Raw genomic sequence first — 72,089 nt, forward strand, 5'->3', positions numbered from 1 at the left:
ACTCGTTGGTGCAATTATAAGATAATGCAAAAGCAATGGGAAGCTTCATGTTTCCTTAAGAAGGCGAATTTAGAACTATAATAAACAACACTCAATTCTGCATCTTGGTTATATAGCAAGAACAATTTAAAGTCTTAATATTGCCCAATGTACATGTCTAACATTGCTATCAGTAGCAGTGAAGAAATATAAGCACCTCAAATATTTATGGATGGATGAATAGGTAAATGCTTTGTTTTATACATTTATCACAAGACTCTATTCAGGATTTAAAAGATAAGAACATTATTTTAGATATAATATATATATATATATATATATAGTATATGATACAGAAGGCATTGGAATGACTGAAATCTATAGGAACAATACAAAGTACTATCACAGGTTCATAGAGGAGACAAATGCCTAATCTTTTTCACTATATCTTTCAATAAGTAAGAGTTCCACGTTAGCCTTCACCACAATGTAAATATAGTAGAACACTGAACTTAACATTTAAAAAAGATGGTGAATATACAGAATTCTCTGTCTACTTACTTCAACAAAATTGGGTCAAATAAGTCTTTTTTTCCCACTGTGTCTGTCGTCTATCAGAGGAGCTAGACATCAAGCTATCACATCAAAAACATTTTAGCCACCCTGCATTTCCTCATGGTTTCACCTATCCCAGCAAATATCACAACCTTCTTAGTATCGTCTGCACCAATCCTTTCTGGCCACTTGAATTGTGATCATATTCTATTGTGGCATGATGATTTACCACTGAAACTTAATGTCCAAAATTAACATTTTTTTAATATCACAGCATCTGTGGGTCAGAAATATGCCTGGACATAGCTTACCTGGCTATGTTTGGTTAAGGTATTCTATGATTCTGTTCTCCAAATTCTATTTAGGTCATAAAACTTGATTTGAAAGGTTTTTTTCTTTTCTTCCTTTTTTTTTGAAATAGTGCCTATTTCTATTATAACTTTTTTGAGTCACTATGAGTTAACTCTTAATGCCAGTATAGTTCTTTCATAAGAAAGAATGGAGCCTAAGGTAATTAATAATGAGTGATTAGGAGATATGAGAGAGGAGAGAGAGAGAAAGAGAGAGAGAGAGAGAGAGAGAGAGAGAGAGAGAGAGAGAGAGAGAGAACAATCTTTAAATAACAGCCTAAATATATTTCCTATCTCTTTGGTATCAATTAACTAAACTAATTTTAATAAATAAATAAATAATCCTGTCCATAAGAGAAGAGAAAATACAGAATAAAGGCTCAATTATTAGGAAGACGAGAACACTGGAGCCAACACCAGAGTCTCTGAACTACAACAATTTCTCATTTAATTGATATGCTAATTATCTTTTAACTTGTTAACAATGATTATGCTTTTCAGAAATAAACAATTATAAGATATAGGAAGACATACAGGGATAAATCAACATAGCTGACAATGTTTTAGCATAAATAAAAAGAAAGAACTAGCTGTTGTTGTAATCTGGTAATTAATATCTTTGTGCACAAGCATGCAACATTCGTTTTACAACTATAAGCAACCACCTAACCTTACAGGTTAGAATTCATATTGGAGACATTTTACCTGACTAGTAAACTAAAAAAAAAAAAATGAGCAGGAGAACTTGGAATATTTTGCAAGGTAAACAAAATCATAGACGAATTCTACTTCTAAAATGAAGATTTTTACAGCATTACAAGCAGGCCTTAGGGACCATGTTTCAATGAGATAAATCAGCAATCAAAGCTCCTTATTCTTTGCAGTTTCCTTGTCTGCTCACGACAGAGGCTTCGTGAACATGGTCTAGATTTGACTCCTCTAGGTCCAGAGAGATTGTTCCTCTCTCAGCAGGATTATTTGTCTTTTGTGCTTTCTTTGTAAAACCTTTTTGTGTAATGTTTCTCATGACAGACAAGAGGCATTGCATGAGAGTGTCAGGGGTTAATATATTTTGAGGAGTCCGTGCTTCCACATGAGCAAACAATTGCATCTTAAAACTACACAGAGAAAAAACTAATTTAAACTACTGTCTTAGCTTCTCCCTGGCTATGATAATGCACCAATTAAAAGGAACTTGGAGAAGAAAGGATTCACTTCTTCGTAGAAGTTACAGTTACAGTCCATCATCAAGGAAAGCCAAGGCAGGTGTTTGAAGCAGAAATCCAAGAAGAATGCTGTTTTCTGACTTGCTCAGCTAGCTTTCTTTTATTTATTATTATTTTTTTTGGAAAGTATAATTTAGTTACAAAATTTCTCTTACTTTTCCTACCTTCAAATCCTTTTACATATCCTTTCCCACTTAACTTTAAATTCATTGTCTCTTTTCTCAATAATTGTTATTGCATACAATTTTGTATTGCAATAGCATAAATATGTATATATTTATTTATATATATATACACACACACACACACATATATATATACATAAGCCATTCTCTCATATCTTATGTCACTTATTATCAGTGACCTCAGGGTCAATTCTTTCTTATGAAAGAACTTTATAGGGAGGCACCAAGGGTTGAAATGTTATGTTATATACATATAATATATAAACAATAATATATTCACACATATATTACTATATAAAACAAGACTGATTGCAATCAAATACTATTTAGGGGAACTATGACTGGTATTGGAAAGCTAGCTAACTACTCAGTGCTACTATAGACATGATTATTGGAGGAGAATCTATAATTGATAATTTATTAAACAAACAGTGTGCAGTGTTGTGATATCCAAGACCAATGCACACGTACAAAATATCTCTTCACTTAGAGCACTAAGAACATGACAGAAGATGAGGCAGAAAGATTGTTAGAGTTTGAGGATCAGGGAAATTGCTGTGGGGTGTGTCTCCTAGGAATTTCAGAATTCCTATAGCCATAAAGTCTCATCGACTTGACTCTCTAAACATAAGCTGCCTCTGCCTCCTTAGTTCTGGCATTAAAGGCATGTACCACCACTGCCCAGAATATTTTATCTTTAATAGAAAGAAAGAGAAAAAAGACATGATTTAGCATGAAGATAGTCCCTTAGTAATGTCCCACTACAGGAAACTATGAGAATCAGGTATTTCTCTACATCTGGATTGCTTCAACTGAGGCAAACCTTTAAACGAGAAATGAAAATGCCTCTAAGCTTGTCATGTGGCGCTAGGCACACAAAGGCAGATACAAGCAATCTGAGTGTTGGGGAATTAAGAAATCAAGAAACAGAGCTTCTTCCTATCAGCATAGAGTCAAAAGCTGCATAACTCCAAGTATTATAAAATAAATTCCTTCTTGATAGAATGACTCGTAAAGGACATTGGGGCCATACAATTGTTACTGGTTGACATTGTTATAGACATTAGGAACTTCAAACCTGAAATTCATACTTGAAAAGTGCTAAAATATTCAAGAGGCAAGGCTGAAATTCTAAAAGAAAGTATATGCAATTAATAGCGACTGTTTGGGACACTCAAAAGCAACATGAGTAAGGTTATTGCCACCTCAGAGCTCCGAAGGAGGAAACATAACAAAATGCCAAACAGCACGCTAACCTAAAACTTGTCTAAACCTAGAAATCAGTTTAAACTCTGGGTACAGTCAAGTACAAGTCCTTTTTACTCAGATTCATCCTTATCAATATGAACAACCCCACCATCTATACCTAACTACTATGTGGTATATAAGTATAGTGCTATGCCACTATATCTAACATTTCCATTTTAAATGAAATGGTGGCAAACATGCTGGGACCTTTTCTTGATAATCTGGAAATTACAACATTTCTTTTTATACAATGTCTAGACCCTGTATTGTAGATTGTTTGCCTTTGCTTGAATGGAGATGGAGGATAATACTATTGGTCTTGCAGATATCATGTCTACTCCCATAAAATGATTTTACTATGTAAGACTATCTCTTGGTTATCTTATAGAATTTGAACAGCACCTAGAAGGAAATTAAAAACAGAAAAAAAAATTGAATGAAATGAACCTTTATGATTACAAAGGGGGACTTCAAGAAGTTATAAGGATGCTTTCAACATGGACTAATAACCTAAGATGTTGTACTTAGAATTCACACATTTGTCTCATGAGATGTTATCCAGGGTGGCCACTAATGGCCACGCAGAAAACGAGATTTTTTTTTTTAATTTATTTACTTTAAAAAAAAATAAAATAAAATAAAAAAACCTCTCTTTTTTTCAACATACAAGCCAGGAAGTGGGAGCCCCCTCCTTTAATCCCAGCATTTGATGGGTGGAGACAGAAGTGATAAGGTCAGGAGTAGACAGGATTTCATTTATTTTGGACTTAGGAAGGAGTCTGGCTCCTGCTCCCATTTCACTGATCTTTTAGATTCTTATCCTGACATTTGACTTACGATTTTTAATTGATTAAGATTAATCAGATTAACACTTCATACAGCATCCAACTTTGGGGGCACAGATTCACACAATAATCCCTTGCCAGTTGCTTTGCAGACACCAGGACATGCCAGAACTGCATGCTGAAAGTGTACCCAATGCCACGCACCGCGGCCCCCGTCTGTGCTCTATGCACTAGAACCCAGTTCGCGAGCTTGGGGCAAGGGCCTGGGGGTTGAGCAAACACACGCAGAGATAAACTGACACACAGACCTACTAACACTGGTACCAAAAAGCCCCTCTTTAAAAGCACCATGGAGTTTTAAATACACTGCAGTCAATGGCCAACAGGTGAAAATCCCATCGTCTGATCCTCTAAGCTAGGCACAGCTTCTAGTAACTTCAATTAGAAGGCTCTAGACAGGGAAGAGCAGTTCAAGACCAGGACTCAATTAGTCCCAACAACCCAACAGAGTCACTGCACAACTGGCTGTATTTTCCTTTCTTTTTCCAAGTCCTCTGAGCAAGTTTGGGAGTGTTCTGTTGTAGCTTCCCTACAGTAAATGCCACAGGTGCTGGGGTTAGAAATGCCTACAGAGTCAGCCTCCTTTGCACATTCCCCTTTGGAGGTGGTTTGTTCTTAGGCTTCTTTACCCCTCCTGGGTTGTGGGCTTTTTCTGAATCGCCTCAAAAGGCTGCTGACATGTGATCTGTGATCATCAATGATGTTAACTGCTTTCCTTTTCTCCTCTAAGACATGCTACACCTCACATTACACTGTCAATGCCAGCAAATTTGGTGAGACAATTGGGAATTCTTTAAAAAAGAGCTTTTCCCCACCTTAAAAAAAAATGGAAAGAGGGAGTTATGTCTCTGTATGATTACACAATGTGTGGTTTACAACTGGAACAATTAAATGAGTGCATAACTATCTTAGATGGAATTTATAATGTCAATAATAAGCATAAATACTTGCTTTATCCTTTTCACAAGTTAAAAGTTGCTTGATATGAGGGCCAAGATACAGGACTTAGAAAAAGTTACTAAAGAAAATAATGCCATTTTGGCTGATAAGTCACAAGCCTTAAGAGATATTCAGACAAACACAGAGGAATTTAAAGGAGAACCAATCTCAGTCTTACATTACAAGATTAGAGATGAACATTCCAAGTACTCACAAGAACAACTATCAAATGAGAGAAATCCTACAGCTGTGAAAGCATTGACTTGATTCCTTTGGAAATGTTATATTTGAGGAGATTTGAAGAAGCAATAATCTCATATGGTATGCATTGACCTTTTGTAAGGCAGATGTTAAATTCATGGTAACCAGTAACAAATTATCCCATAAGACTGTGAAGACTTGATTTCAGAAGTAAGAATTCTTGTCATTAACTGCAGTGGAGGTTCTGGTGGAAAGATAAGGCTAGGATCAAATGAACAACAAAGTAGAGCTAGAGGTATTGAAATATCCCAAGACAAATATCTTGGAGAGGACAATTATTCTGATGTACCAAGATGATAGTCTCTATATAATGACCACACCTTCACTTTATGACATACAACAACTCTGAATACAGAATTGAAGAAGTTGAAAAGAGAACTGAGTCATTTACTAGAGCTATACAGGTCCCCCCGCAAAAAAAAAAAAAAAAAAAAAAAAAAAAAAAAAAAAAAAAAACCTTCATTAATTTTTTTACAAAGATTTACTTCAGCTGTAAATAAAATGATACCAAATTTATAACTTAGATGAATAATAATTGAATCTCTGAATTTTGAAAATGTTAATTCACAACATAAAAGGTTAATTAGGTCTTTAAAGGCACAATCAGTACCCATAGAGGAATGGATCTGAGATACAGTCAGTATTGAATCTCAAAACCATGACAATATTTGGATCGGGAGAAGTGATTTCCAAAGGCTTGAAGAAAAATCAAAATGTTAGGTATTTTAATTGTGGCAAACAAGGTCTGCTAAAAAGGGATTGTAGCCAGAATGTTCCTATAAACAATGTTTTTCTAAGAATAATCTAAGCAAAAAGGCCTCTCTTTTCTGGAGAATATAGAAGTTACAGCAAAGTCTGACATTGAACCAATGAATGCAGATCAACAAGAGACAGATTTGGTAACTGTTTGCCTTTGGAAAACATCTTGGGACACCTCTCACAAACTCCCATGTCAAATTTGGTTCAGTCATTCAACATGGGAAAAACTCCTCCCAAGAGCAATTAAATAACCTAATGTTTATTGTAAAAAAAAAAAAAATACTGCTCTGGATGATAGAACAGCTTTGAAAAACAAAACAAAAAATACAGGAGAAACCATTAGACAAATCTTATAGGATTTGATTTGAGCAACAGAGAGACCTCATAAGTAGAGGAGGCAATAGCTAATCAAATATCATGACCATTCAATCTAAACTAATTTATAAAAATAACCAGGATCCAGCAATACTACTTTTGAGAATATACCCAAGAGATACCCAATCATACTACAGGGCCATTTGTTCGACTATGTTCATAGTAGCATTATTTGTAATAGCCAGAACCTGGAAACAACCTAGATGCCCCTCAATGGAAGAATGGATGAAGAAAGTGGGGATATATACACATTAGACTACTACTCAGCTGTGTAAAAAATAATGACATCTTGAATTTTGCATGCAAATGGTGGAAATAGAAAACACTGTCCTGAGTGAGATAACCCAGACCCCAAAAGATGAATATGGTGTGTACTCAATAGTGGACTCCAGCCATAAATAAAGAACATGGAGCCTATAGTTCATAAGCCTAGAGAAGCCAAATAACAAGGTGAACCCAAAGAAAAACATATATAGATCCTCCTGGAAATTGGATGCAAACAAGATTGCCGGGCAAAAGTTCGGAGCATGGGGGTGGGGGTAGAGGTGAGGGTGGAGTTGGAGGATGGGGAGAGGGGGAGAGAGAAGGGAGAAAGGAAAGACTGGAGAGAGCTTGGGGAAGTGGGAGGGTGGAAATGGAGGAAGGGCGGATATAGGAGCAGGGAAGAAGATATCTACATTAAGGGAGCCATTTTAGGGTTGGCAAAAGACTTGGCTCTAGAGGGGATCCCAGGTATCCACAGGGATGGACCCAGCTAGGTCCTTGGGCAGCAGAGCAAAGGGTGCCTGAACTGGCCTTGCCCCACTATCACACTGATGATTATCTCGAATATCACCATAGAATCTTCGTCCAGCTACGGACGGATGGAGATAGAAACAGAGACCCTCATCAGACCACCGACTGAGCTCCCAAGGTCCAATTGAAGAGCAGAAGGAGAGAGAAGATGAGCAAAGAAGTCTGGACTGAGAGGGATTGGTCCACCCACTGAGACAGTGCGCTTGTTCTAATGGGAGCTCACCAAATCCAGCTGGATCGGGACTGACTGAGCATGCAATCAAACTGGACTCTCCGAATGTGGCTGACAATGGGGGCTGACTGAGAAGCTATTGATAAAGGTACTGGGAGTTGTTTCTGCTGCTTGTACTGGCTTTTTGGGACCCTAGTCTATTTGGATGCAAAGCTTCCTAGGCCTGGATGTAGGGGGGAGGGCCTTGGACTTCCCCTAGGGCAGGGTTCCCTGCCCTTTCTTAAGGAGGGAGGGGGAGGGAGGAGGATGAGTGGGGGAGTAGGAGGGAAATGGGAGGAGGGGAGGAAGTGTAAATTTTTGAATGAAGAAAGAAAGGAAGAAAGAAAGGAAGAAAGAAAACAAGTACATTTCATTTGATCAGATAACTTGCCAAAAAGAAACCTCCCCAAAGTTAAGGTTGGGGCAAGGTTTTGTTTTTGTCTTTCTAGGAGAATAAAGGCATCCAAGTAAGAAATTTGAAAACCAGTGAAAAAAAATGAGACAACAGAAGAAAAAGGACACATAATCTAGAGAAAATATCCCAAAAAAATAGTATATTGGCTTATTAGTATATTACATTTTCAGCAGGATAAAATTTCATAAATCTTCCCAAATATTTGTTTCTGCTGTTCTCATCAGACATATAATGCAAACGATCTTTTTGTAGTTCCAGTTTAATTAAAAATTAAATCTGTCTTTAGAATTGAAGCATGACTCTCTCCTTCTCTAACCAAAGGAAAATCCAACATCGCTGCCCCATGTCAGAAGAACCACCTGATAAGGGAAAGAGGAAAAACCAAAATTAAGAGACTATTCCATTGCCACTAATCTCATAATTCTTTAGCCTTATTTTGACTCTTTAAAACTTTTCTTAAATTATAAGTATTGTCTCAAAAAATTTAAGATTAATACCCCCACACATAAAACATTATATCATGATATTAATGGTCATATAGAGTACTAACTAATTCTTGAAAAAAAGTTTTATCTGGCTTCCTGTACCTGATATTGGGTTTGGGGTTCTATCAGGTAAAAAAAAAATAAGTTTTTATATTCTGGATGACATAACAAAATATTGTCCTTTAACTTCTTTGAGATCTGCTGCATATGACATTAAAAAGTTTTTGGCAGTGAACCATGACCGTGTCTGTCATTAACCTTTGAAGACTCCAAAAGGAGGACAGGGCCTCACAATGATAATTCTACTATTGTAATACCGCTCCACCCAAAGATTGATTTTGGACTACAAACTGCTCAGGAAAATTTCAAGGTAGATAGCTAAGATTGTCTTGACATAAGCTCTGAACTTTCTCATTTCATAAGTGCTGAACAACAAATAATACAACTAGCTCTTCAAGGACATGACAAAAATCTTGACTACTTTCAGAATCCCCTAAAACTGTTATCACCTACAGAGAAGAAAAAGTAATTTTAAGAACATGACCCCCACATTCCCAAGAGATAGGGTGGACAGTTTTTGATCATTCAATGGGTTATGGATATTTGTCATTGTTTAAGGGGATTGCTTACAAGTTGTTATTGTTAATGGTCAGAAAAAAAGATAAACAAAGATTAGATTCAGGATTTTTGTTATGAAAGTAAAAAAGGGTTATAGAAATAATAAGATAAAAGGATAAATTATTGAATCTACTTTTAAAAGAAATGAGAGGCTAAAAAGGTTGATTATTGAATCTACCTTTAAATCAAAAAGGCAACTACTAGTATTAAATTTTTATATCATGGATTTTTACATATCAATACAAATTTGAGGTTATTTTTGTTGTACTGGATATATTTCTACTCAAGATATTTTTGTATATTGGTACAAATTTGAGGGGTTTTTGTTAGAACATACTACACATATATTTCTCCTTTTCTTTAAGGTTTTGTGCTTATTTATACAGCTCATTTAACAATATAATGCCAATTTCTAGACCTTGAAAATTATTACTACAAAACATTTAGGAAAATAAAGAACTGAAGATTACAATCAAACTGTAGTCATATTATGTATGTTTTCAAGGTCAAACAGATATATTTTAGATAGACAGGTAGTCTTCAAACAATTCAGAGATCTATAGAATATAGCATTTAATGTGCTTTATTAACATAAAATTACTTTTTTATGTCATTGAGATATGTCTCCTCCTGGCAGCATCAATCTACTTCAGAGAAGACGATGGATATTGAAGAAACTCCTTATGGAGACCACTTTCTTTGTGGCAAAATAAGTCACCTGGTAAGAAAATGCCCTTGCCTCAGTTCAGTATGGTCTTCAAATTGAACAAGCAGGACACCAAAGAAAGTGACAGCTGAACTTTGCCAAGACAAAGTAGGACAGCCCTTCAGAATACCCTGCTTCACAGAAAAGTCTATCAGAAAGTCTTAGCCTGTAGGGTGAAGATGGATATCCCACCATTACAGAGGAACTTTGGGTGACTGTCCTGGTAGTCTTCTCTTTCTATCATTTCTTAATTTTTGAAACTATTTGCTTTGCACTTCTGTTTACTCAGGTAATATTATGTCCTTCTCATGTTTCTGGTAGGGTTTAAGACTATATATTTATAGTTATAGCTTTCCTATTTAACAAATTAAAAAAAGATACTCATAAAGAGATATAAAGTATATAAGGTTAAGTGATACAAAAATATAGTTTTGAGTTGGGAATGCAACTTAAGATAGAAAATGAATTAAATACAATCTGAACTCGCCAGATAGAATAGATTGTAGACTATTTTCTGTGAATTTGTGAAATGTTAATGGACTAGATATTGTTAATGTAATTATTGACTATATATAATTGTATATAGTTATTGTATTTATTGTGTATAGTTTTCTATGTGAGTTAAAACCTATGGTTTTTATTCAGACAAAAGTGGGAAATATGTTATATTTTGTTTGTGTTCTAATAAATAAAGCTTGCCTAGAGAACAAAGGGCAGAGCTAGCCACTAGTGAACCATATAACCTGGGCAGTGGTGGCACATACCTTTAATCCTACCACTTGGGAGGTGGAGAGAGGAGGTGATAAGGTGGAGTGTAGATGGGATCTCAGCTCTTTGGGTCTTAGGAACAAGACTGGAAGCAAATAAATGGCACATGCCCCTGGTCTCTGATCTTTCAGATATTTATTCCAATATTTGACTCCTGATTTCTTTATTCATTAAGATTCACTTGATTAATGTTTCACTATTTATGTAATAAAAATTTGAAAAGTTCAACAATTTATTTTATTATTTAAAGTAGTATGGAATTAATATTTTTACACACATTTACTAGTAACTATGTGTAACAAACATGAATAATGCAGAATATTTATATACAAGCAGTGATCTAGTGAGACATATACTTTACTTTTTCCTTAAAAATAATCTAAGTTGAACCTGTCTAGACATATCTCAAAAGTTCGAGAAGAAATTAATAATAGGCTTTTAACTAAAAAACTTTCTCTGTTGTCATTCAGGGAGCTCACAAGTTTTGGTTTTCATAAGGTCTCAGCAAATTTGAACACCTTTATTGGAATACAGATACCTTGGGAACAAACATATCATTGGATCTATTTTGCTGTTTTCCTTTGTATTGTCTCTAATTTTTTTTTTCTCTCACAACCAATCCACTTTTGAGCATGTGACTTTGTCTCAGTCAGTGATTTTTAGGGCACCTAAGTTGAAGCACTAAATTTGTGGATATTTCTCCTTGGTTGCTACTCTGTATATTAATCCTCAATAAGTTGTTCATTTATTATGCATGTGTCCATATTGTTACTAGTGCATCAATCAAGAAATACTTATATGACAAGGTAAAAAAGATCTGATTATTTTATATGGCTCAGGTGCTAATGTTCTTGCTTTATACTCTAATTATGTTATGTGTAAGGAGTGCTATTATATGTTTTAGTAACACAAATACACTACCAAATAATTATTGCATTTTAAAGATGCAAGTAATCATTAGTTGAAATTTTTAGTGGCACATGATGACAGGTGGATGGATTTAAATGATTTTCATACTGCTCTTGTTACACAATTACTTATACCTTATGTAAGTTTATATTTATTCTACTGTCTTGACTGTTTTCTATAAACCTTCTAACTTCTAGAGTTTAGTCATCAAACCACAATATACATTAACAATACAACAAGAGGAAATCATTCCATGTATAAATAGCTGCTTCACCTTTCAGATTTGTAAATAAGACTTTCCCATGTATCAAGACCTTCACTCATGTACATTGTAACTGAATGAAAACTTGATCCCAATCTCTCCTTTGGACATTCCAAACTACTTCTGTTATGTATACTTTCCAAAACTATTTGTTGAACAACCATTTGCATAAATGTACTTACTTAAAAGGAACAATGGCAGTGTTTCATTTCATAAGTAATTTATTCTTTAGTAAAAATTATTTTTCACTCAATTTATAGTTTGTTTTTATTTGCATTATTTATTCTAATTACATTAACTGTAGGAACACTTCTTTCCTTAGACACATTTAGAAAACATTTATTCACATTTTTTGTGCTCTGGGAATTGACTTCATACTTCTTATTTTGAAAGTTAATGAAAATTTGAGCTTCAACTATTGATACCCTTCATTTTTCATAATGAGGTGATTCCAGAGTTTCAATATTGTGTATATCAAGAGGGTCTTTATTTATTCATCATTTTCATTATGAGTAATCGTCATGCTCAATATTTTAGTCATTCGAATAAATTGAAATATTATACTGTACAATGTCATGTAAATGAGGTTACTCTGTGTACAAGTAAGGAAAAAGGCTGACACTAAGTAGGTAAAAGGAAAATGATTAGATGGTAAAAATAATTTCCACTCTCTAAAGTAAATCTATAAGTTATAAGAGAGGACAATTCTATTAAGGTGACTCATTGTACATGGAGAGCAAAACTTGTAGTCAAATGCTAAATGAAATTTGATTACATATGACATTATCACATCACATGATGGTTGGTCAAAAGGATCATGAGCCCTGTTAAGGTCTCTAAGCTATAGCATTAATTTTTAGGAAGTGTGTTAAAAATTAGAGATTAGGGAAAGTTTAAAGATTCAGTATAAATTCACTCTAATTCTATTTTACTTAATCTTGAATTGTAGTTTTACTTGCTGTGTTTGTACAGTAATAATCACAACAAAAACATTTTAAATGAGTCAGTTAAACTCTTTTCATTATCAAACTTGCTTGTGAGGAGCTTCATGAAGATAATCTGAAAAAAATATCAATTTTATTAGGGACACAACTGAATTGCACTTTTAAAATACGTTGATGTGGGAAGTCCTTCTGTATATGTGTTGCTATTACTGGTTAATGAATAAAGAAGCTGCTTTGGCCTGTGATTGGGCAGCATAGAGATAGACAAGAATACTAAGTCATGTGCTGTGAGAAAGGCAGAGTCAGTGAGAAGCCATGTAGCCTCTGTAGGAGACAGATGCTGGATGGAATCCTGCAGGTAGGCCATGACTTCATGGTGATGCACAGATTAGTAGAGATGGGTTAATTACCTTTCATTATTTGTCTTAGTTGCTTTTAATTACTCAATATCTTCAACCAATTCTCTAACCTTATGTAATTCATTTAATCTACATTATTATTTTTAGTATTGTTTTGTAATTTGCTGCTATAGAATATACATGTTGGTACATTGTATTATATAATCTTTCCAAAGCAGATAGTCAAAATAATAACAAAAATTCTTTTCTTTTCTTATATCCTTCATGCTTATTAATCTCATTTGCATCTGCAGATTTCCTCGACCTATTAAATTCGAGATATTATTCAGCAAAATGCATTAATTTGCTGAGTTCAGCTGTTGGTGTAAGAATTTAGTTATTATTGCCCTACTTTTAGAAAAGATAAAAGTATGCAAAGTAATAAATATTCATAAGTAGAGAAATTAAAATGAAAATGTTATAGAAAGGTCAATAATCTAAATCTTTGATCATGCAATGTATAAAAGTTAATTATATTAACTGTTTCATAGTTTACACTTCCTATTCAAAAACAATTTAAATGTCTTAGAGATATAAAAAATACATATTTTCTAATATAGCAATTATATATACAATAAATATTCATATCATTTCTGAAAGGTTTTATATTAATGTTAGGTATGTATAAACAATAACTAAAATCATTGCATGTCAAAAAATAATAAAATTTATAATCTCTTTTCTTATGGTCTTAGAATGTGCCTTCTACATTTATAAATTAAAGGTATAAGCTTTCACATAAAGACATATGGAGATGCAGCCCTTGGAGAATAAGGACTTTTAGATTTTCGATGTGATTATGTGTGTGAGTCTCATTGACTGACCAAGAAGAACAGCAACCAAAGGCTAATTTACTCTTGTAAGAATAAAACAAAAATTGGATTTACAAATATAAGGAGGACTTACCACTGTATCTGCACTGCCTGACATTTCAAACATATTTTCACCAGAGTCTGAGGCTGTGAGGAATAAAATATGTTGGCTAAGTCTCTGGTCTGTGAACCAAAGTAGCCCATGGTGTCTAACACAGATTATATACTGAGAGCAGTTGCTGACTTAACAGAGAACTGCAAAATGGATTTATAAATGAGGGATGGGTGAAAAATGGAAAATTAAAGCATATACTAGAGATACGGACATTAATGAAATAAGGAACAGAGAACTCATAAAATAATCTATGAGAGCAGAAGCTCATTTTCTTAAAGTCAAAATATAATTTCTACTCTGTACATGAATACTTGTTCCAGGAATTCTGAAACATTACTAATCATGCAAAGAATATTTTCCTAAAATACTAAGATTTGTTTAGACAAAATAATCTGTTACAGTCATCTATAGAGGATAATATCAGATTATTAGAAAATCAAGACTGTATCATTGTTAAGTAACACAAAATTAAGGTAGCATAAAAAGCACATAAATAACTACAAAACAAAATGTGTCTCTATATTTAGAGCAATCTAATATATCAATAGAAATGTGTCACTGAGATATACTTCTCAACAATTTTTGCTTTCATACTCCATATAATTCCAAACACTATTATAATAAAGTATTTTAAAAGACATTGTTTATAAAATGACACCATAGTGTTTTTTTTTTTATTGTCAGCATTGTGTCATATCATGTGATACTAGTAATTTAAGAGAAGATTGGTTTAGTATGATGTTTTCAGAGCTTGGTGGAAGGGTAAAGGAGAAGAAATTCTTACCCGATGGAAATCAGAAAACAGAGAAAGAATGTCTGTACTACTGGCCTCTTTTCTTACCTTTATATTGTCTATGTGATGGTACAGTGTGTATTTAGAACAAGTCCTTAGAAAGATTCAGTATGCCATTGAAGAAAATTATGTTGCAGTTCTTCATTAAATCAAAGAATATGTTCAAATTTTAGTGAAATAAGCATAATATTGGAACAGGAAGACACTGAGATGGTTTGGAATCAAATGCAGAGGATACTAACAAATTCTAAGATATACTTAACCACTGAAATAAAAGATGAACTCAACCCAGTAGTACATGAGTTATTTACTAGCCTAATGAAAATTAATTAAAAGTTTAAATCATCATGGGAAGCACAGAAGAAACTGAATATTTGAGGACTCCTATGTACCAAAAGATTTAAGATTCTAAATACAAAGTAAACACAATACCAGACTGTTAGTTATAAACTGGTCATATAGATAAAAAACTCATCAAAGAAACATAAGAATTAAATTAGGTTATAGATCAATTGGACTTAACAGTCATTTAACAATATCTTTTCCAATGATGATAGAATGTACAATTATTTTTACAGCACATGAAACATTTTTGAAGTAGATAATATTTAAAACAAAATATGAAGTTTTTTTTGTGTCTTTTCAAAGTCAAATAGAATGAAACCAGACATTAGTAATGACACTAACTATGGAAAATAAACACTATAATGCCATTGTAAATATATATTAAAATATCAAGAATATGTTGAAGAAATTAGAATGTTAAAACTTTTCTAGAACAAAATATAAATGAAGAATAAAATTCTGTGAAAGCATGAATGTTAAATTCATAGTTGTGAGTGCCTATTTTTTTAAAAAAGATAAAAGGAAATAGATTCTCTCAAATACATTGCTTATAAGTTTCAAGGCCTTAGAAAAACAAGAACAATCCAAAATTTAAAATGAAAAGGAAAGAAATGGAGATGATCAGAGGCACAATAATGGCATGAAGACAAGGATAACTAGGAAAAAGACAAGCTAGAACAAGGCTTAGTAAGAGAGATAGGTCTTTGATAAGATAGACTTGGAAAGTCCTACCTAAACTAACCAATGAAGAGAAATAAGAACAAGTTATAACACAGACATCCATAAATGGACATCATTTCAGAAAATTCTAAAATCAAAAAGCCATTTGGGGATATTTTAAGACATATGCTTATAACTCTAAGGGAAATGGAACAATTTCTAGGAAAGTATGATAAAACAAAATTGAAACATAAAAATGCAAAAACTCAGGCTGATTCACAGCAAGAATTGAAACTGAATCTATTATAAAATTTCCTAACAAAGAAAATGACAAGGCCTTAAGAAATAAGAGCAGAGTTATTCCAAAGAACCGACATTACGCTCCTCAACAATTCACCATGGAGCAGAAAACACTCCCAAATGTTTCCAAAGTCAAAGTTAGCATTATGTGTTGACAAAAATCACAATTATTCTGTACTGACTAATTTTATGTCAACTTGACACAATCTAAAGTTATCTGATTAAAAGAAAATAACCTCAATTGAGAAAATACCTTTGTAAAATCTGGCAGTAAAGTAGAGTCATTGAGTTTGTGTCTGTATGGAGCCATCAATCCTAGTTCTTTGTCATAAGAAGGTACACTTGCAGGCTACAGAAAAAATAAACCTGTTCATGAGTTCAGCCACAAAACTATTGAACTTCAATCTTATCTAACTGCATGACATGTTGAGATAATGGTGGCCTAGAGCTTGTGGGAGAGGCCAATCGATGTCCAGTCTTATCTTAGTCACATATGACAAGAAGGAGCCTGCCATAGTTTGGGTTTCTATTGCTGTGAAGAGAAATATGGAGACAACTTGTATGAGGGAAAACATTTAATTGCGATGAGTCCTTTACATTTCAAAGGTTTAGTCCGTTATCATTATGGCAGGAAGTAAGACAACGTGCAGGCAGACATGATGCTCGAGAAGGAAGTGAGAGTTCTTACATCTTAACTCACAAGCAACAGGAAGTGGTCAGTCTCACTCAGCGTGGCTTGAGCGTATAGGATGTCTCAAAACCTACCTTCATAGTGACTTACTTCCTCCCACAAGGCCATACCTCCTAATGTTGTCACACCCTTTGAGGACGCATTTGCTTTCAAACTGCAGGTCAGACATTATTCAGAGAGAGTCTAAATTGGAGGTCTCTCTGACTTGGGGATCAAGGCAATCTATAGAAGAGGGAAAGGAAAGATTGTTGGAGTCAGAAGGGATTAAGGATACCAGGAGTACATTGCTCATAAAATCAACTAAGCAGTGATCATATCGGCTCACCAAGACTCAAATTGCAAGAATGAGTCAGCACCAGATACCTCTGATTGTTGTTATAATTTTTTTTGTGGGACTCCTAATACTGGGAGTAGGTCTATCACTGATTCTCTTGTCTGCTCTTGGGGCTCGTTTCCTTCAATTGGGTCATGTTGTCTCTCCTTGACATGAGGGCTTTACCTTACTTTACTGTATCTTCATTTTTCCAGATTGACTATCATCTCTTGCATGCCTGATCTTTTATGAAGAGGAAGTGGTGGAGGAGTGGTACTGGAGGTTTGAGGAGGTGGGAAGCGGGCTGAGTGGGACTTTGGTAAGTATTTATTGTACGAGAGAAAAATCTATTTTCACTATTTTTAAAAACAATCTAGGAGAAGAGTCTGGAAAGACGACTCAGTGGTTAAGAATGCTTGCAGCTCTTGCTGGGTACTCAGATTCATTTCCCAGTACCACACAAGGCAGCTCACAATCATTTGTAATTCCCCTTCCAGGAAATCTTCCTCTGACCTCAAATGGACACCAATCAAGCATAAGATGATGCACATACTTATACATGAGGAAGAATGTCCACACACATGATATAAAGTAAATTGTTATTTTTTTTACAAAGACTCCAGAAAGAAGGAGTAAGGTGAAATTTGGAACACAAACCATGTTTATCGTCTGTCCATCTGAACCTGTAAGACTCCTCCATTGACCAGTGACTGGTTCTTGAGATGTCTGTGTCAGACAGGCTTTTCTACTTCTGATGATGAGTTATCACCCAAATCTTTCTTGTTCAGCCTTTTCATAATTTCTGCTTCTGACGTATTACATTTCACAGTAAATCCCACATATAAAATCCTACAGGAAAAACAAATAAACCAGCTATAGGGTATTTTGTTAAATAATGATTGATGGGGGAGCTCCGTGTTCACTGTGGCTGGTACCATCCCTAGAATGGTAGCCTTGGGTTATGTAAGAAAGAAGACTGAGAAAGCCTTGTTCTGCAAGACGATAAGCTGAACCACTCAATGAATGCTCCACAATTCTTACCTCCAAGATCCTGCCTTGTTTGACTCTCTGCTCTCACTAGTTCGATGATAAATTGCTATGTAGAAATGTGAGTGCAATAACCCCTTTCCTCTACAAGTTACATTATCCACGTTGTCTCATCACAACAATACAACCAAAACTAAGGCATTCTCCTTAGAACTATATAATGATTGTTTTGTTTATCTTAGACATAAAAACTCTTCAATAAGACATCAAATAAAATTCAAAGAAGTGAAATAAAACTTTTTTGCTATATGTAAAATTACAGCACACGAACAGATTCAAGGATAAAACCTCCATGACTAATACAACATTTCGAAAAAAAACCTCAGGACTATTGTCAGCAATCTTTCATTATAAAGGATTACACTTCAATTAATGAAAAGGTTTCTATGAGAAGCCTACATCCTATTTACTCACTGATGAAAATACAAATGAATTTTCCTCTAAAGTGATTAAAAGGGAATGATGCCTACTGTCACTATTCCTTTTCTATGATTTAATATGGCACTTGAAATCTTATAGCAATAAAAGAAGAGAAAGATGTAAAAGAAAATTGGGAAGTTTGAAATAAGTCAAAGTATCCTTGTATACAAATGATATACGAATCAACACACTTAAACTTGAAATCTCTTGCTGAGCTGTAAGTTGTTCAACAGGATAGAAGGTCAATATGAAACTGGTCTCTCTTATATTCACTAAAAAGTAAAACAGGAAAGCTACTCTGTATCCAGAGTCAGAAAGAAAATAAAATACCTTTTATTAAACCCCATCAAGACACTCAATTATCTCCACATTACAATATATAAACACCAAGAAAGGATGAAATAGGGCATTCAAAGATTGTGAACTCATTCTATATTCATGCAAATGTTGAAGTAAAATTGTTAAAAGTGTAATTTCAGGCTAAGGTATTTTATTTTCTTCAAAAATTTGCCCAATACATCTTACCATACATTCTTAGTATGATCATGGCTCAGATTGCAGATGAGGTAAAAAACTGATTACTTCAGTTTTTCAGTACTTCTTATTGAGACTTTATTAGTTTTCATTTTTTACAGATGAACAGAATTCAGAGTTCGTGTCAATGTATGTATGTTTATCCAGCATTTAGAAGCTTTTGTGAATATAACTTCAGGAAACATGAAAGAGCAAACGTAATCTACTGTAAGATTTAAAGTCACTTGAGTTTATGCAAAGTAAAGAATATTTGTATGATATGATAGTTTTATTTCTAGCTTTTTTAGGAATCTCTCCACTAATTTTCATAGTGAATACACAGTTTATATTCCTCAAAACTGTGTAGAAATATGTTTCCATGCAGCCTAAATAGAATTAGCTGTTTTGTTTTGCTTGTGGGTTTTTTGTTGTTGCTTTTTGGTTTTGGTTATTTATTTATTTATTTATTTATTTATTTATTTATTTATTTATTATTATTTATTTTTACATACTAACCACGGTTTGTCTTTTGTTCTATCTTCTCAGTTCTTCCCCCTCTCCTATCTATTCCTCCTCCTCTGTTCTCTTCAGATACAGGGTGGGCTTTATGTGCCTCCTATGGATATCAACCATCCATGGTACAACAAGTTGCAGTGAGACTAGACTTCTCTTCTGTTAAGGCTGTATGAGGCAATCTAATAAGAGGACTAGGTCCACAAGCAGAAAACACAGAGACAGTTCTTGATCCCACTGTTAGGAGTCTCTCAAGAAGACTAAGCTACAAGACTATAACATATATGCAAAGGGTCTTGGTTGGTCCCAAGTAGGCTCTCTGGTTGTTGGTTCAGTCTTTGGGAGCCTATTTTTTTGCCAAGGTTATTTGATTCTGGGGATTTTCTTGTGTTGTTCTTGACCTACTGGTTTCTATAACCTTCCCTCCTGCTCCTTTAAGGATTCATTGAGCTCTACCTAGTATTTGGCTGTGGTTCTCTGCATCTGTTTCCAACAGTTGCTGAGTGAAGGCTCTTAGATGACAGTTGGTGTAGGAACCAAACTCCGAGTATAGCAGAGTATTTTATTAGGGATCATTTTATTCAATTTCATGCCAGTCATATTTGGTTTCATCTAAGGTGTCTGGGTGTCCTATCTCTGGATCTTGGCCCTCAGAGATGATCTCCCTCTCAATGTATGGATCTCTAGCTGGGTTAGTCATTAGTTGGTCACTCACACAATTTCTATGCCATATTTACCCCAGTACATCTAGTAGGCAGGAGAAATTGTTGGTCAAAGGTTTTGTGGCTGGGCTGGTGTCCCAGTTTCTCTACTGAAAGTCTTGCTAGGTTAAAAGAGATAGCCTGTTCAGTCATTGGAGATCCCAATGCTAAAAATCTTTGCTAGGGTCCCCCTCAAACGTTCCTGGGAGTTGTGATTGCTCTGGGTTTCTAGCTCATCCCAGAGATGCCTCAATATTCCAGTGTCTTTCACAGTACTCTCTCCATCCATCCTCACTCCTGCCTTGCAGATTCCTCTAGTTCTCATCCCATCCCACTCCGCCAGGTCCCACCTCCCTCTCCACTGGCAATATCTATTCTTTTTGCCCTTCACAGTAAGATCCATCCACCACCTTTGAATCATCCTTGTTATTTAGCTTCTCTGGGCCTGTCAATTGCAGTATGGTTCTCTATTACTTTATGACTAATATCTTGCTTTAAGTGAGTACATACCATGTTTGTCCTGAGTATGAGCCAATATGTTTTAGTACTTTAAGACATCCTTACCTCTTATAGAGAAAGAATAGAAACTGTAGTGGAGAACATTTAAGAATATACTGAAGTTATTATAGATATTTAAGTGCTCAGCTAGAGACTGTAGGGATTCATCAAGTAGACTCTGGTGAAATTTTAATAATATATTCAGATAAAAGAGTAAATATGTAATTTATTTTTTGGTGAGAAAAAAGTCCTGTTGGCACTATTAAACAAATAACTATAATCCCATAACTCAATTGGCATCTGTAAAGCCAAGGATCTATCACTCAGTGATGGATAATTCAAGAAAATTAATTATTTCAACTTCTCCATTTTTAATTTTATCTTGATTCAGGTTCAATAAAGTGCAGATTTATAATGAGCTACTGAAAAAGGTCATTATCAAATACATAAAGAATTATCTGACTACCTCAAAGTGTGATAACATTGATAAATAAATAGGTATTATTTCAATGTTGAATGATTTTTTTTATTTAACCCCTTATTTACCTGACTTTACCAACTACTTTATGTGGCCATTTTATATTTTTACTACAAAGCACATGCTACTGTTTACAGGTCAATACTTTTCATATTGAAAAGTGATGCTATTCATTTCTACTTAGAATGGATAGAAACAATTGCATCCAAAGAAATCGGGTTTTCATAAGTTTTTGCCCCCCCCCAAAGAAAAACCCTAATACTTTAGAAAAGTATATAGTGCACTCAGCAGTTTGTTAAGGACAACAATCCATTGATTCATCTATTTCTCTGGATCATTCTTTTCCACATAACAAGTGAAGCAATGCTTGGAAAATCATCATCACAAGCAGTGTCAAATAAATCACATACTAAATCAATAAATCAATATCTCATAATGGGTCTTTTCTACTTTCTTCTAATCCTATATGACTAGAGTTCTTACTGAAAGGGGAAATTGGGAGACAGAGATGGACTTGATTATAAAAAAGATGCAGGGAAAGATGACCAGTGGAGAAACCTGAACTAGATTGTTACCTCAGTGACCAGATGAACTAACCCTACTAGCCATCTTTGCTGACATCTGGCTTCTAACGCTGTGAAACAATACATTTCTGCTTTTAAGGCCCTCAATGCGTGTGAGCTGAAAAATATAAAGTAGATTTAATAATTAAATTTTTTAACAAAAAAGTCAGTATGTATACCCACACAGGTTGAGTACTTCATACTTGGAACTCAATAAATTCTGAATACTTCCTAGTATTACAGTTTAATGAATTTTACTAATTCTTTCAGTTTTCAGTATCAAACACAGGAACAGCCCCAGAGAAGTCAGGATATCAGGATAAAGTTAAATGAGTACCAAGTGGAATGATAGTTTTACAGTTGCATTTAAATCCTCATATTTTATTTTTACCCCTTCTTACACTTAGGAAAGGAATGCTCATTCTGGGAGAATTAAAATGTATATAAAAAGTGCACTATATGTTCAGAAAACGCCTTTATGGACAGCAGTTTTAATAATCACATGATTGTTAATATGTTGTATTCAATATTTTTGAATTAGTGAATTGACTATATATCATAGGATATGAAGGCTTAGTGTTCTGTGGTAAAAAATAGAAAACAAACTAAAACTAATATTCCATACAACACTGATTCTTCAATATTGTTAAGTCTAGTGTTTTCTACAATTATTTGATTATCAAACTCTTCAGGTCTCTTTGAATTAACTCAAACTAACTCAAATAATTGGTTAATTTACTATCATGCAAAACAAAGAAATGTAGTTAGTGTAGCTTTTAGGCCAGAAGAGCAGCTCTATTTATAGACGGGTGTGAACTACCATCTGGTGACTGAGAGTTTAACTCGGGACCTCTAGAAGAACGGACAGTGCTCTTAACCTCTAAACCATGTCTAAAGACAAGTATCTAATGATCTAAGTTCTTATAGAACAAAAACAAGTCACTGAATAGACAAACAATGGGGGTTTTAGTTGAAGGATAAATGTACTTATTTATGGCATGTAAGTTCTGTAGAAATAATTAGAGAATGTCTGGTCATATGTTGGAAATCTGCGAAGATAATCCATGTTCTTATTACACATCAAGGAATGATGGCAAGGGAAAGCAATGAGTATAGCAATTAAATTGACTAATATCATCATTTTGTATTGTAAATTATTAACTATCACATTGAAAATAAGTTGCTATATATAGAATGTTGTGGTAGTACAGGTACACCAATCCAGTTGCAAAACGTTCAGTCTCTAAATTGTGTTGCCAGCAAGATATTCTGGGACATGTTGGCTGGCTCAGAGCTTGTGGGATTTGCCAGACAAGATTGGTATAAATTGAGGCCCATGCCCAATAATATCTGGATGGCCAATAACTGAAAGCTGGATTTCTCAGAGACCTTGGGTGACAGAAAGCACAATTGGCAGAAAAGAAAAAAAAAAAGTCAATGAAACGATTCCTAATGATATTCAGATATACTCATAGGTTCAGTGCCTGGTAAAATCAGCATCAGAGAGGCTTCCTCAGGCAGTTTATGGGAGCAGATGCAGAGATCCACAGGCAAACATTAGGCAAAGCTGTGGGAACTCTGTGCAAGAGGCAGAGAAATATTGTAGGCATTAGAGGTCTCTAGGATGCCAGGAGAACATAGCCCACAGAATCAACTGAGCAGTCCTTAAATGAACTCACAGAGACTGAGCAGTCAAAGAGCCTGTGTGGGTTTCACTAGGTCCTCTGCATTGATCCTCTGCATACCTGTTGCGGTTGTTTAGCTTGGGGTTTTTGAAGTACTCCTAACAGTGATAGTGGGTTTTCTCTGACATTTTTGTCTGCTATTGGAACCCTTTTCTTCATACTGGGTTGTCTTTTTCAGTTGTGAACCGAGGGTTTGTGCCTAGTCTTATGGCACCTTGTTATAGCATGTTTGGTTTATATACTTGGAAGGCCTGCTCTTTTTTGAAGAGAAACAGAGGGACAGTGGATGGGGAAGAAAGAAGGGGTTGGGGAGACCCAGGAGATATGGAAGCTGTGTTGGGATTGTATTGGGAGGTTTTCTATGGGACAAGAATAAATAAAAAGAAAAAAAAATAAACAACAAATATGTGAAAACTTTATTTCTTTGTTATACTAATAAGTTAGAAAATAAATGCAAAATAATTCAATAACCAGTCTTTTTTTAAATATCAGGAAAATTTTGATTGATATATATTTTCAGGTGTATTCTATATAGTGTAATTGTAGGAAATGTTCTATTAAGATCAAACAGGAATCAGGTGGTCACATCTTAATTTCCAAACTTACAATTTTATTTATATATAATGTAAATCTAATTCATATTAATGTTTAATTTGAAGATATTTAAAGAATATCATGTCATCTCTATATCAAAGAAATAGCATTTCTAAATGACCAGAGGCTAGAATTACTTAAACTTTTAATGTTACAATTTATTTTATATCTTAATTAAGAATTTATGAGTGGTTTTCATTTTTGAGAATGCAGCAGAATCATGAGATGAATAATTACATAATTAACATCTGTACTTTGAAATTTCTATCACAACTGAAAGTTGTTGGACCCTCTTTGAAGCACCATTAATAAAAACTCAGGGTCAGAAATTGGGGTTCATCCTAAAAATCTGAAAAGCAAAACAGCCAGCCACTGGCTCTTACCTTGACCTCAGTCTGAAATAGCATTTCTGCATACAGAATCTTAGAATGAGACTGTGTCTAAGAAGTGTGTCTCCCCATTTTATATCCCTCTTTAGGGCTGAGATTAAAGATGTGTACCACCTGGATTAAAGGCATGCACCACCCAATTTCTATGGCAACTAATGTAGCTACTGAGATTAAAGTTGTGTGTCATTGTGGTTACTGGGATTAAAGATGTGTGTTACCATAACCTGATCTATAAAGCTGACCAGTGAGACTGTTTTACTCTTAGATCTCTAGGTAGTCTGTATTTATTAAGATACAATTGAAATGCCACTACATTTCCTCTTTATTTGTTTGAAATATAAAAGGATATAACTAATATAAAAAAACTTGTTGCAAGGAGCGCAGGCCCTTTTATTCCATCTCGGCAACCCAGCTAGTTTACACCTGAAACAATCACAGAGAAACTGTATTCATTTAAACACTGCCTGGCCCATTAGCTCTAACTTTGTATTGGCTATTTTTTACATCTTAATTTAACCCATCTACATTAATCTGTGTATCGCCACATGACTATGGTTTACTGGCAAGATTCTAATCAGTGTCCCTCTCAGGCAGGAGAACCATGGTGTCTTTTTCTCTGCCCTTCTTCCCAGCATTTAGTTCTATCTTCTCTGCCTACCCTAGCTAAGTTATGTCCTATAAGACCAAGCAGTTTCTTTATTGATTAACCAATAAAAACAACACATAGACAGAAGGACCTCCAATACCAAAAACTATATACAATAAGTACAATGACAATATACAATATATGAAGGCTACATCAACAATGTCTAGTCCATTTGCAATTGACAAATTCAGAGAAAATATTTCATATCTATCCTATTTTGGTGAGTCCATCGTCTTATACCTAATTTGCTGTCTATTATAACAGGCTTTCTGTGTTTGGTAAACTATAATTATAACTATCTAATCTTCAACTCTTTCAGAGACCCGAGAAGTAAAGAATATTAACAAAGTAAGCAGGTAGTGGAAGCAAGCGACTTCCAAAGAATATGAGTAATTACAGAAAGAGCTAGCTACCTGGACAGTCACCCGAAGTTCCTCTGAAATGTTGGGGCATCCATTTTTGGCTTACAGGTCTAGCATATTTGACAAACTTTTCTGTGAAGCAGGATATTTTGTATCCTGCTTGTCTAATTAGGACAACACAATGTCAGCAGTTGAGGCAGGGGCATTTTCTTGCCTTATGGCGTACTTTGCCACAAAGAAAATAAACTCAATGTGGAGTTTCTTTGATGCCCATTATCTTCTCTGAAGTACATTTGTGCTGTCAAGAAAAGACATGTCTCTTTGTAATAAAAAAGAAGAACCTAGATAATAAAAACATCTTAAATGCCATATTCTTTAGATCTCTGAAAAGTTTGAAGATGACCTATCTATCTAAATCATATTTTTGTTCAACCTTGAAAACATACCTAATGTGAGCACAAGTTCGATTGTACTAGGTGATGAACTATTAACCTACTTTTTTATTATCCTAAACAATTAATAGTAATAATTTTCAAGGACTAGAGATTTGCATTAAATTTTCAAATGAGGTGTATAGGTACAATACCTTTAACAAGTTACAAATATTCTCCTACAAAATTAATCTCAAATTTGCATCAAAATACAAAATTTGTATACAATATACATCAGTAAAACCAATGTAAAAAATTTTAAACTAGTTGTTGCTTTTAAAAAGCAGATTAAATAATCTTTGTTGCTTTTAAAAAGCAGATTCAATATTCTACCTTTCTGTCTTATATTTATATCCCCTTTTATCTTTTCCTTTCCTTTCTTTCTTCCTTCCTTCCTTTCTTTCTTTCTTTCTATTTTGATTTAAAAAAGATAGGATTTCTCAGTAGCTATGAAGCCCATCCTGGAACTCACTCTGTAGACTAGGCTGACTTGAACTCACAGAGATCTGCCTGTTTCTGCCTCCCAAGTGCTGAAATTAAAAGTGTGTGCTATCACTGCCTGTCTTTTTTCTGTATTCAAAACAAAAACCTTGAATCCAATTTAATTTTGTTAGCCTTTTCCCTGACCATCATCCATAACAACTTTTAACCAACACATTAGACAAAAACAAACACCCACAATCCAATATGGACTTAGTATTCTAGGCTAGATCCTCCTGATTGAGGGTGCTGGTAATCTTATAAGGAAGCCAAAGAAAATTTAAGATTATGGTTCTAGTACTTACTGGAGTATTCTGTGAGGCTGGATCATGTCAGCCAGCAGTGTTGAAGCTGTTCTGTAAGTAGAACTTAGAATAAACTGTAATAAATGTACTTTGAAACATTGATTTCCAATTCCTAGAGCTGGAATTCCATTCCCAGCCCTGGCCTGGGTTAGTGGCTAAAAAGTGTCAGGTAAATGGCTTTTTCATAAGTTTGTGCCACAAAAAATTTGGGTGCCAAATGAAGCACAATTAATAAAATCTCAGGGTCAGAAATGGGGGTTAACATGAAGATCAGAAAAGTCAACCATTGGCTCTTACCTTGACCTCAGTCTGAAATAGTGTTCCTGTGTACAAAATCTCAGAATAAGACTGTGTCTGAGTGCTGTCTAACGCTGTCTTTTCTTTCAAAAAATGATCAGTGTACCCATCAGCTTTCTATTATTATCACAAAACACCAGATATAGTTATTTTATGAAGATAAAGTTTATATTTGGTTCACAGACTTGGAGTTATAATCATGATCAGTTGGCCCCATAGCTTTGAGAAAGGAATGAGATAGCATGTCATACTAGGAGTATATGTTGAAGCAAAAGCTATTCATATGGGAAGGAGAGAAAAGAAAAAGGGGAGACCATAGGTCCCACAATCTTCTTAGGAAACACACCCTATATAACCTAAGACAAATCTTGTAAGGGTTCCCATTTCTCCACCATATCCAAACCTTTATAACAAGGAGATATGGCTAAGTTGAAATAAATACTACTGTTGCAAGGAGAGGGCCACTTGTTTGTTCCAGCCTCCCAGCTAGCTTACACCCACAATAAAAACACAGAAACTGTGCCGGGCGGTGGTGGCGCACGCCTTTAATCCCAGCACTCGGGAGGCAGAGGCAGGTGGATCTCTGGGAGTTCGAGGCCAGCCTGGTCTACAAGAGCTAGTTCCGGGACGGGCACCAAAGCTACAGAGAAACCCTGTCTCAAAAAATCAAAAAAAAAAAAAAAAACAACACAGAAACTGTATTCATTAAAACACGGCTGGGCCCATTAGCTTTAGTTTCTTATTGGCTAATTCTTAAATCTTAACTTAATCCATTTCTATTAATCTGTGTATCACCACGTGACTGTGGTTTACTGGCAAGATTTAACTGGCATACGGCTCAGGCAGAAGATCCATGGTGTTTCTCACTCTGCCCTTTGTCCTCCTGGACAAAGTTCTGCTTTCTCCAACTACCTAAGTTCTGCCCTATCAACTAGGCCAAGGCAGTTGCTTTATTTATTAACCAATGAAAGCAACACACAAACAGAAGGAACTATACTACAGTGAGATTCCTTCCATAACACTTAAAATTACATTAGGCCACAGATAAGTTAACAACAGTGACAGGTGAATTACAATGAACTTCATTCACAGATGATTCAGCAGTGCTATGGTGCCATGGACGATTTAGGCTCTGTGTTACAAGATCCCTGGCACTGTGCACGTAAGAACAACACTGAAAAGAGAGCTACTTGGATCCCCAGCAACCATAGCTGTTGAAGGAAAATACCACAAAAGGATTTGAATTATCTAGATAGATATTTTTGTAATTAAGAAAATAAAACACTTTTTAAAAAGTGACAGCTGGGCGGTGGTGGCACACGCCTTTAATCCCAGCACTTGGGAGGCAGAGGCAGGCGGATCTCTGTGAGTTCGAGACCAGCCTGGACTACAAGAGCTAGTTCCAGGACAGGCTCCAAAGCTACAGAGAAACCCTGTCTCAAAAAACCAAATAAATAAATAAATAAATAAATAAATAAATAAATAAATAAAAAGTGACAAATATACTTAATTGTACAGAACGGGATCCTTCATATACTTAAATGATGGCAAGAAAAATGAGGTACAGGATGGTTATAGTTCTCTTAAAATAATTGTGATCTAATGTCTTCAATTCTTCACACTTACACTGCAAAATGAATGAGCTTCTGGGGAAAAAAGGAGGTAATTTTTCTATGTCTGTATAAATGACAAGAAAGTAGATATACAATTATCTAAGAGCACAAATGAAACTAGAGGGAAGGTGGATGAGAAATGAGAGGGTGGAAGGTGGGGGATCTGTTTAATATACATTACATACTTTCACGTCCTTATATAATTCAATGTCATATACAGTGAAAATATATAACAGAAATGAGAAAAAAACAGTTTGGGTTTTGCTTCTGCAACACTATCTGCTATGCCTTCTAGTTCTGATTCTCTAACATTTGTAGGAAAGACACATGAATCCAATTCAGATTTCATCTCTTCCTTCCTTTTATTAGTGATATGACCTTGAACAAATTATCTAAATATTAAAATGACTCATAAACTTAAGTAGTCAAAAAAAATCTTGTGATATCCTTAAAACTTTGTGCTCTCACCTGCATTCATGTGCAGCCACAAATTCCTCCTCCTGACACTCTCTGGGGTTACCTGCTCTCCTGTATAACCCCCTCTCCATTTTTCTCTCACTCCCAGCCATTGCTCATCCTCAAGGCTATCACTTCAGTAATTGTCATTTTAAAATTATCATTTGTACAGATAATTTTTCATTTCTCCAAAAAATAATTCTCATTAACAATTAATGGCCACAATTATTCTCACATTTATTTTCTTTTACTTGAATACATTCACTATACTTAATTGTGATTTCAAAAGTAGCCTCTATGTCAAGTCTATAATTTTTCGAACAAAAGAGTTACAACTATAAAAGCAATAAATCTCTCTCTCCCTCTTTCTCTTTGACTCTCTCTGTGTGATGATCGAAGGCAAAAGAAGTGCATAATTTTCTGTCTTCCAAGTAAGAATACATCTTTCATTTCTCCTTATCAATTAATGTTGGAATTTGATTTTATGTGATTTATATACATAGGGAAAAGAATATTCATAATTATATTATGATGAGAGGGCAAGCTTCTTCTAAAATGAACTATGAAATGAAAAAGTCATAGCAGTGTCAGCAGAGAAAGAAGGATAGAGCTCAAAGAGACAATCTGTAGTGTTCATGTTAAGCACTTTGCTTCTGATAACCTCGTCACTGGAATATGTATAAGCTATGTATTAAGCCACACTGTGAACATAGTTTCAAGTAAAACATTCCCCCATCAGAGTAACAGCAGTGAATATCACAAAGGGCATCGATGTTTCATGAAACACAATATAGAAAGCACCAATAAGTGTTATGGTTTTAAACACCACAGTGAGGATTACAGATGAGTTGTGTAAGTCTTCAGTAAATATTCAGTCTTAGTTAAACATGAATTTATTTCAGAAGTGAAACACTGAACACTCATAGAAAGCCAAATATGCTTTTAATATAAAATATACATCGAAAGCAAACTTGAAACTAATCTACTAACATATAATTCCGGATCATTTTGAAAGTAACTTAAAAACTGTATGCTTTGAAAGGTTGTTTAAAACAATAACAGCATGACTGTCATTTGTTAGGACTATGTAAGAAAGTTTCTCAGATAACCATAACTTTATAATCATGGAGTTAAAGACTAAGTTCTACCTGTCTTACGCTGACATATAATTGCCCACTATTATCCCCTTAATCCACCCTATAATATTTGTTTCTGATTTTATAAGTCAAACTTATTCCCTTTATTTTGACCTCATTAAAGGTACAAAGAAGCTACATAATATCTGATGTAGAAATAAATACAAAACCATGATACTCAAATATTTTCATCATTTAGATTGATAATTTCATGGATGTTATTAATGTCTTTTAACCAAATCCATCCCTGTTTCTTCACTTCTAATTTCTACTTATCTCTCCTACCATGATTCTTTCCAACTTCTAACACTCTGTTTTTATGCTTGTTTAGTCTACCCTGCTGCCTGCACCAGCATGAGTGTATGGACACCATTGGACATTTGAGTAGCCCAAAAACTACTTTGAGACTGCATCCTTGAAGTAAATATGAATGAATTTCTTCCATCTGCCATTAAATGACAAGAGCTCCTCGGACACTGGTGGGAATTCTTGAAACAATCTCCGATTCTTACTGGGATTTTGGCTAGACTGAGCCATTGCATGTTTATCATGTTGCAGTCATGCATGCTGTCACAGCTGCTGTTTGCTCATTAGTGCAAGGGCCATTTCATTTCTGTAAATACACAAACAGTTGTTGAGCATCTTTTCTCCTGATGGTCATGAGACTTGTATGTATATGGTCAAGGGAGGTGTGCACTATAGATATTTTACATAAAAGTGAGCACAGAAAAACTCTTATTCTCTGCACATTGACCACTTAGGAACCCCTTGGCTAATCTCCAGAACTCCAGCTTTTTATCAACAGTGCTACTGTTGAGTAAAATTGTGTTCACAAGAACCCTTTAGCCTCCTAGACTTGTGAGACTTCTAGATGCATGAATCCCCTACTTGAGGTGCTCAGCAAAGACACTTGGCAGGGCAACACTAAGGCAGAGAAACTAAACTCCACATTGCTCTGAACATTTCTTTGTCCAGCTGTTTTGAGTAGAAGCCTTGTCTTTTTCATTGTGGAATGAATGGTATTTTAACTTTTTTCAATGAAAAAACATGAAACTTAGCTATTACTTATCTAAATAAGTTAGCTATTAAAGGGAAGATAGAATTAAATGTCATTTTCTTTTCAGTATCTTAGCCATGTGTTGGATAAATATATAGGTAGACAAACACACATAGAAGTAGCTAGATAACTGATAGATAGATAGATAGATAGATAGATAGATGATAGATAAATAGATGAATAACAAAGTCAAAGAAATACAAAGATTGAAAACATAGTGTATTAGTAAACGTATGCACAATATTTGTAACAAATACAGAAAAATTGAAAGGTACATTTTCAAAAAAGGGCATGTTAATTTTTGTTCCCTGAATGTTTTAAGACATGTTAAGTGGGGCTAAATCAACTGTGTCAAATTTCTTAATCGCAAAATGTAAGTAAATCTACCTTAGTTATCTCACATGAACTAAAAACCTAAATATACATTTCAATATAGTAATCTATCACAAGAAGAGTGTGAGGAAGCTTCCCCCACTAGAATGAAGAGTTGTCTGAAAAAGAGTACTCTGGAAGGTCATTTGTCAGCATTCACGAGCATAAATATACATACACTTAGGTTTTGTATTGCTTAATTTTTTTACCAGAGCATCAGAAAAGGACTTTTAAAAAAATTAATCATCAAATGATATCCTTTTCATTTCAGTTGTAATAGGTACTAACCCACATACCTAATCTGAAGATGAGATATCTTTCACATAAATTCTAACATCAAAAGTATTTACTGGAAGCAAATACTTAGGCTTCTGAGTTACCCCACAATGTGCAAATGCAGTGAGTTACACCTTAAAATGGTTATATATAGTGCTCTGTGAGGAGTATAGGTGCTTTTGGGAGAAAAAACAGGCCATCCCTATAACCAGAAAAAAAGCGTCTGATTAACTAATGATGTTTAGCTTCAAACAGTGTCTACTGAGGAGCTAAAACAAAGGTGGGAAGGGATATTAGTTGCAAGGAACATAATAAAACCATTATATCTTCATGCAGAAAATCATTTTAGCAACATATATAAGGAACTGTTGCCATTAATTATTTAGATTTTATAGATGCTTTTGTTCTGACTCTCGGAATGATTTAGTAAAATAATCGACTTTATAGAGGAGTGATAAATATTCAGCTAATTTGAGAAAGAAATAACAAATAATCTCTTCTTATAAAATCTAATACATTTTCCTTATACAAGTTTTCTTCATCCTCTTATAATCTGTGGTAAACAGAAAGGACATTAACACAAATATTTGAAATTGAAGTTCTAATTTCAGAATGATTCCACTGCAATAAATCTAGCAAAGGAAAAAGTTAAACCACACCTATTTGCTGATGACATGATTCATTATTTAAAAGACACTATAGAATTTGCTAGAACACACCTGGGCCTATTAATTACCTAAAGTTATAGGCTATAAAATCAATAAACAAAATAAAACAGAAAAGCAAAAGAGAAGCCATAAAAACTTATTCTCTTACAGAGGAAAGCCAAGAAAATATCTCCTTTAAAATCTCCAAAAGTAACTTTTTAGGGTTATATCTAACAGAAAAAGTAAAAGTTTCCAAATATCAAATAAGGTAATCACAAAAATATTACACATTGTAAAGGCATGCCAAACACCTGGATTGTTAGAATTAATATTGTAAAGATAAATATACTCCCAATATAATTTAGAGATTCGATGGATTATACAACAAAATTCAATTGTCTCATTTCAGACCTTAAGAAAAAGTAACACAAGACTGCATTTGGAACCAAAAAGATTAGGGATAGCCAAAGCAATCCTGAGGCATAAGAACACTGTTGGAAGTACTACAATACTTAATCTCAAAATACACTGTAGAACGATAACAAAGACAGACTGGTACTGGCTTAAAAATAAGCATGTAGGCAATGGAATAAAATAGTGGATATGTGGGTATGTGGGAGGAGGGGAAGGGAAATGGGAAACGGGGAGCAGGTGGAAATTTTAATTAAAAAAGAATAAAAAAAAAGAGTATAACCTCATGGCAGAGGTACTGGTGGGAGCCATGTTTATTCACACTACTCTATGAAGTTTCAAGGTCCATGGTGCCACCAAGAAGCATGCTGTTGGCTATTCATAAACACCATTTAAGTGTTTGCTGGCAGGACCTCTTAAAACAGATGCAAGGTTTTTGCAGCTAAAGCTGAGTCGGGAAACTTCTTTTAAATGAGATGTGTGTAACAGGTGGGCCTGCTTGTTGGGGTTTCTGTCAGAATTCTGACAGAATACAGAATTGTCCCATACCATTTCCCCCTCTTTTTTTCTGTTAATTATGCTTTAAACAAGGGCTGATTGGCTGGTATCCAGGCAGGAAGTATAGGCAGGAATACCAGACAGGAAGTAGAGGTGGGACAATGAGAACGGGAGTATTCTGAAAAGAAGGAAGCTTTTTCCCGAGTGTTGCCCAGATTGCTGAAGAAGCAGAATGTGACCTGTCCCACATAAAAAGGTTCTGAGCCATGTGGCTAGCATAGGTAAGAATAATATAAGCTACAAGATCTAATAAGTGGCCTGAGCAAATGGACTAATCAGTTTATAAGTTATAGAGACTTCTGTGTGATTTTCTTTGGGAATTGTAGGCTGTGGGAACTGGGCAGGACAGAAACCCTAATAAGCAGGCCCTCATGTTATAGATGTGTTTGCTTCTAGCAAAGAGAGCACAGCTGAGAAAATGCTTCAACCAAGAAACCATGTTCTTTTGTGTCTAGAAGTACTTCAAAAACTCTCTCAGATTTTATATGGATTTAGTTGTTCAAGTTGGCACCATTTCTTTTTTCTTTTCTTTTTTTTTTTTCCGTAGCTTTTGGTTCCTGTCCTGGAACTAGCTCTTGTAGACCAGGCTGGCCTCGAACTCACAGAGATCCGCCTGCCTCTGCCTCCCGAGTGCTGGAATTAAAGGCGTGCGCCACCACCACCCGGCTTGGCACCATTTCTTGACATAGGTTTCTGTCCTGCCTGTTAACCATATCACTTGATACCTTATATCAGTGTGGTATTCTCATCTTATTTCCTCTGTAATGACTCCAAATTGTCCATTTCCTCTTCCCAAAATTCTTCTGTTCTCATTGCCCCTCTTCTACTTCCTGCCTGGTTGCTCCCTCTATACTTCCTATGGATACTGGCCAGTTAGCATTTTATTAAAATAATACAAGTGACAGAATACAAAACCATTGTCCCACAGAAATGCCCAAAATTTCCCTACTTAATTTTAACAAAGGAACAGAAAGAATGCATTGGAAAACACATAACCTATTAAACAAATGATACTAGATAAACTAACTTCCTATCTGCAGAAAAAAAGTAGTTTTATATATTTTCTTTTTATGAAAATAAGCTTAAAACAGGTCAAAGCCCTTAATTTAAAACCCACAATAGTAAAACTTCTAGAGAAAAACTTAAAACAAAGCTCTTCAGGATATTAGAGTAGGCAAAGACATTTTCAGTGAAACTAAACAGCTCAGGATAAACCCTAAGTATCAGCAGATGAGACATGAGGGGATAAAAAAGATCTGAACAGCAAAGGAATCAATCAGAGAAAACAGAAATAGGATGGGAGAAAATCTTTACAAGCTACAATCTAGGGCAAGGGTTAATATCCAAAATTTTTACAGAATTACAGAAACTAAATACAAAGAAATAAAACTGCAAGTCAATAAGCAGTTAAATAAAGTGAATGGATATTTCCAAATAAAGTACAAAAGGCCAATAACTCTTTTTTTAAAAAAAAAAATATTTATTTATTTATTATATTACGTGTATAGCATTCCTTCCACATATGCCTGCAAGCCAAAAGGGGGCGCCAGGTCTCATTATAGATGGCTGTAAGCCACCATGTGGTTGCTGGGAATTGAACTCAGGACCTCTGAAAGAGCAGTCAGTGCTCTTAACCTCTGAGCCATCTCTCCAGCCCCCATGGCCAATAACTCTTTCTAAAATTATTCAATATCTCTAACCATCAAAGGTATGGAAATAAAAATTACTTTGAGGTACCATATCACCCAAGTCAGAGTGGCCATCCCCAGAAATATCTCATGACAAAGAGGAATTATTAGTTACTGTAGTTACTAGTGGGGGTGGAAATTAATCCAGCCATAGTAGAAACCAGTTTTGACACTTCTCAAATGTGTAAAAAAACTATGATATGAAAAAATGTTTCACTACAAGTATTTACTTCTGCCTCATATCCTACTATAGGTATTTTGCTCCAATGTTTGTGGTTGATTTGTTCACTCTAACAAGGAAATAAAACCAACCTAGTTGGCCACCAAGAGACAAACAGATAACGAAACTGTGGCACATAAAAAATGTAATATGAGTCAACCCTAAGGAAAACATGAAATCACACATTTTTCAGGAAAATTGCTTACCTTATTATTTGTGGTATTAATCAAGTTCACACAATCTCAGAAACAACCACAAAAACCTTTTCCTTTCTTTTCTGAGCCTAGGCAATAATTTATATATAGATATATGTTAACAAATACACTTAGAGGTGCAGAATAACATGTAGGAAAGAAACCAATAAAGTAAACATTAGAGAATGCGAAAGGAATAAAATAGGCAATGAACATGAGACATGAAAGAGTATATAAAACAATTATTCTACTTCTAACTTTCTAACTCTGGCACAGAAGTTTTGTAGTTATGGAAATACGCACTTATCAGGCAGTACTGCATACAAAAAGTATTCTTGATAGTGGGACTGTAAAATCCAAGCTGAAGTCCAACAGCTTCAGAATGTCTGTTTGAACTCCATCAAAATCCACTGAATTGTATATTCTGTGTTTGGTCTATTTGAGTGAATGTCTTTTGTTTGTAAGTTCTTTATAAAAAAATTCTGATAATGAATTACTTCCTTTTCCATAAAAATCTAATAGATAAATTGTACTTGAGATGTGTGTGTGTGTGTGTGTGTGTGTGTGTAAATATACTTCTGTCCATATATCATCACTGGGACTATCCAACTCAGATAAAAGTCTTTATTAACATAATACATAATTATTGATTGTCACAACTATATTGAAAAAAATGTTTTTTTATTAGTTGATCAAGATCTAATAGCTGTTTTTAACTGGTAGAAAACTTCTAAGGAGAACTAACTTTTCTTCTTTTCGGATAAAGCATATATTTAAAATATATTTACATGGCTGCCTGTCACTTCACTTCTTCCCCTAATGATTAATGACCTTTGAAATAATGATATTCAAGTCTTGCTTCTGAATAATTTATATTCTTATTTTTATTTACCTCTAACAACTAGTCAAGGTACTGGAGCACAGCTCCAAATTATTCAAAGAATTATTTCATTGTTCATTAGTGAAAAATACTGAGGAAAATGAAAAGTAATACAGGGATAGATTTTATTCATTCCTCCAATTTTCTATGACTTTGTCCCTGAAATTTAAAGTACAGGGTATAAACAATGTATCTCAAAAAGGAAGGTAAAGCTGTGCACATACTGGCATCTTTAAGTAGAATCAGTGGGTTTAAAACAGAGCATACAGTGTTGAAACAACAAATTTTGAGAAGTACAGGGGAGGAACTAGAAGGGATGTGATTATGGCAGATGGAGACATTGTATGCATGTATGAAATTCTCAATAACTAAAAGAATATCAGTTGAGCATTCTAGTTACAGCTTGTGCTTTTACTTTAAAATAACAACAAAATATTAAAAATATTATTAAAGAAAATGTTTTAAATATTGAGAAATAAGTATAAAAGTCACAAGGTCTTGATGAGAATAAATACTAAGTCTTAACTCTTTTTTATTGGTTTCTCTAATATTTAGCATGATTAAATATAATTGCCAATCATTGGTCATTAATTGTGTCAGAAAATCTCCTAAAGGAGATGGGTCTGATCAATATACTGGTAGGAAACTTGTAAGTTTTATACACTGAGGTTTGCATTATGGAAATGACAGAACCTAATAGAAAAAGAAACATTATCAATATGTCATCATGATGTGATTATATCACTACAGTGCAAAAAATTATTCTCATTTTAAAAGTTAGAAAATTAAAAAAAAATTAAATAACTTTCAAAAAATAAGATAGGTAGAAATTAAGATCGGTACAACATATTTCAGCTTTTTAAAGTTTTTACAGTACCTATGTACTTGTAATGAACAACAGGGTAGAAATACAAAATGGAGTATTTTATAATTCTAAAAGAAGAGAAACACCTTGTAGTACACACCCATAATCTCAGAACCCAGAATGCTGAGGCTGGAGAAATATGACTATCCTATCCTGCACAGGCGACTGTCTGTTTCAAAGCAATCTGTCAATAGAGATGTGTCAACGTGTAAAAATAAACCAAGTTTCCATGCTCTTTTTGATGTCTCAGAGTAAATAGAATTTAAAAGGCCCTTTAATATATTGATTCAATAACCCTGGTATGCGTGTATCCATGCTCTAATATTCCAAAGAGGAAATGATACTCTAGAAACAGGTGTGATGCTGTCTTTCCCCGTGGATACTTGGTGGCCTTCAAACAAACTCTGAAGCAGAATAAAATGGTGATCAGTAGAGTTTGGGGCATGGTAGAAATGTGGAGCTGGCAATGACGTAATTTAACCCTTCAGTTTCAAACAGAACTGAATACCCCTGGCTATAAGCATTGGGATGTTCATTTGTCATCCTTAGGCAACGGTGTGGGGGTGGGCTGCAGGGAAAAGAACAGCATTGGTAAAGAGAGAAAAGAATGTTTCAGAATATCTGAGTACCTAGTCAGTCTGTGTAAGCTAAAATACTTTGAATATCATTTGCAGATACACGTCACATTTTGACATCCGTATTTTCCCGAAGTCATAATAAAAATTTTCAGAATGTAAACTGAGCAATAGTCTAATTGGATAGAAATCATTTTCTTCTTTCTCAAACCCAAATGCAATAACACCCCTTTAACATAAACAGTGCACTAATGATAAAGCGTCTGCAAGCGTGATTAGCTGCAATCACCGCTGCCTATTCAAATGCATTAGTTTGGAAGGGGCATCTCTGCACCTAATTTGATTTCCCTCTGAGAAGCGCATGATGTGTTATTTGATGCCCTTCAAAGGACACGATTAGCCAAGCTATAAAGTGTCTGATTTTATTAGCTTTGGTAGGGTTTATCAGTTTGGAAATGTGTTATTTTCTTCACTTATTGTGCCTATGGGATCCAGAGATAGAGGAATCAAGTTAATATGTTTTGAGGTGGCAGCAAAGCCCATACTTTAACACTTAGATGGTGTTGTGATGACATTGAAGGTGGAGTCGTGGAAACTGTAATGTCCATTTATCAGGGCAATTCTTAATGTTGCAAACCTCCATACTGACATAGAGTTGAATTCAAGAGTAGGCTTTTGCTGTAAATAGAACCAAATGTTCCTCAGTTGCTGTGCTAGCAATCCTACTTATGAATAGTGAGCAGTCCATAAGAATAAAAGAGGTCAGGGAGGTGGTCCGGCCAAAAAAAGAAGGATGGTGTTGTCCCAAGAAACCAGGTTTGAAGCTATCGCTTTAGAGAAAAATTGGGTACAGTTTTACTTACATAAATTAAAGAGAACTTTTGATATGTTTAGTAAAATCCCATCAGTTCCTTGCTTTTAATGTGAGTGTAAAACATAGCGTTCTCATTTACCCAGATGGTTGGCAAGAAACAATTCCAGTGCTACATATCCAAAGGATGTCAACTCAAACTACACAATCAGTATTCGAGATGCTCAGAGTTCTCCCAAGGCGTTGCGAATTTTAGTTCTGACGCTCTGCCCATATTGTCTCCCAATTCCTTCCCAAGTACTTTGCCTTGTACTTGCTATCCAAGCAATTAATTCATTAAAAATGATGCATACTCCTTTAATGATTTTCTTGCTTGTCTTTCTTTCTCCAATTTTATAATTACTAATTTCTTATCTTCTGGATTTCAGAAGAAACACTGAGGTGTCCTCACACCCCCACACTTAATTATTTTACATTCTAGATTATTACTTACTGGAACATAAATACAGCTTTCAATAGATGAGTTTAAGTGATAGGCATCAAGATAAATAATATTTGCTAAAAATCACTTTAATTAGCTTTTTCTAATTTTGAAATTAAAATAAATTGCCCTGCTGTGTCCAGAAAACAGTTCTCTTGTAGTTGCCCACAGCTTCAGTCTCTTCCAATCTTCCCTTCCTCCTTTCCTTCACGAGTCTTGAGCTTTCAGAGAAACAGTGTGATCCAGATGGCCCAGGTAATGCTAACGTTGGAAGTCCTTTATTCTCTGGACCTCGAACAAGTGTAGGTCTCTGTAGACTAAAGTTAGAGATAATTAATAATTGGTCAAGGAATGACAGTGTCTTTGGTAGGTTCTTGTTTGTTAATTATGACAGAACCTGGTGTTTTATTTTAATCTTTAATTATATAATGCATATAATGGTCTATACTATATTTTAGCACTTAAAAATATTAGAAAGTTTTGGTCAGTTTTTCAAATGTGCAAGAATAATCACTCAGGAGGATGAATAAAGAAACAGACTATAGGTGACTCGGACCAGGCCTGTTCAAATAATTTTATGAAGATTACAAACTTTCATTTGTTATCAATTATTTAAACTTATATTAAAACAACAGCTCTCCTCATGTTTTAATTTGAATAGAAATGTGCTCAATTATATGTACTTACATTATGTTTTTATAGCTATGTAGAAGGAATACCTGAGACATACATATATTCACTGTTTTATATGTTTGATTTTTTTTTCTCCAGTTAACTAGAGTATCATAATGGATAATCTTGGTTCTCAATTTGCCTGCTTCAGAATTGACTAGAACTTAAACTATAGGACAATCCTGTGATGGGGTTTCTATTTATTAAATTGTTTAAAGTATGAAGATCCAACAGAAATAGGGGCACACACCTGTATTTAAAAGGATACAGAAGAAGGAAGTGTGGGTTCTTTTGTTTTGTCTAGTTGATAATCTCTTCTGATCTTTTAATCTTCTGTAGGGTAACAAAACAGACTGAAAATCAGCAGTCCTTCAGGAACCTTTGAGAACTTGAGTGACAAATTAGGATCACCAGCACATCACTTCAATGGCTGAAGAGCTACCTGATTCCCGGCCTTAAAAGCACAAAACAACCAATGTTGAACTACAAAGTCTGCCATCCTCTGAGGCAATTCAACAAACACTTCTTTAATGTACGTATTCATCCTATCAGTTTTGTTATTTTAGATTCCTATGACTAACACTGAGTGTGGTACCAAGTGTGGTTCTAGGTAAACAATATTGTAAGAACGAGTTTCTCTATGGGGAGAGGTGCTTGGTATTTGGGAGCTGTGGGTGTCATCCCTGGTGTTATGGAGACTACTCAAATTTGGCTTATAAAATATTTGATAGAAATTTCAAAAATATATCTGCTAATCCTTTTTTTTGTGTGAGTAGCAAGGAATATAATGACTGCATACATAAAACTTTGACAATTTTTGTAAAACTAAAAAAAGAATGGTTGCTTCTGGAATCCCTAGGTAAACTATGAACTCAGTGATAAAATCACCTAGCTTCAGATTGCATAAAGATGTTAAAGATTTCTAAGTGTGTCCTAGATTATAATTTTCTATTCAACAGCTATAGTTGCCAAATATAAAACCTAAGCCCTTATGAACACCCATGATCATCCAAAATACGAGTTCTTATAATTGTTGTCTGCAGTATTGGAGACTAATAAAGTACTGTCTATAAAGTTACTTGCTACAGTGGCCAGAAATGTATAAAAAAGATATTTTCTTTTGTTCCTTTTATATGTTTCTTACCACCACACAACCGTTCAGTTTTACAGCTCAAAAACTAATCATAGTTTTGTGCTAATTTGAAATGGATAAACTTTTTAATTAATCCTAACACATTCATCAAAGTTTATTAGCCATAGCCAGAGCTTCACTATTTAAGATTTTGCTTCTACTCTGCATGTTTCCCGAATGTTTAAGGGCTATTTGGACTTTTTTAAAAATAATTTTCTATCTTTATTTTTTAATTGAAAAAAATTTTCCACCATATATGTTGATCATGCATTTACCCTTTCCAAACTCTTTCCAGATCCTTCCACCTCCCCATCCATTTAATTCTATCATCTCTGTTTCACTCTGTGGGTGGAAACATGCATCAATATGTACTTAACATTACTTGCCTGACCAAGAACAAGAGAATAGATAGTACAGAGACTTAGGGTTAAACCAACTCCTATTTATCATTTTAAAAGGAATGATAAAATGACTCCTAGTGATAGTCTGCTATACTCAAAATTCAGTGCCTTATTCAGTCAGCATCAGATAGCCTTCCTCCTTCTGCAGATGGAAACAAATGCAGAGACCTACAACCACACATCACGAAGAGAGTGAGAAGTGCCGCGCACTGCGCCACCGTCTGCGCTCTATGCCCTGGAACCCAGTTTACCAGCTTCGGGCAAGGGGCTGGAGTTTGAGGAAACACACGCAGAAACAGACTAACACACAGACCTCCAATCACTGGTACCAAAAGCCCTTCTATAATAGCACCATGGAGGCTTTAATAGCCTGCAGTTAATGGCCAACAGGTGAAAATCCCATCCTCTGATCCTCTAGGCAAAGCACAGCTTTTAGTAACTTCAATTAGAAGGTTCTAGCAGGGAAATGCAGCTGAAGGCCAGGACTCAGTTGGTTCTAACAGAGAAGTCTTGAAAAGCTCATCTTTAAGTAGACTATTTCCATCAGATTCCTCCCTTTAGAATTCAGAGAACCCCACAGAAGAGAAGACAGAAAAAGTGTAAGAATTAAAGACAATGAGAACACTAGGAAATCAAGGTTCTGTAAATCAACTGACCAGAAAACATATGAACTTACAAACATTAAAACAGCAAGAATAGGCCCTTCGCATGTCTGTACCAGCTCCTTCGCATATATTTTATGCTTCATTTAGGATTTTGTTCGGATTTCTGAGAGTAAATGAATGAGTCTCTCATTCTTGTGACTGCTTTTAGGCATTTTCTTCTATTATTTCCCTTGTCTAACTTGGATGTGATGGTTTTTGTTTGTCTTATTATATTTTATTTTGTTATACCTTGGTGTTATCACTTAGGAGCCTGTTCTTTTCTATGAGTGACATAAATGGAGCTGACCAGGATGGAAGGCATGGTAGAAAGGAACTGAGAGGAGTAGAAAAATGGGAACTGTAATGGGGGAAGAATCTATTTTCAGGAAAAGGGAGGAAATTAGTTCATGTATTCCTTCTTTTGTTTCCTGATCCAGGATTATAACTGTATGAGTTTTTTTTAATATTTTGAATTCCTAAGTGACAAATCAAACATAACAAAATTATGATAGAAGAGAATTTAATTTCACATTTTACAATTTAATCAAAAGTAATTTTTCTAGGTTATACTGTCAAAAATATTATATATATATACCAACTGTGGTCTCTTATTGTAACAGAATAAGTACCATACTACATTTGTTTATTATACATAAATACTTTTTCAGAGAACTGGCAATCCCTGTGGTTACAGTGACCAAGCATCATACTTTGGATCATTACCCTACTTGATATTTATGGTCATTTGAGAGGTACATAACCTTGCCTATGCAATGTAATCCTAGTAAATCTGAAAAATAATAAAGACCTAACAACTTTCCTACTATTGTACAATTAATAATGCTCAAGTCATCACAAAGAATACACTGTAATTAGCTTTTCATGAGAACTAATTTATTGTGCATATAAATATGCTAAACAAATGTGATTATATTATCAATAAAATATTTTTATTGAGAATATAAACAAGATAGACAGATTCCTGCTCTGACTAACAAAGAGATGTCTAAAATCAACAGAATCAGAAATCAATAGAAAAGTATACAGCAGTCATCAAAGAAACTGAGATTATATTAAGGGAGTACTTTAAAAATATGTAGTACATTAAAAATCTAGAAGAAATGGCTAAATTCATAATATGTCTAAGCTTCCAAAGTTAGACCCATAAGATATCAAGAAAGACATTTATAATGAAAACTTTAAATCTCTGAAGATAATATGAAGAACATTAGAAACTGGAAAGACAGGAGATGCAAGAAAAAATTAATCAACATTGAGAGCAGGAGAAGATGTAGAGACTATGCCTGTTATTTAAACTATTGCAGCTTCTTTGGAAACAGGTGTAGAGAATTTTCAAAAGACTAAAAAAGTCTTCCCTATGAATTAGCTATATTATTTATTGCCATAAGCCAAAAGAACTCAATACCTTATTCCACAGATGTTTGCTCCAATATATTCATTGTTTCTTTATTCACAGCAGCTATGAAAGATAAACAACCCAAATGTCCTTCAACAGACAAATGATTAACAGAAATATGGAATATTTAAGCCATGGTATTCAGATGTTCAGTTTTCATTCTGTTTTGCCATAACTTTTATTCCATCGAGGACTAATTTTAAGTCATGGTTTTGTAATTTCTAATACTTGAACCAAGATTATATGTTTCTTACAAGGACATTGGGTCCATGACATTCTACTACAAAGCTTAATGCTGATTTGTCTTATTTTGGAGATGTTTTGCCATTAATCTTTGAGTAGAAAGAGTTTTTCCCAGTTTCCTTCACTGCAGGATTGTTATTTTTCCATTTGTAGTCAGTTATTACTTTTATGGTACGTGGAGGGTTCTAGCATACTTTTAAAGTCTTCTTTCTTGTCAACATGTACATATTAAATTTATCACTTATCAGTAGCTCTTGTTTGCAAAAATTATTACTGTCATATTTGTCTAAGGTTGATTTCCCATTTTCAATGTACATTTATTCTTTAAAAATTTACTACTCTAAAACATATTATTTTTTCCCTTTTTTATTTTTTTAAAAACTACATTAGGAAGAATTCAAAGCTTTTTATTTTATTTGGATTTTTATCTTGATTTATGTGTACGGACATACATACATTTATGAACATGCATGAGGATGACTATGGAGGCCAGAAGAGGATCAAACCTTGGAGCTAGAGTTACAGGAGTTGGTGAGCTACCCAAATGAGTGATGCAGGGAATCGACCTCTGATCCACTTCAAGAGCAGCAAGAGATTTTACTCTCTGAGCTGTCTCTCAGTCTCCTTATAGGTAACTTACAATGGTGAGTTGTAGTTCAGTAATATAAATACTTTTCTAAAATTTTCCTTTACTGAGATTTGACTCATGTGTTCTTATGAAAATGTTCCATATTTAAAATGTTATTTCTTTTTCTGCTTTAAGAAACAAAATAATCATCTAGAAATTTCTCTACTCTAAGTACCAAAGTGTCTGGATCCTTTTACTAAAGAACAGTGCTTTGGAATTAAGATTTTTTCCTTGGTTTTGTAGATAGCTCTTATTGAAAAGTCATTGCTTCTCCAACATGTCAAGAGTGGCCAAAAATGTGTCCAAAGTCTGAAAGCCTTCAAATTTCTATTTCTTGGAGAATATAAAAATATTAGTAATTGGAGATGCTTTAATTCAGGAAGGTTGGTTCAATATATGCATGCACTTGGTAAAGTTGATCACTATTAATAATTACAACATTTCCATCTTATTAAAGGTATATCATTTATTTATTACTTCTGGAGAAAACCTCACAAAAGTTACTCTTTCCAAAAGAGAATAAAGATAAACCTCTTATCTTACTTTTTAATTATTTAATGAGAAAAGTTTTGTTTAAATATAGAATTACTGAAGAAAAATGTCCAAGAGAACAAATTAGCAGATTAATAAGCACAACTACAGATGACAAGAGATTGATAAACGTTGAGGCTTATTCACAGAGTAGAAAGGGAGTCATTTTAATGGAATAAAGAGTTTTCATCAAGTGTTGGGTTAGGCCTAAGTGCTATATCCATTTAAATATGTATTTTCCATAACTACGCTTTTATTTACACATCCTTGCTCTCTCCTTTTGTCAGAAAAAGAACCAAGATGCAGAGAAATTAAGCAAAGCTATCAAAACTTAAACATTTTGGCAGATTGGCAATGTGACTGATAGATTCTCATCTGGAGCTACAACTTCTGGTCATGGCAGTTCAGGGCATGGGCTGAACACTATGCTGATAAGCTGATAAAGTAGAAAACATGTATGGTTTCTTTTCTTTTTATCAGTTATCATGTGCATTTATTCATAAATGGCAATGGCATTCCAAGGCCACGGGCAAATGTAGTTTTTTTTTTTTTTTTTCTGACTTCCTGGTGCTATTCTATATAAAATTTGCTTGAGTCATATTCAAATTCTTCCTAAATCTACAAAGCAGTTGCATATTTGAAAAACACATTTTTAAGTGAAGTGTACAAATCTAAACTTTGACTCTAAGAAATCAGAGTGTTTGGGGTTATACTCGTGTCAAGGTGCTCAAATGATTTATCAATTCTGTAAATATTTAGTGGCAATGAACTTTAGTGCCTTGTAAATCCACACTGTGAGATGTATCGCCAAACAACTCAGTACTCTAAACTACTCCCTGAAACTTTTGAATATAATATTACAATTTTATTGAAAACATAAATATAAAACACTAAATGTCATTTATGTTGATCAGTACATCTTAACTAATAAATAATTATTGCATTATAATAGAGCTGAGAATAGTATATCACTCAAAGTGCTTTTAATTTAAAGAGGAAATAATCATGAAATCATGCTGGTGATTCTTTATTTTAATATCATGGTTTAAAGACATTTGTAAAGACATAAATATGTATTGTGGCTAACTAAATCCATATCTAGGAAGGTTCATGAATATTTTAACAGAAACTACAAAGTTATAATCTACTGTATAGCAAGTATTTGTTTTTACTCAAGATGAAAAGGATCAGGCAAGGGAAGCAGGCAGGCTAACTGTAGATCTTCACCTCTCCCTCTGATCCTTCAAATCAGGTCCCCTGGTTTCCTCCCTAGCTCTGTAACAGAACACCTATGGAAGCCTCCCTTTTCCTCTACTACCATCTCTAGTGGGTCACAAATATTTTCCCCTTCTAATTTCTTTTTCCCAATTCCTTGTTTTATGTCTGACCACAACTTTAGCAGGTACTCATTGGGAACCCATAGGTCACTAAAGGCAGAAAAGCAGGTAGATCTTCACATCTTCCTCCATTCTTTCAAGGCCAATCCTCCAGTCTCATCACACCCTCTGTAGCAGTTCTTCTGCTGTGGCCTACCCTCATTCTGCATCCCTATTCCTAAGAAACTAAGCAGAGCTTCATGGAATGCCCTGCTTTTTCCTTCTTATAGAGCCTCTCACCCCTTACTCCTTTGGCCCAACCCTCCTCCCAATACACAGAAAGACACTTTACCAGGAACTCCAAGTGGCCACACCTGCCAGAATCCCCCAAAAAATTCCTACCTGAAAAGCCACCATCCCAAAAAGACAAGACCAGTTATACTGTTTTCCCAGTCCCAAATGCCTACATGGCAGCAGAGCAATACAAGAGAACAGTGACATTACCACAGCATACCTCGAGTATTACAAAATAGCTGAAGGACAAGAAAACAGACCTTGAGACCTTGTTTGGAGGTTCTAGAATGGGAGCATAGCTACTTGTATACCCTTGACTGAAGACCGACCGATCCTCCTCTTTTGGGAGAAGGTCCTCCTCTTCGACAGGGAGCCTATCAAAGAGAAGGCGGAGGGAATATATGAGCAAGAGAGGTCAAGATCATAACAGAGAAATCTACAAGGACGAAGCCCATGGAAACTCACAAACTCTTGCCCCACAGCTGTAGAATCTCCATGGGACCTAACTAGGTCCTTCATAGGTAGGAGACAGTGGTGAATTTTGGGCTATGGAAGGAGAAGAAGACTTGGTCAAAGGCACGGAAGATATTTTCAAAAAAGTCATAGAAGAAAATTTCCTATCCTAAAGAAGGAGGAGATATTTATTAAAGTATAAGAAACATATAGAACACTACCGTGTGGTGTTAGCATATGCCTTTGATTCCAGTACTCAGGAAGTAGAAGCAGGTAGATTTCTGTGAGTTTGAGTTTAACCTAGTCTCCAACAGCCCCAAAACAACACAGAAACCCTATGTCAAAAAACTAAAAAAAAAAAGAGGAAAAAAAAGAAATGAAACAAAAAAGAAAAATAAGCATATAGAATACCACCATAAACTGACAAGAAAAGAAAGTCCCATTGGCAAATAATAATCAAAACATTTGCACAGAGGCTAAAGAAAGAATAAAACTGTAAGAGAAAAAGATCAACAAATGTAAAAAGGCAGAGATATTAGACTTACACCTGATTTCTCAATTGAGACACTAGTAGCTATAAGGGCTTAGATAGTTATGCTACAGACTCTTAGAAACAACACATGCCAATGCAGAAAAACTTTCAGACACAAAAGATGGAGAAAATATAAGAAATTATATGATAAAGTTACCAATGCTGCCACCATGGAAGCCAATAACAATACAGAAATCAACAAACTGCCCATATATCTCAACAGCAATGGCCCTAGTTCCACAGTAAAATAATACAGTGTGGCGGCGCAAATGAATGCAGACAGATTATATAGATATATACAGCTTTAATAAGGAAATAGACTTACAGGACCACAGGTTCCCGCGGAGCACAGCGGAGCAAAAGAAGAAGGGGGCTGCTGGGCTCACGCCCGGCAGATTTATCCGTAAACATTAGCCCAAAACAAACACGCCCCCAATGGATGGGGCTATATCCCTACAATACAGGATAAAATATATCTGAAAACAGGATCTATCTTGCTGCATTCCAGAAATCCAACTGAAAATCATGGATACACATCACCTCAGGATAAAAGGAATGAAAAGGACATTCCAACCAAATGGAAATAAGAAGCCAGCAATAGTGGAGAGGGTGACTGAACTTGCTATCTACTGTATGAGGTTGGTGACTTCAGAGTTGTCTGGAGACAACTGATGCATTTCATGTGAAGGCCTGGGTGTTTAACATCCAGGAGTGCCTAAGCACAGGACTCTACCTTGCTGTCAGACCTTGTCCCATGACCCTTCCCCTGATCTCTGGGACCTCCTTCTTCACAAAGGATAAAACAGACAAGCCTGGAGTTGCCCTGCCTGAATCATTCAGAGAGTCCGCCCAGCCAGGATCTGCTGCTAATATCCAATGAGAGTAATGACCGCCTGTCACAGAGGGGCTGATGGACATCTTTCCAATCGGCCATCGGCATCCTTCTCCTCTAGTTCTGCATCCATTTCTGCCTCCCACTCAATGGAACTGCTTCCTCCGGAATTGTGCCCTTACATTCTCATCGAGGAGGGGTCCTCATAGGGGACTGTTCAACCCCTCTCAACCCTCTACCCTACCCCGGATACTCTAGAAGCAGCCACAGGGCCATTCCTGTTCCAGGGGGAGTCAGAGGGTGTAGAGAGGATCAGCCCCTCTCAGGATATCTTTGGTTCCATGGTAGTGCCGTAAGAAGAAATCAGACAAAAAGGAATAGATAACAAGAAAAGGTCAAACTCAGACTGAAGTCAATAAAATAGAAACAACAACAAAAATACAAAAATCTCGAAATAGTTGGTTCCGTATAAAAGTCATTATTAACAAATCATTACCCAAATTAACTAAAAGGGAAAAGAAAAAAAAAGAATATCTAAATTAAAAAAATTCAGAAATGGAAAGGGGAACATAATAACTGACAATGAATAAATTTTGTAATCATAAGGTCATACTTTCAAAACTTGTACTCCACAAAACTGGCACATTTAAAAGAAATAGATAATTTGCTAAATAGGCTCACCATATATCAAACTTAAATCAAGATCAGATAAGCAATTAACAGTGATCTATAACCTCTAGTGAAGTAGAAGCTGTCATTAAGTCTTCCAAACAATAAAACCTATTGCCGTAGAATTTTAGTAAAAACTGTACTTTAATAAAAGTAGAATTAATACAAATACTTCTCAATTTTACCGGAAAATAGAGACCAAGGAAACATTGTTCAATTTGTTTTACTAGGCCAAAGTTATCATGATACCCAACCACATAAAGATCCAACAAGGAAAGAGAATCATTGACTAGTTTTGCTAATGAATGTAGATGCAAAAGTTCTCAATAAAATATTTGCAAACAAATCTCAGAATACATTCAAAAGTTCATCAACCATAATCAAGTAGGCTTCATCCCAGAAACTCTCGGATGGTTTAACATATGCACATTGATTAATGCAATACATTGTATGAACAAACAGAAAGAAAGAAAAAACACATGATCATCTCATTAGATGTAGAATAGCATGTTGGCAAAATCCAACACTCCTTCAAGACTGAAGTCCTTCAAAGTTTAGGGATGCAAAAGACATTGATCACCATTTTAAAAAGGCCATTTGCAGCAAACACATAGTGAACATCATCTTAAAAGGAATGAAACTCAGAGCAATTTTACTAAAATCAAGAACAAAACAAAGCTGCCATCTCTCTGCACAGCAATTCAATGTAGTAATTGAAGTATTAATTAGAGTAATAAGAAAAGTGAAGGAGAGCAAAGAGATGCACATTGTAAAGGAAAAATATGAAAGTATCTTTATTCTCAAATAGTAAGATTGTACACTTAAGTGACCTGAAAAAATTCCACTGAGAAAATTTACACAGCTGATAAAGTAGCTGACAACTACTTTACAGAATTCACAAAAGCCCGTCTTCTCATATAGGAATGGAAAATAGACTGAGAAAGAATTCATGGCCGGGCGGTGGTGGTGCACGCCTTTAATCCCAGCACTCGGGAGGCAGAGGCAGGCGGATCTTTGTGAGTTCGAGACCAGCCTGGTCTACAAGAGCTAGTTCCAGGACAGGCTCCAAAACCACAGAGAAACTATGTCTCGAAAAACCAAGGAAATACTGGTAAGATTTTAGTAAAGACATTGAAGAATTAACTGAAGAATATATCAGAATATAGAAAGATCTCTCGTGATAATTGATCAATATGACTACTATAGTAACAATGACCATTCTACCTAAAAAAATCTAGAGATACAGTGTAATTCCCATTAGAATTCTAACACATCTCTTCACATATCTTGAATGGGGAATTATAAGCTTTATACAGAAGCAGAAAGAAAATTATTATAGTTAAAATGGTCTTTAACACTAAAAGAACTTTGGGAATTATCACTATTCTCAATTTCAAGTTGCACTACAGAGATATAGCCATAAAAACAGCCTGGGGGAGAGGAGGCTGAAAGCCTGTAAGAGTTAGAAATTCCTAACGATCAACATGATAAAGCTCATATGAACTCACAGATACTGAGGCTGCTGACATACAGGTCCTGCATGTGTTTGCACCAAGTCACCTGCATTTATATTGTGGCTTCTAGATTAATGTTTTAAATCCATTTCCTGTGAGTGTATAATTCTCTGATTTTCAGGGACTCTTTTACTTCTTTTGTAATTTGTTGTTTAACTTCAATGTAATAGTGTTTGTTTTTATTATATTTTAATTATTTTATTTTATCATTATTCCTTAGATGCCTATTTGTTTTGTAATGAGAGACAGAAAAGGAATAGAGCCAGATATGGGGTAGAGAAGGGCAGGTGGTGTGGAACTGAGAAGAGTGGAAATTATAAGCAGAGTGTTTTATGTAAGAAAAAACAATCTCAATAAAAGAAAAAATGATATTGTTTTATTTTTGTAGAAGAGAACTGTAAAGTAAAATAAATTGAATTTTATGGTAAACAAATGAACTGAAGAAAATATTTGACAGTACTGTTCCTTGATACTTATGTTTGTACATCTTCAGAGGTAATTTTGGGTAAAATATTCCACATATTCCGATACACTTGAGAAATATTATGCTTTCTCACTAGTTTTATAATTGAAGCAAAGTATTTTTATGAAACATCTAATTGTCTTCTATCAGAAGATATTAATTAGAACATTAATTTAAACTACACTTTAATGTGATTTACACTACATAGTTATATTGCAATGCAATCTTTTTTCTAGAGAGAAAAATTCAGTTCATAAACATTGACTAATAATTTTGAATTACAGTTAAAATGATGCTTATCCTAAAACATTTATTTTTCTTTTGCTTTAATATCTTTTTATCAGCAATTCTTGGAATCAATTAAATAGTGGCAAAATAGGGAGCAATAAAATGAAGCTACATTGTTAGAGCAGGCTACGATTTTCAGAAACTGAAAAGATGAGTGGTGTAATCTAAGTATACTACTTTTCATTACCAGAATTGCAAAACAAGACTCAATTAACACAAGAATTTTAAGTTTCAGTTAGAAGGAGCAAGAAGAACTTATTTTACTTCTTCAGGAGTGAAAAGGTCAGAAAACACAATTTAGGATCATTATATAAGTGAAATGATTATCATTGTGGTTAATGCACCTTCAGGAATCAGATTCCCATGCAGCTACTGGCATCTAGAAGAGACCCGCGATCCTTCCAAATCTCAAATCCTCAAAGAAAAATAACACTATAAATGATTATACACACATCTGTCTAGGAGGAAGATTATCAATAAGCAAAACATCATTGTGAATCCTATCCATATGTTCAAGGGGAGCACACTGAGTCAAGCAGGCTACTGAAACACAGATCCACACACGCTTGTGTAAAACAGCTGTAACCAACCCGGCTTCTCGCCAGGCAACTTCATATCAGTTGTTTTGCCCTTTATGCACATTGTGTAACACTATTTCACAGATTTATCCTTTGAGAGATTTGTGTTTCCTACTCTTCATATAGGGTTATCATGGCCTCTTTCTACTGACTAAGTCCACTTAAACTTTTATTGTTAAACCTGAAGCCCTCTTTTAATTGAACTAGAACAAATACATTTGCTTGATTTCAGATTTCATGGAGTCAGTCATCCAGTATGTCAGTGAGAGTAGTTGCATTAGCAGCCTAACAAATTAAGGGCCTGTAAAATTGATACAACCTACTCAAAAGACCTACCTACAGTGTTCACATCACAGTGAAACAATACCCATGTTCGCCATGTTTTCCACATTGTGGTACTAAAGGAAAACATCTTCTCTTTCCAGAGGTGGGGAGGCTGTTTGCATGTCTGTTCTAACTAAGATGGTTAATGTTCTTCTTCTCACAGGTTTATTCTAATATCGTTCCTTGGAATGAGTTCCTTTATCATTCTACTCTATGACTGCAGTTTCAAACCCCTCATTTCTCTGATCAAAGTGTGCCTTTTCATTGGGATCTATCATGCAGTTAACTTGTAAAAATAAATGTTAAATGTTTATGAGCGATACTATATTACTGATGAAAACCAGGGCACTACTTATAAGAAACCTACGTTCCCTGGGCAATGGACGGCTACATCTTGAGGACTTTATCAAAAGGGAAATATGGATGTCACTTCTGATGTTAGCATTTGCTTCTGGGTATGCAACCTATAGAAAAAAAGAGGGGTATCCATATCATGAAGTTAAGAGCAAACAAGAAATTAACACAATGCTTGTAGTTTTTGCTGAATAAACTGAGAAAGAAATGCATTTTGGAAAAAAAATTCTACTTAGAAAATGAAATTAAAGAAACTATTGAACAATAGTTAGAAATCTAGGTAAAAGTCTAAAACAAATATATAGATTTGGGTTAATTAATGTGTATTCTTTAGTCAAAATCCTGATATATGTAGTCAGCTACATGCTACTGATTTTAGAGCCACACGAATAATGATGTATATACCTTTATTATTTGTAACAGTTTATCCTAACTTAAATGGTAAACATAAATGTATTCTAAAAAGAGGGAAAGATATTTTATATAGCAATAACCATTATGTTTTCTTTTTCCATTCTTCACATTGTCTTCTTCCTTACTTCTCTTTGTTTAATTATCCTCTTTTCCATCCCAAGTTGTTTCTTGTTGAATTTTACTCTTAGCCTTGAAATAAATTAATCTATTCACTGATCATATTATATTTACCAGTTTCATCCTAGAAGTTTTGATTATATTCACGCTCCTCCACAACACCCATCCACCCATTCAATTCTCACTCAACTTTGTTTCCTTATATTTAAAATTCTTTCATCTAGTCATATTAGTGCAAGTTATGTATTTTTACTCTTTGTTTGTTCACTGAAGTATTCTCCAGTTATTGGAGTAACACTCCTAAAAATTAATTCTCTTTTTCATAAATAATAATAGCTCTTCATCTATGAGTGAAAATATGTGATCAGATCCTTGCTCTATATTGGAATTCTGTCTTGCTTGAGTTTGCCCAATACTTGTACGTGTCATTCTCCCCTTTCATTGTGGTCGTCAACTGCCTCTGGTCCTTTGTGTTTTCTGTTTCCCTTCTGCATTGATTCCTAAGCCTAGAAAGGAATGAATAGCTTTCTCATGGGAAGACAAATAAAATAGTCTATGGATATAATAAGTCATTATGATTCAGCTTGATATTATGTCTCTTAGAGGATTACCAGTAGCAGATTTTCTCCTAGAATTTCTTACATATGGAGAGCCACAGGTTTTTTGACCTTGATAATGGTGTCAAATAAGGGTTTCATTCTGTAGAGTAGCCCTTTGATCCAGTCAACAAGTGCTTGTTTAATCCTGTGACATATGTACCACTATTTTGTCAGTTTGTGTCTCGTATCATGCTGCTTACTATTGTATCTCAAAAGGGCTCTGTCATTTAAGATTGATGGTTACTTTTAGTAGTATTCACAACCCTTTCTAGAGTATGAAAGTTAACCAGTAGAAATGAAGTTTTCTAATCAACATCAGCTTGATGCTCTATGATCCAAATACATCATGTCTTCATTATTATGGTCTTACCATCAAGTTCTAGAAGGCAATCAGGAGCAATGCTAAAAACTCACAGAGTTTTAGGGTCTATGGGACATCACTGGCCAGTACCTCTTAAAGAAATAACCATTGGTATTTTTAATTTTGTGTCTGTTCAATGTAATCAGGACATCATTTCTGCCATGGGGCCTTTTAATTTGTACCTGTGCGGTCTAATAGGAACATCATTTTCCACTTACGGGGAAACTCAATTTAAACCTTTTTATATATCCCTATGTTAATGTTTTAGGAAGTTCTGAGGTAGTAGTTTTTAATATGTCTTTTGAAGAAGGCATTTATTGTTAATTATCCTTCCTAACATTTGCTCCTCTAGCCTACCATTCTCCTTCCCACTGCATTTTGGCATTCATTTCATTATTCCCTTTTCTCTCTTTATATCACTATGTTCTTTTTTCTCTCCTTGAATAGATATTCTACATTAACAGTTTCCAATGTGCTTACTTCTTTGAGTACTCCAAAAGAAACCGATATATGTAAGATTCTAATGTTAACATCCACAAATGAGAAAAAAATATGCTATGTTCATATTTTGGAGTCTGGGGTGCTTCCCTCAAGAAGATTGTATCCAGTTTTATCCATTTACCTGCAGTTCCTAATTTTATTTTTTTTAATCTTAATAATATTTCATGGCATAAATATAATCCAATTTTGTCATCTATTTATATGTTGATAAGTATCTAGGCTGTTTCAATTTCATGAATATTGTTAATGAAGTAGCAAAACATCACCTATCTCTCCAGTAACACACAGTCTTTTGGATATATGACTAAAAGTGGTATAAGTGGGTTGTGTGACAGATATAATTCTAGATTCCATAAAAAACTCTAATCTGATATTCTTAGTGGTTATATCAGTTCGTATAACCTCTGAGAGTCAATAGGTGTTCCTCTTTCCCCAAATCAATACTAGAATTTGTAGTCATTTGTTTTTATGATGTTGGTCATTTTGACTTGAGAAAGAAGCAATTTTAAAGTATATATAATTTACATTCCCTGTTTGGATTAAAATGTTGAGAAATTTTAAAAAGTATTTCCTGGCCATTGTATTTCATCTTTTGTGTGTTCTCCGTTTAGTGTTAAGCTTTGTTTTTTGTTTTTTGATGGTTTATATTCTTGTTTTATATAGATTTGTGTTTTTCTTATATATTCTACATAATAACCCTTAGTCAGATATTCAGTTAGCAACATTTTGTTGGTTTCATATTCTTAGGCAGGCTACCTCTTCACTTGAATGATATTGGCCTTTGCTGTATAGAAGCTGCTTAGTGTCAGGTAGTTCCACTGATCAACTGTTGGTGATGTATGCACTATTGTCTTGTTGAGAAAGTCCTTTCCTGTGACTGAAGGTTTAATCAAGCTGTAAACTTTGTCTTGTGCCAGGTTCAGTTTATCTGGTGTGCTGACATCTTTGATCATTTAAAATTCAGTGTTTAAAGGATACGAGATATATAACTTGTTCTATTCTTCTACACATAACTCTGCAGTTTGTCCAGAATCTTTTGTTGAAGAAACAGACACTGTAGCAAAGGTAATCAGCAAACTTTTGTTCTCTCCTCTCTCAATCAGTGTCCCTCACCTCCATATTTAAGGACTATCCTATCTATCTACACACAGTAGAAGAGACATTTGGGAATAATAAAAATATAAAAACATTTTTATATCTCATCATGGCAAGTAAAATATAACTGCTTTGCCTAATGTTAGCTTTTCAAATTAACTCTTTGTTTGGGGGCATTTTATGCATTTTGATCAACATTTTAGTAATTTTTTCAACTTAATATATAAATGCTTAATTTTCCCATTATATTTCAAACTAAAATGTTGACCAATCTATGAGTATGAACTAACTAACTAAAAACATAACAGATGTAAGAGCCCTTGGTTTTATTGGCTTGCCTGGTCTATCTAATCTCAGAGAACAATTACAATGAATACACATGGCATCATCCAAAATGGTCCCAAATCCCCTTAATTCTGGACATCATTTTTATCAATCATAGCTGCATATAGGCCATTTTGTGTTAAATAGGTTAAACATTGCCTAGAGGATTGAAAATACAAGCATTAAACATTTTGAGTGTTAACAACTGTCATGTCAAAATGTATTACATGCAAAGTTAGAAATCCAGAAATGTGAGAAATGATTAAATGCTAATCTAGAACAGTGTTCTTTGGGGAAAGGAATGTTTTGTGCCCTTTTGCCTTTTCCAACACTCCAACCACCCTGCCATTGACTGATTGCCTTTTTGCCCTTTGTCTGGTTTTGATCTTTTGCTCATAGGTGAACAGAATAGATGGAAATCAACAAACACTTAAGATTTACTGTATATCCTTATCCTGTACAGAGATGGTGGTAAAATCATAAAACTATTATCATATTTTTTGCATCTTTGTTTGGATGTAAGCCATCACAACAACCACCTCCACCACTATTATACAATTAGGATGCTGATACCTCACAGAAGGCTAACTGAGATTATGAAGAGACAACTGTTTGGTTCATTATAAAGTCAGATGTGGTCTTTGGCATTTGAGTGGACAGCAGAGACTTTGACATTCACACATGGCTCATTAAGAATGAATTTGAGTTTGGCCTTTTGCTGCACTTAAAACAAAACATCTATATAGAGAAAGAGCTCTTTGAAAATGCCGATACAATCTCTGATACACAGATAGCAGTAATTTAAAATGAAGGCATCACACCCCAGGCATTTGCCATTAAAAGCATACTGAATGCCTTAAAATTGTGAAGAAAACAATGAAACATCCCCAACTCCTATGCATTTTATGTTTCTTGTTCCCAGTGACAAATACACAGACTTGTACCATTCCTCCTAAGTATTGCCATGTTCTAAAGCTGTCACTCATGTAGTATCACCATGGGGTCATGCTCACAGCACTGCATGGTAGTCAGTATTCACGTACATTTTATTTTACAGCTCAACTGATTCAGTTTGTGCAAGAAGGAAAGCTGAAACATAAAGCATTTTCCTACCTTGGATTACAAAGCAAATTATTCTTTGATGATAAGGGAGCTTGGCAATATCTATTAAAAGCAGTATGCACAATTTGCAACACATGCTTCTTGATCAGGTTTGTGCTTCTTTTAACATGCATCATTTATATTGCTTCTGATGCTTTTCATTTCTGTGTCAAAATTAAAAAAAAATGCTTTAAAGAAAATTTGAACAGCAGTTTCATTAAATTTCAAACAAGGGGATATAGCAGTCAATTATATTGCTGTGGGAATTCAAAATTTTAAAAGTAAGGTGTTTGTGGTTTCTCTACTTCAAAAGTATATATCATTCAGCTGAAAGAAATACAACTTCCAGGCTTGTATGCTATGCTGAAAGTTACGAGCTTGTGTTTGTAGAAGCAAATGTGATGTCCAAGGATAGAGTACATCTTTCCCATATTCCGTGGACAACAAGACCCAAGTGAAGTCCTTAGAAGTTGAGTGATTCTGAGACACTGACAACTGTTTATGTGACATTAAACATTCAAGGTATTAACTAGAGAAATGAACTACCAAAAAATCCATAAACAAAGTAATAGACAAAATGCATCTCTCTATGCAAAACTCTTTTTGAGATAGAGTCTGTATTTGACTCCCTTTGTTGCAGATGAAAGAGGAGGATGGACATTATACTAATCCTAAAAGTGTGATTTATAAGCATAAATCCTGAACTGCATCCTTACCAGAACAAATCTGTACTCTGTTTTCTTTGAACCTGCCTTCATGATTCTTCACATATAGAAGATACCCAAATGGATATTTTAATGACTAATCAAACTTTTGGAGTTTTGCATCTTTGTGAAAGCTTTGAAGCTAAAATAATGTGAACAAGCCTAAGTGAAATAAATAGGATTCAAGGAGAAAAAATAAAAGCAATTACATCACTATTATCAAAACGTATAAATCAAGAAAATCACTCTCCAGATATATACAAAATATAAAATCTAAGTTTCATTTTGAAATCAAAATATAGAAAGAATTGTATTTGGCTTTTCTATTTTCAAATTAATGAACACTAAAGTATAAAAATAATAGTAAGATTTTTTCCAAAAATATAGAGATTTAGGAAGATAGTACATGTGTATTGAAACAAAATTTAAAAATTAAATTTTGAACCAATTTAAGAAAATATACTGAGTGAAATTGCCAGTGAAAAATGAACTTCTTTTATACACTAGTTCTATAGAGTAAGGAAATCTATTATTAAACATGCGGTAAACATTTCACTTTGCTGTGTTTATTATGAGCAGAACACAGTTGCTTGCAGAATTCAGAGAATGTTGGGATTGTCACCTGAAATTACAATTGTCCAACCTCCAGAGACTACTGAAATATGAACATCTTTAGATTTCTCTGAATGTTTTCTGACTTTAGGAAGCTCTAGCAAGCATGTTTGTCCATTTGTCATTGTTACATGATATTGTTATTTACAAAATTCATGCTTTAGGATCACAAAACAAAACTATAAAATAATATCATGATGTTTTAAATAAATTAACAATTTTGAGCTATAGCTATCCTTGGAAGCATAAAGAACAGACCAATGACTACAGGCAACACACACACACACATATGAACACACATACACATGCACATGTACTCCTCAAATTATCACTAAACTCATCATTAAAATATCATTTTTATACAAACTATGCACATGTGATTATTTAAAAAAATAAATAAAACAAGCTTTTTTCTCAGAAATTCATGCTTTCTGAATGTAGCTAGTGACTTCATTGATCTTGATACTTATCTCCGGAGAGATGTGTGCTTGCAGAACACCTCCTGATCACTTCTCACATTCCCACACTCTGTGTGATCTTCCACAACCCCCAAATACCCAAGGAAACACCAGGGAAAAGTTCTTTTGTTTCCAAAGCCCTTTGTTTCCAAAAGATATAAATGAAGTCAAGAAGTGATCTTTAAAAAATAATTGACATCATATAACATTTTATAATAACTAAATTTTCTTTCTGCTCTCAGTTCTATCCACGGGTAGAGGTGAAGAAAACAGAGTGGTGGTTGAAAACAAATTCTAAGTAGCTATTTCCCAAATCAGGGGGTTAATTTGATTCTTAGCACAGAAGACAGAATTCAATTTTAAAATTCATAGTACCATTTCACCTATAATACTTTTAAAAAAATCTCCATGAATCTTTAGTTGAGAAGCAACACTGAAGGTTGATGCTCAACTTTCTATTCCCACATGCATTTGCCACATCTTTATATTTATTCCTGAAAAAAAATGCTTCTCATACTTCAGATTTAGCTTCTAGAAATATTTTTGTCTCAGTTCTCCAACAAGGGACTCTTGGTTACTGAATGAGTACAGACAATGAGTATAGTAAATGGATGAGCAGAGTTAAGAACTTGGATGCTGAAGAAAGTTTAGTACTGGCCGTAGGATGTCAAGGCCCAACTCCAACAGCAGGAAGATTCTCTGGAGGGTAGTGTTGTGCTGTATTTGGCTGAATTAGAGCCTGCAAATTTTATTCACCACAGAGAAGCTTAGTCCTCCTGGTAGGTCATCACAATCCAGTCATCTACCTCCAGCAATGTTGTACTACCACCTATGCTTATTCTCATCGTGAGAACTAAAGCATTTCTCATTAAATCCCTTAATAGTTATCTCTGCAACTCATTGTTTTTATTGTAAATAAGATGATAGGCAGTAATAAAACACGAAAAAAATATAAAATGCATTATGGTTTCTATTAAATCTCAGGGTGGTACTTTTACATTAAACTATGTCTTCCAGAAAATGTTTTTTACATTAAATAGAGAGCTCAAAACAATTTTATTTAATAATTATACTTTCATGAGTATGTGAAATAAGTGAAAAAGAATAAATTAAGTGAGGTTTTAGAGCATTAAAGTATACTTCCTATAATTAAAATACACTACCCAAAGGAGCACAAAGAAGAAAAATCTGTAAAATTATAATTTTAGTGAAGAATGAAAGCTGATATTCAAGCATTGCGTCTTAGAACTCAATTAAAAGAATAAGTTTATCAACTGTGAAATTATATATTTTAATGCCCCCACCTAAAATACATTTACAAACACCAACCTAAGTGCTGTGCATAAAAAAAAAACCTGAAATCCTAGTCTTTGGTCAAGGGAGTCCAAGAGAGATTCAAAACCATGTGGGCTTTTGCCTTTGCCCTTTTTGCTTTCCAGAACTTAAAGACAAGACCCTGCTGCGGAACTCACAACATGTGCTGGAGGAATTAAACTACAGATGACCTGGAAGAATCCTTTCTAAGGACTAGCTAACATAATAACTATCTAAAGGGGTAAAGCAAGTTGCTAAGGAAGAGAAGTTATCAGTCTAGAACCTGTGCACTGTCATTTTTCTAAAATAAAATGATTTATAACTATGCTTTAAATACTTCTACCCAAAGATTTCATTAAAGAACCTTTTTTTGTAATACATTAAAAACTATTTCAGAGATCTGAAACATCTCAAAATATAGTGCTTAAATGCCCATGAGTTTCCCAAGTGAATTAATATATCTACAAGCAGCTATACTTAAGACTCAGGGAGTGTTACGGAATGGGTGGGGAGATTGCCAGAACCAGAAAACAGAATGCTTCTGCTAGATAACCAGTTCCAGATATGACAAGGATGCTGCACTCCTGAAACAAAAAAATGTTTTCCTACACAAGAAGTATACAAGGATCGTACAAGCTGAAATGGCAACAAAGCTGAGGAAGATGTCATAATATTCCATCACTACAGGCAATCAGGGGTTGCTGAGTGAAGGAATATCAGTATTTCATGAACAAAGTTATTGATAGATGTGAAACAATAAGAACAAAAGAGGTCATGTGTTAAAAATGCAGCTGGGGGATATAGGGAAAGTTAGGGTAAGAAATTATGTAAGCACAGTCCTCATGTATGAAATCCTCAAAAAATAAAACGTGAAATAAAATAATTTATATTTTTATCATTGAATATGAGTACAGATGTGGATAACTTAAATCTTTTTTTGCTTCAGAATTCTTGTTTGTAATATGCTAAAATGAACTCTATGAGACAACAGAATGATTGAGTTCATTTGCAATATGAGGATAAAATGAAGATTATATCCTTTGATGGGATTGACTTAAATTGAACAATGAGTGTAGTTTTGAAATGAATGAGTATAGTAAAAAACTTTCATTTACCACTTAGGCAAGGATCATAAAACCAATTGGTTTCTTTGTTTTTGTAGGCTCACCCAGAAATGTTTCTTTGATATTCTAAACCTCTTATTGATGAAGGCAGACAGTGAGCCTGGGTTCTCCATCCCAAATGTTAGGGAAAAGATACTTAGTTTTAGATAGCTATTCACCAGTTTATAGAGACCTGATCTGCTTCATAGTTTTCTCTTCCTGGAAAGTATATGTTAATCCAGTGACTAATTCTGTCCTGTATATGGAGGACCACCAAAAAGAATGTTAGCATTCAACTGTCAATTTAAACTTACAAACACCTGAGAAATGGGGAGGGCTCTGAGAATGTCTATAGATATGTTAGTTAGTGTTGCCTGTCAAGTTGACACAGTCTAGAATCAACTGAGAAGGGAGTATATAAGGAATTAACAAGATCATATTGGTCACTGGGTGTCTGTGGAAGACTTTCATGACTGGTAACTGAGTTGTGAAGACCCAAAGAGTACTTGCCATTATTTCATTGGCTGGTCTCCAGACTGTGTGAAAGAAAGCGATCTGAGTAGTAACTCAGAAGGATTCCTGAATTTATTCAGTCTCTACCGTTGACTGCAGATATGACACTTGACTTTCTGCCATGATATCTTTGTAATAATTAAAGCTAGCCTAAAATTGTAGACCAAATAAATTCATTTCTAATTTTTTGTCATACTATTTGTAACAGTAACAGAAATGGAGCAAGAGGAGGGAGATGATCTTGTTTTGTCAAATGGTGTAGAAAAACTCACTTTAATTGTCCAGATTCCTTTCCCTGAGTAAGGGATACTGGAATAAATAATAATAATAATATACAGAGAGAGAAACTGAGCAATGGCATCCATGCATTAATCTTTCTGTCTCCTTACTGTGGATATGAACCACACATTCAAGATTCTGTTGACATGAATTTCCCAATACAGTGAACTGTACCTTGAGCCATCAACAAAAGCAAACCCTACCTCCTTTCTCCTGTTGCCATGGAATTTTATCATAGCTTCAGGAAAACAAGCTGAGACAAATGCTTAAACCTAAGGGATAGAAAAATGGAAATCTTCTTACCATACCGTAGATAGAAATTTCTACTGTTATAAAGCCATTGCACTATTTTAAGGAATACTTGGTTTTTTTGTCTGACTTTAATTCACAATTTGCTCATTAACATATAATCTTATTTTAGTATGTTACTTATTTGAAGCCATTTACAAAAAAATATTTTGCACCATGATTTTTAACTCCTGTTCTAATTGTAACAGTAGGAGTATCAAATGAGCCTTTTCTTGTAATTGAATCATGAGTTCTGCCATCACCAAGTGCTTTATGTACTTGAGATTGCCTAATGTTTGCTTTTGTTTTGTTTTTAATATAAGTAGGAAGTTATCCTATTTACTGGAAAAAATGACTCTGTTTTTCTCATTTCCCCTTTGATAGATAAAATATCAATCCATAATAGGTGAGTACTGTGGTATAGAGATAAGGTTAAATTTCTTCCTAGTTTACAAAATCTCTTTGTATTCACAGGACAGTTTCTTGTTTTCTATGTTGATAATGAAGAAAATAAAAATAGCCGGGCGGTGGTGGCGCACGCTTTTAATCCCAGAACTTGGGAGGCAGAGGCAGGCGGATCTCTGTGAGTTCGAGACCAGCCTGGTCTACAAGAGCTAGTTCCAGGACAGGCCTCAAAACCACAGAGAAACCCTGTCTCGAAAAAAAACAAAATAAATAAATAAATAAATAAATAAACAAGTTCATTTGATCAATAATTTTAATAAATATTAAAAAATGATTAGTAGCTACAAATCTCTGACACTTATCTCAGAATAAATAGGACATTTGACCTAGATTCTATTTCTGTCTAATAATCCCATCACCTTCATAGAGTTTAGCAATGTTCACGGGTTTCAATCATGTTCATGCCATTATTTATCTATTATTGTTACTGACCTTAAATATAATTATCTATTTAACTTTATCTCTTGCAAGTAAGACAGTTTTCAATATAGATCTGTGTTTCTTAACTTCAAAGTTTTTCCTTAAAAGTTTTCAGTTGTATACAATTTAATACTTACTGCTCCAATTCATTTCACATTTATGATTTTGCTTAAACTTTGGTTCTGTCTCACTGGAAGTGAAACTTATTAGCATGATTATAGTTTTCTTTTGACTTTCTAAGTATTATTTGTTTCAATTATCTTATTTTATGAGCTGCCATAGACTTTACCTAGGACTGTATTATTTAAAACCCTTGCCTATTAATTTGTCAGTTGGCAAACTTTAATTTGCTAATTTACCTTCCTTATTCTTCTGTCCATAGGCAGATATGATGTACGCTCCTTGTAGTAACAAACTGCTCAGTAACCAGTGTCTAAGAGGAGAGATTTACCTTTAATCATTATTGAGAAAATTGGAGGAAATACTGGAGGCAATTAGAAAAGTAAAAGGGATATATTTAAAATTGTCACACATATACATACTTCTATAGAGAAAATATTAAATATTCCATTCAGGCTTTCTGCTGCATGTATTTATAGATCATACCAAGGATTCAAAGTTAATCCAGGATTAGACAAAGATAAGCTGGTATTCAAAGTATGTGGGGTCAGATATTTTTAAATGAGTTTTTCAAGGCTCTGTGGAAATTGGACCTTGTAAAATTTGTGCCTTCAAGTACATTAGATGATCTCCTTTATCTTGAGGATTTGTGTCTTGATTTCCAGTTAAGTTTTTAGAAGGCACCAAGAAAAAGATACATTTAAAGTAAAGAAGATAGAGAAAAAAAGGTTTTGGATTCTAACCGAAGAGAGAGCACTGGAAGAATAAGTGGGGCATTTGAAAGCCTTCCAGTTAAAAATCAACATCAAAAACAGAAGTCAACCAGGGGTGTGATTCTGCTCTGTAGTCCCAGCACCAGAAGGCCTATGCTAGGTGTCTGGAAGTTCAGGCTGGAGTAGGTAACACACTGTGTTCTGTAAGCCTGACTATATAGTGAGACCATGTCTCAAACACAAAACCAAAATCAGACTAGAGAACTATAGCTAGATAAATCTGTGTGTTTATAAATCTTTGTCCACTACTAGAGATGATACAAGGATGGCCCTACGTTTGATAGAGAAATAAAGTCAGCAAATCAAAATTAGAGATGTGGGAGCTCATGAAATGAGCTAGGAAAAGTTGCGTTATGTTTGGCTTTCATGTCAACTTGCCACAAATAAGAAAGCCCTACACAGGGAGTCTCAAGTAAAGAGTTGCCAGATTGCGTTAACTGAAGCATGAAGAATCACCCCAAATGTTGGTGGCACATACTGGTAGCAACCTGAATTTATAAAAAATGGTAATGCTGAAGGAAGATCGTTCACCTATTCCTCACTAGGACTTATGCCTCAGTCTGGAGTTGACTTATCCTGTTGTTACTGCTGTTGATTCCTTTGCTGATTTTACAACCAGTGTTCCCAGGCTTTCACTGTGAGCTAAGAACAGGACTTCTACAGGAGCCTTCAGGGTTTGGGCACTAGGTCAGGGCTTCTAAGGTTACATAGCTTCAAGGTTTGAGCAACTATGACAACGTCAGTTTCTCCAGGGAGAGGCAATGAGCAGTCACTCTTCTGACTGCTCAGTCACACACTTCAAGGATTCAGTAAGTACCTGGTTCCCAGCTATTCAGCTAAGTTACAGCTGTTGGTATGACACAGTAAGTTGATCTAATTAATTATTTTAATACATATACTTAAATTTATAATTCTTTTAAAACTCAACACAATGTGTAATTCTTGTTTTATACAACACATACACACACACTACAGAAACACACACACACGGACACACATACACATTTAACTTACTGGGTCTGTTCTTCTAGAGAACCCTGACCAACACGTATGGTTTACAAGCTCCTGGTTTTAAAGACAAAAACAACATGTTATAAACCTAGCCTGCAGAGACTTTAGAGGTAGAACCGTATCTTAGAATAGTCTAAGTAAACGCTAGTTGGTGATTCCTTAACAACAACAGTGGAGCAGGGAAGAAAATCTCTAGTCATTTGTGAATTTTGTAGCTTTGGTAAAACAGCTATGCAAACATTTGTGAAGTAGGAGTTATGCTGAGAATGAAACAAGAAGGAGGTAATAAATGATCATGGATTTTTTTTGATAGGAAAGTTTCCCAATTACTGTAATAACATCTTGAGAGGGTAAGTCATGAATCCAATATAATAGTCTCAGCTGAAATTAAATCTAATTAGAGATTGTATTTGCATAAAAATATTTGTATTAACACTCAGAAATGTCATTGAGTGCTCCGAGCTTTGAATTTATGAATAAAATTATCAAATTTAATAATATCCCACTTAAATTTTGTCAAGTAACAATGTAAGACCACAAAGTAATCAAACTGAGAATATAGAGAGCTTTGTTTGCAGTGTATACATTTGGAAATGACCAGCAGAAAAAGAACTATTGAAAATAAAATAGGAGAATCCAATATCACCTGAAAAAATCAACTTCATAGCATAAGTAAGATTATATTTTGAAACTCAGAGTAAGCGCAATAGTGTAAAATGCTAGAAAAATAAGTTTCTTCAGGTGAGATAAACCCTTGAGAATCTAAGGTTCAAAAGTTCTCAGCTTCAATATTAACCAAGTTCATTAAAATTTACTTTTATTTCATCATTGATTTTGCTGAGATTTTAAGATCTAGTAATGCAAAATATATAATTTGGTGTTATAAATATTCATTTTAATTACTTTTATACATGGGTTAATTCCCCCTGTGAAAAGTGAAAAAGCAATATTGCAAGGGGTGGGGCTGAAGGTACTATTTCTTCAGGTGAGATAAACCCTTGAGAATCTAAGGTTCAAAAGTTCTCAGTTTCAATAGGGCCCTCCTACACATCCTCATTTCATGTTATAGAATCCCATTTTTTTTACCAATTAATGCCCTTACTTTCTCCATTGACACCCGCTACAACTGAGACTTGAATTTTCACAATAACTCAGACATCCTTATAATAAAAGCTTCAGTTTGATCTGCAGTGCAAGCTCCTTGGCTACCAGAGAGATCCTCTTCCAGGACACACTTATAAACATTTAGACTATTTACTTGCATCTGGAGTCAGTCAAATTTATCACTAAGTTTCTTATTGTTCTTTGGTGTATTCTGACATTGATTAATTTTGTCAAGACATTCATACCTATCCTTTATCAGTTTTTCCAGAGATATTAAGAACAACCAACCAGCAGTAGCACTTTCCTCATACTGCCTCCCAAACTCTCAAAAGTTTCATACATAGGTTCATTTAATCTATTGCATACACTATTGATGAATCAAAACAACCACAAAATCATTTATCTCTTTAAGGTTGAAATATAGTTTATACTTTCAGTACTTTCTGAGCTCCCAGAGAGAGAATGGCTATAGAACCTTCAGTAGTTGAAGTTGCTGGTAAATTTGAAGGTGCTGGAAAATTAAAAAAATCAATTTCAGATACTAAAAGATTTGTCCTTGTAGTTCTTCTCTAGAACCACTCTGGTCCCAAAATCTATAGTAGTCAGGTTTAACAAGAGTCACAAAACTGATAGGATGAACATTTCTCTTTCTGTCTGTAGGAATGACTTACAGGCTTCAGTTCTAGCTATGAAAGGAGAGTCCAAAAATTCAGTAGCTGCCCAGTTCCACAAGGCTGGGTATCTCAGGTGGTTTTCTGTATATGTTGGCATCCCAAAAAAGTAGGCTCCAATAACAGTGAAGGAATAAATGTGCTGTCAAAGTAAGGACAAGCCAGCAAACAACCAACAAACCCTTCCTCCATCCATTTTCCTTATATAGGCTTCCATCAGTAGATATGGCCCAGATTAGAGGTGTGCTTACTGTTTCAACATCTGGACTAAAGATATGTGCCATCCTGTCTCAAGACCCAGATAAAAAGAGTGTGTCTTCCAGCATCAAGATCTGGATCACAAGTGTGTCCACTATTTCTGGATTGTAGTTCATTTGATAGTTAAGTTAACAACCAAGAATAGCAATCACAGTGCTCTTGTCCTTGATGCCTAATGGTGAGTTATTTGGAGCTTTTTTTTGGCACATACACTAAGATATGCCTAGTCATCTCAGCCAGATGCTAATCAAATTTCTATCATCTCCTCCATTCTGTAACAGTGCAAGAATCTGTGATCAATACAATATAGCTGATTTGAGAGTGCTTTATTATTGAGATAGTTGTGAAAAACAGGGAGATTTATGATGGTCTTTATTTTCATTATTTCTTTCTCATCTTCTATGGTAGAATCTGATTTGTCTGCAAGAACATTTCTGTAAAGATGCATTCTTTTTGAAAATTCCACATCCTGTAACAGCCTCCTGTTTGAGGTTCTGTAAGCACTAATTGCCAGATAAATGTGTCTCATGCCTTCATCTTATAAGTCTACTCTCTTCTCACAGAACAATCCTTGAGAGGAAGAACATTTCATATTTTATGAAGATTACAATTTAGAATCTAGGAAAATATCCCCAGTAGAGTATTTCAAGAATAGTTCACTAAATAAACCACATGTCTAATTCACACAGAGAAACAGAATATAATCACTGCTATTCCATTTCTTATGTGATGAGTCTCATATATCATAGAAAATTAATTGTGTATTTAAATGACATACTCATTATTATTGCTCCATTGTTTTGATTATTATCATTCTATTTACTACAACTTGAAGTCAAAACTCTAATTACTAAGTTTAAAGTACTTTCTTTTAAATTATTCCTTGATTATTTGCTAGTTCTATATCTTTAGTATAAATGTTTTGTTGAAATTTTTTTAATTCAAGGATATCAATGGAAATATTTGCTAGTTGTTCAAATATATCATTCTATATATCATTTTAATAAATGTATATTATTTATTGTATTCACAATGACAGGACAGAAATGGAAATTTAAGGTTATACCATGGGACCTGAATATTTCTCTAATAAATTGTTTTTTAACACATTTTGTCTAGACATTTGTCTCAGAATCTGTAATAGAAGATTCAATGCATGGTTAAACAAAGAATATGAAAATTATGCACATTTTCCTAAATTTTTACCTTTTAGTTATAACACAATAAACACATTACAAAATGTATATCAATAACAAACTTTTTATAATTTTAAAAGCAAAATTAGTGTTTTAAATTAAAAATTATCTTTTATTAGTAGAAGTTATTGGCTGAATTTTGATATTGTCAACAACAATGTCCTCTAATGATATATATTATACTTTGTGAATTGGCAAGTATATAGGCAATAAAAATCTGACTCATCATTAAAATTACTTTTAATTGCTTACCATATTTGCATGTTTTTCAAGACCTATGATTATTGTTTTTATGTTCTTAAAACATGAAAATAAATATTTTATATTTGTTAAATATTTTTATAGAGGACTCTAAAGAGTTTGTTTTTCTTACATTTTCTGATCTAAGGGCTAGAGAGAGGGTCATCAGTTAAGAGCCCATATTGCTCTTATGGATGAGCAGGCTTTAATTCCCAAGGTGCTCACGGGCAGTTAACAACTATCTGGAGCTCCATCTCCAAGTGATCCAACACCTTTCTCTGGCCTCTGCAGGCCAGGCCACTCACATGCACCCCACTACATTGATGTACATGTAGGACATTCATTAATATAAAATAAAGCTTTAAAATTATTTTAAAATCTTTTGATACACCACCAATCAAAATGTAACCCAAAACATTCCATAAAAGTAAAAGGTCCTTTTCTATAAAATCCCAAGAATAACCAATCACAACATAAGAATCAATAAAAGATAGATATTCTCTATGCACATTTACAATTCTTTTCAGAAGGGTGTCTAGGAGTAACAAAAAATAGAGAATTGTAGAAATAATTTTAAAATTTATGTAAACTAATTCACATGATTTATAAGTATGTTTTTTGACTTCTAAAATGAAATGAGCTGGCCAGATGGTGATACCTTTAATTCCAGCACTCAGGAGGCAGAGACAGGCAGATCTCTCTGTTGCCAGCCTTGTGTAAGAGATAGTTAAAGGACAGGTTCCAAAGCTACTGTCTCAAAAACAAAAATTAACTGAGCTGCTTAAGTCCTTTAATGGGACTGTCATGCAGCTCCTACATTTGTGAAAATCCCTCTCATTTCTTTGTTACTCATTCTGTGATCTATGACTGAGTCTGAGTTAGTTCCCTTTTCCCACAACATGATTGGATTTGCAGACAGCACTATAACTATGCTGTTAGACTTACAGTCTGGAAACTTCACCATCAAGTCATCGTGGAAGCCATTATTTCCAAATATACGTTACTGGTGTTACAATCTGGGTTCCGTTTCCACGTTTCTATCTTTAAACTAGTTTTGCTCATTTGCCTTTGACAAGAGAAGTTGAGTGTCCCAATGAAATCTGCACTAAAACATTAAGATGCCCCTATTCGTTCACTAGTGTGTTCTAAGAATTAGTTTAAAGTTTTTAATTCCCTTGCCTTGGTTTTATGCAATTTATAAGTGATTTCACAGCTTCCAGATAATTATTTCTGATACTCTTCTTTGATCGTTAATAAACATGTCTTATTCTTGTGTTTATTTCTAAAGGTCTCCTGCAGATTTTAAATTTACTCTACTCCCAATTTATTTTCAAGATCTAAAAACAAAGCTTAATTTTCTAGGTGGAGCAGCAGGAAGGAAACACCTGTGCCTCTGAATATAATTTTTTCAGTTATATTTTAAAAGTAGATTACAACCTAATGGATTTCTATAAGTTTTTTACCTCATCCTTAGTATAAGTTAGTCCACCCACTGGGCCTTCTTCTCCTCCTTCCTCAGACACTATTCCTACTTAATCCCTCAAGCCCCATTATCTCCCCTATTCTTTCATATCACAGCTGTTCTACTATTTCTTTAATAATATATGTTAACTGAGCAGTACAAGGGCATGCTCCCCTATGGCTCTTCACACCCTGTTCCTGTGGTTTGTCCCTCCCCTTCGCACCTTCATAATGGCTACAGTTCATCACCCTGACCGTGTAAGTCTTTCCACCCTCAGTATCACACCACACTGCTCTCTTTTTATAATCTAGCATTACCTCTCCGTGAGCATGTCCCTCACAAAAATATCCTTTCTAATTTCCTGGCTTCCATTCAGCAAGAGTTAAATAAGTATATACATTTCAGAGTTTTTCTTATTTTGTTGTTTTTTTATTTGTTTACTTTGTTTCAAGAACAGTGAAATTCTTCCTTTTCATCAGCATAAATATTGTAACTGTAATTCTTGCTTGAAACTTGTTTTATTATATGTATTTTTTCTGGGTTAAAATTAAAACCTTCTTTTTTATTTAAACAGAAAAGGTGAGGTGATGTGGGATTCCCCTCTGTATGCTGTGAATATCGTTGGTTAATAGAGAATGTGTCTTCGCCTATATAGGGCAAAAGAGTAGAGTTAGGTGGTGAAAACTAAACTGAATGTCGGGAGAAGGAATGCAGAGTTTAGAGAAGCCATGGAGCCACCAAAGGAGAAAGACACGAGCTACCAGCCAGAACCTTTGTGGTAAGCCACAAGTCTTATGGTAAAATATAAAATAATGGAAATAGGTTACTTTAATATGTAAGAGCTTGCTAGGAATATGCTAGAGTCATTGACCAAGCAGTGTTTTAATTAATACAGTTTCTGTGTGGTTATTTCAGGAGTCTGGGTGGCCAGGAAAGGAAAAAGTCGTCTCTTACTACAACTAGGGGCCTACATACAGAAACTAGAGAGATCTGGCAACTTAACAGCATACCTGAAAGCTCTAGAATGAAGAAGCAAACACACACAAGAGGAGTATATAACAGAAAATTATTCCTAATGATACTCTGCTATATTCATAGAGCTGAATTTAACTTATACATAATTAGCAAGGCTTCATCCAACAACTGATGGGAGGAGATGAGAGACCAATAGTCAAAAAATTAGGCAACCTTCTGGGAATCTTTCAAAAGAGTTCATTGAAGGATTGTTGGAGCCAGAGGGGTCAAGATACCATGGCCCACAAAATCAATTAACTAGGGCTCATAGGGTCACAGAGACTGACTTTTCAATGCATGGGTTTTTTTCTATGTCCTCTACATATATGCTATAGTTTGCATATATGTTATATTTGTGATGTCAGTAATCCTATGGAACACCTAACAGTGGGAGCAGGGACTGTCTGACTTTTGCCTGCTTTTAAGAGTCTTTTCCTCCTACTGGATTTTCTTGTTAAACCTTAAGATGAGAGGATGTGACTAGTTTTTTTTACAACTGGACATGCCATGTTTTGTTGATATCCATGTGAGACCTGCCTAGAAGGAGTAGATCTTGGGGAGAGTTGATGTCCAGGGGTGATACTGAGTGGAAAGGAGACTAGGAAGATTGCAGTCAGGATACAATATATGAGAGAAAAATAAATTAAAAAATTAACAAATAAGAATAACAGCAATGACAACTATTCTAAAATATTTTGGATTTTGGCATTTAAAAATTATTTATCCCTGCTTTTTTTTGAAGGATATAATAAGGAAATGGAGTTTTGGTTTTTTGTTTGTTTGTTTGTTTGTTTTTGTTTTTTTGTTTTTTTTCGAGACAGGGTTTCTCTGTAGCTTTGGTGCCTGTCCCGGAACTAGCTCTT

This window comes from Chionomys nivalis, chromosome 10 (genome assembly GCF_950005125.1).
Source record: "Chionomys nivalis chromosome 10, mChiNiv1.1, whole genome shotgun sequence".
NCBI lineage: Eukaryota > Metazoa > Chordata > Mammalia > Rodentia > Cricetidae > Chionomys > Chionomys nivalis.